Here is a 72,089-nt window from a genome sequence, read left to right as displayed (position 1 = left end):
TTTTTTTTCTTTTCTCTTTTTTTTTTTTTTTTTAAACCCCTAAACCAGGGGTCGGGAACCTTTTTTGACCGAGAGCCACAACACCCAACATATTTTAAAAAGATTCCACGAGAGCGATACAGTGTGTGTGTGTGTCTATATACTGCATGTACTGGATGTATGTATGTACCGTATTGGCCCGAATATAAGACGGCCCTGATTATAAGACGACCCCTCTTTTTAAAGTCCCAAGTTTGAAAAAAGACTTTTTGAACACGAAATTTTTATACAGAAAATAATTGCAGTACATCCGAAACAAATTATTTTATACTGTATATACTGTATATTTGAGAGAAAAAACATTTTATTTTGCCTCATTCAAATCTTAATATCTGAACATTTAAATATGTAAACTAAAGTGCAATCACATTCGTGAATGAATGGCTTCTAGTTTTTGAAATGTAAATAAACCAATCTATTGTGATAAAACAACAAAATTGCAATAACTGCATTAACCATAAAAGTGAAGTCTGTTACTGTAGTCTTGAAACAAATCTGAATAAGGAAAAACTGCAATAAAATAATGCAAACTGGTTAAACTAAAAAGAGTAGCTGAGATCTGTCATGACAGAACATCGCTTCAATGATATCTGGCGCCATCTAGCGTCGTGAATGGGGAGAGTAGCTGAGATCTGTCATGACAGAACATCACTTCAATGATATCTGGCGCCATCTAGCGTCGTGAATGGGTATAATGTCTAGACCGCAAATATAAGACGACACCCTCTTTTTCAGTGTTATTTCAATGCAAAAAACACTGTCTTATATTCGGGCCAATACGGTATATATATATATATATATATATATATACGTACAGTGGGGAGAACAAGGATTTGATACACTGCCAATGGGGTTTTCCATTGTGAGTGTATCAAATACTTGTTCTCCCCACTGTATATCATAGACTTCATAATATATGGACGGGTCACGGGGCCGATTAATAGGGGGCCTGCATTGTTGGCCTGGCCGTCAAAGCTGACCCGAGTGGAATCGTAGACAAAGTCCTTTTTTTTGTTGGAAATTCTTGTGAATAAATGCTTAAATCCCTGAATTCTTTATAGATATGGACGTAAAACTGTCTCGATTCTTTGTTAAAAGCAAAAAAAAAAAAAAAAGTGCAGTTAGCATTTATTTTACGTAAATATAGCGAATTATGATTTTAGTCGGAAAGCAGGTTAGCGGCCGCCATATGTAAACAGAGCTTTTTCCGCTAAATGTTTGTGAATAAATGCTTAAATCCCTGAATTCTTTATAGATATGGACGTAAAACGGGGACTTAGCAGTTATTTGACGTAATATTGCGAAGTATAATGCCAATGCTGTAGCTTCTAATTTCTCCCATTTATTTTTCTCAAATTTCAAAATGCATGCATGGTACGAAAAATATAATAAACACCTCGAATCCTCGAACAAATCACTCCTGAGACAGTCCTTCCTGTTTGTATGCAGTACAGCTTTCGTACTTTTTCAACCTAAATCCTGTATGAGATCGCCGAATGTGACCGACTGCGAATAAATGAAGCGGAGTGTGGGATGGCCCGGAAAGGCGTGACGCAGTGATTGGGGAATGTGTCATGTCAATATATTAAGAAGTCATATATATATCTATATATATAAATATATATAAATTTACATATTCTATTGCCAGCTTGTCAGTCTGCTTTGTGATCACTTTTTTTTTTCGTGAGAGCATTTGAACGCATCATGCCAGAGCAAGAGTGATAGCACGCTTGGCTTTTACGAGCAATCGCCGAGTTGTGATTGAAATAAATCTTTAGAAAACAACAAACCCTGACATCGTTATTTGGTATGTTACAATCGTTGCACACTCACTACTTGGAAAATAACAAATAGAATCATAGTGTGGCACTGAGTATATTTCCTAGAAGTGGAAATCGCAATCAGGGAACTTGTAAATAATAGTGGCCGAGACAGGTGGACCCTCTCGGAACAGCTATTTTGTGAGTCTCACTCTCCTGGAATTGGCAACAATTTTGACAGGTGAAAAAGTCAGGGAAGTCAAACCTGTGTGACTTGAGGTACCACGCAGTTGACTTTCGTGGTTTAATTTTCCCCTACGCATTTTATATACTCTACATCGCTCGGCACTGAGTTGGGCGGAGCCAACCCCGCTGCGGGCTGAGCAGAGACAAGGCGCAAGCCGAGCTCTGTACTAATGCCCATCTCCGTGCAATCCGCGACGGGAGGACCACCAATGGGCACTGAAATGAAGCATATTATTGCAACGTATGTTTGAAGATCCAAGAAAAATGTGAATGGACCATCAGCTCATCACAGCTCGGTCATATCGAACCAGCCTTTTTTTCAGTTTTTCTTTGTCTGGATTGATTATTTATCATCTAAAATATCGGGGTAAATGCGACAGTAACAAAAAAAAAATACAATTAAGCGATAGTTATGAGGTACAGTAAATATCCGTGACCTATTTAGACAATTTTTTCATTGTGACGTAATTTGTTTAAAAGTTTAAAATATGCGCGTGAATAGTTTTTTGAAGTTTTTTTTTTTTTTTTTAAACTAAATATTAGACATCAATTAATGATTGACATTTCTAATGATCAATATAATTCTTTTTATGGCTGAGCTGAAACAAAAGCAGTTGCGCGGTGTCGGTAAACGGGGGTCTCCTAGGTGAAATGGACCAATTAAAAATAGTTTGGGGGCTTAACGTGCCATAAAACTGCTATGACTGCATATAAACATTTTTTTCTATCAAACAACAGTTCTTTTTGCCTAAAATACAGCAGTTTATTTTAAAGAGGTGCGCAAGAGCAGAAACTGCTTTTTCAGTCTTGTCTGTGTTCACCATATATGGTGTGGCCACCATATTTTATATATAATATACACTCACCGGCCACTTTATTAGGTACACCTGTCCAACTGCTCGTTAACACTTAATTTCTAATCAGCCAATCACATGGCAGCAACTCAGTGCATTTAGGCATGGTTTAAGACAATCTCCTGCAGTTCAAACCGAGCATCAGTATGGGGCAGAAAGGTGATTTGAGTGACTTTGAACGTGGCATGGTTGTTGGTGCCAGAAGGGCTGGTCTGAGTATTTCAGAAACTGCTGATCTACTGGGATTTTCACGCACAACCATCTCTAGGGTTTACAGAGAATGGTCCGAAAAAGAAAAAAAATATCCAGTGAGTGGCAGTTCTGTGGACGGAAATGCCTTGTTGATGCCAGAGGTCAGAGGAGAATGGCCAAACTGGTTCAAGCTGATAGAAAGGCAACAGTGACTCAAATAACCACCCGTTACAACCAAGGTAGGCAGAAGAGCATCTCTGAACGCACAGTACGTCGAACTTTGAGGCAGATGAGCTACAGCAGCAGAAGACCACGCCAGGTGCCACTCCTTTCAGCTAAGAACAGGAAACAGGCTACAATTTGCACAAGCTCATCGAAATTGGACAATAGAAGATTGGAAAACCTTGCCTGGTCTGATGAGTCTCGATTTCTGCTGCGACATTCGGATGGTAGGGTCAGAATTTGGCGTCAACAACATGAAAGCATGGAACCATCCTGACTTGTATCAACGGTTCAGGCTAGTGGTGGTGGCGTAATGGTGTGGGGAATATTTTCTTGGCACTCTTTGGACCCCTTGGTACCAATTGAGCATCGTTGGAATGCTACAGCCTACCTGAGTATTGTTGCTGACCATGTCCATCCCTTTATGACCACAATGTACCCAACTTCTGATGGCTACTTTCAGCAGGATAATGCGCCATGTCATAAAGCTGGAATCATCTCAGACTGGTTTCTTGAACATGACAATGAGTTCACTGTACTCAAATGGCCTCCACAGTCACCAGATCTCAATACGATAGAGCATCTTTGGGATGTGGTGGAACGGGAGATTCGCATCATGGATGTGCAGCCGACAAATCTGCACCAACTTTGTGATGCCATCATGTCAATATGGACCAAACTCTCTGAGGAATGCTTCCAGCACTTTGTTGAATGTATGCCACGAAGAATTGAGGCAGTTCTGAAGGCAAAAGGGGGTCCCACCCGTTACTAGCATAATGTACATAATAAAGTGCCCAGTGAGTGTATATTGAATGATTTCTTCTCACCTGAATTAGAAACAACATTCAAATAAAATAAGTAGCCATCAATAAAGCATATTTTTGTGTATTTGTAACATGACACTTCACGGAATAATTATTTTTTTCCCCTTGAGCTGTTTGATGTGCTCATTCTATCAAACACTTTCCAAAATGTCATTTTAGGTGACAAACTGTCTCACTTGGTGTCTGTAAACTCTATAACTTGCCTCTTAGCTGTTCATCCACATCCAAATGCCAGTATATTAATGAACTGCAGTGATACTTTTCAGCAAATTAACTTTTTATATTTTATTTCATACTACCAAGAATGGTGCACAGGTTCTCTCATTTTTTGGGGCACATTAATAGCCGAGTGAAATTTTGGGTTACACTTTATTTGAATGCTTCCTATGACAGTGCCATTCTATAAATTCTGTCAGTTTTGATGCAATGTTGGCATTGTTTTCAATATTTTATGCTTAGTGTAAAATTTGAGGGTATGCATTCATTCATGTTCACGACAGGCGTCAGGTTACCAAGTTTTGTGTGATGGGCAAATGTACACACAACCAAAATGTGTGACAATATTTCCATCTATGTTTTATGTTTTATGTCCAGAGTATGCATTGTTGTGGTTATAGCAAACACAGCATATAATGTTGAACATTATACGCAGCGTGTGTAATCGGGTTTTATGCACAGCGCGACATGAGGTCCATTAAACAGCGACTGGCAGAGGGGGTGTGGAAGTCACGGGAAAAAATGTAGCAAAAAGCGGAAGTGTTCGTGCCATAAAACCAAAGCAAATGCACATATATGCATTTAAAAACGTTATTTGTAAACAGCTAGCTTGATTAAATGCCAAACGATTCACGCACAAGCTCACATGCACTGTATTCCATGTGACGCGGGAAATCAACTGAAAGCAACTTCAGAATGAGCTTGTAGCAGCGATGAAGCATATTTATTTTCCTTCATTTTAATAATTTAGATATTTCTCTGATACCACGAAATTCTTCCTGTTGGAGCCATATTATTCATTAACAAAATTGTGTTCAGTCTGTTTCAGTACTGGTCACCAATGGCGTACCGCAAGCAACACGTCACTTCCGCTCATTAATATTCATGACATTAGCTACTGTTGCTTAGTAGGGACAAGCCACCGTTTGTCCCTAATAGGAAATGAATGGAAATCGTGTACAACGGAGATGTTTATAGAGCTAAATCTACCAATTCTCTGTGATGTGCCTGGTGCCAAATTGACTGGCAAAGATGTGGAAGAACATAAAAATGTTCAGTTAAAGAGATGGCTTTAGTGTCGAAGGCTGAAAAAGACGAAAAAAAACGAGCCGACCTAAGCATAGCGTTAGCTTTTTTATCGACATGACTGACAATGACATTTTCCTGTTACAACAAGCTATCATTTACCATCAGCCCTGTCTTTCTTATATATCCTCTGGTTGTCCTACGTCTCTTACCGTTCTTAGGGGTAATTTAGTTAGCTTTGTGTAGCGATTGCAAATGCTACTCAGTGACAAACAACGAATACTTAAAAATTTTTTCATTGATAACACATCTTAATTCTATAATTTATTTACACTCCCCCCTTACTAAAGTTGTTTTATTTATAATATATACATATAACAGAAACGGTAACAGTGGCAGTTAGATACCATTGTAATTCTTTTCAGGTCATTCATTGTCAGACAAAAGCAGTACGGCACAACGTTACGCTAAAAAATAAGTTAAAAATATAAAAATGGCTTACCTCTTTGTCCTCTGAAAGACCATGCCAACGCAACATAATGTTTACTGCATATGAAATGTGAATGGATTCACCGAGCTGGTGTTAAAAGTCAGCGCAAGTTGAATCGGTCTTCACATTTTTTCCTCCCGAGTTTTTGGTTTCCAGAAACGTATGAAGAAAACATCCTTCATGTGTCGTAATGTCTAGAGTCGTTTCTACAAGTTCCAAAAAACCAATGCGTGATCGGCATGTTCGTTTTTGAAAGATTACCGGAGAATAGTAGCACAAATTACGTTGGGTCTATGCGAGGGCGGGTCTATAATGTCCCACTTCGGCTTTACTTCCGCTTTACGATGCGACGTCACGGTCTAAAAATAGCCTGTGTGCGGTACGCCATTGTACTGGTTTGTTGTATTTGGAAAAACGGCACCCCCTTTGTGTAGTTGATGGTACGGTACCTGCAAATGATGCACTAATCAACTGACACATTTTCAGGTGTGCTTAAATGGAAGTGAGATTCTAGATATGTTTTAGACAGACAGGGGAGCCACAGTTTTTTTGACCACCTAAGCCGTCAGAACACTTTGATACACTTACCAGACTTACGGCCACTTACAACAGCTCAAGTCACTTGCAGTCAGAAATCCCACACCATTATTTGAATTGTGAACCTGCTTGGAAATGCCTTGATCGCAATAAACAACAACTGGATCATCATAAGTAGGTGCGTCGGAAATTATATACCCCGATTCGGCCGGCTACTAGGTCATCGAAAGCCCATACACTTCCAAACTGCGGACATGTTGGCTGTGAGCCGGTAGTGTTGCTTCTCGGACTACGGGTTCTTTACACTATTAGGTGGTAAACTTTTGGCTTTTTAACATAAAATGAAATTTTAGCCATTTTTGGCCACATCTCTAACAAAAATATTTGTGTCATGCACAGAAAGTGCTTGTTTTCAACAGGTGCTTAACAATGGCCCGACTCCACGCGCTCACCAGACAATGGAACAGAAAAACACAAATGTAACAATCCCGTGGTACCTCTAATTAAGAAACATCACTACATACAGAATTTTCAGGTTAAGATGCAAATCAATGGGAAAATATTGCATCTTTGTTAAGAAATTTCAGGATACGAAAGGCACAAATACAGTATGGCTGGTAATCACAGCTCCCAGAGTCTGCTAATGGCTATTACCTAGCATTCCTGGCATCCAATTGGCGAAGCGGGACCTCTCCTCTATGTACAGTGCCTTGCAAAAGTATTCGCCCCCCTTGAATCTTGCAACCTTTCGCCACATTTCAGGCTTCAAACATAAAGATATGAAATTTAATTTTTTTGTCAAGAATCAACAACAAGTGGGACACAATCGTGAAGTGAAACAACATTTATTGGATAATTTAAACTTTTTTAACAAATAAAAAACTGAAAAGTGGGGCGTGCAATATTATTCGGCCCCTTTACTTTCAGTGCAGCAAACTCACTACAGAAGTTCAGTGAGGATCTCTGAATGATCCAATGTTGTCCTAAATGACCGATGATGATAAATAGAATCCAAATGTGTGTAATCAAGTGTCCGTATAAATGCACCTGCTCTGTGATAGTCTCAGGGTTCTGTTTAAAGTGCAGACAGCATTATGAAAACCAAGGAACACACCAGGCAGGTCCGAGATACTGTTGTGGAGAAGTTTAAAGCCGGATTTGGATACAAAAAAATTCCCAAGCTTTAAACATCTCAAGGAGCACTGTGAAAGCCATCATATTGAAATGGAAGGAGCATCAGACCACTGCAAATCTACCAAGACCCGGCCGTCCTTCCAAACTTTCTTCTCAAACAAGGAGAAAACTGATCAGAGATGCAGCCAAGAGGCCCATGATCACTCTGGATGAACTGCAGAGATCTACAGCTGAGGTGGGAGAGTCTGTCCATAGGACAACAATCAGTCGTACACTGCACAAATCTGGCCTTTATGGAAGAGTGGCAAGAAGAAAGCCATTTCTCAAAGATATCCATAAAAAGTCTCGTTTAAAGTTTGCCACAAGCCACCTGGGAGACACACCAAACATGTGGAAGAAGGTGCTCTGGTCAGATGAAACCAAAATTGAACTTTTTGGCCACAATGCAAAACGATATGTTTGGCGTAAAAGCAACACAGCTCATCAACCTGAACACATCATCCCCACTGTCAAATATGGTGGTGGCAGCATCATGGTTTGGGCCTGCTTTTCTTCAGCAGGGACAGGGAAGATGGATGCAGCCAAATATAGGAACATTCTGGAAGAAAACCTGTTGGTATCTGCACAAGACCTGAGACTGGGACGGAGATTTATCTTCCAACAGGACAATGATCCAAAACATAAAGCCAAATCTACAATGGAATGGTTCAAAAATAAACGTATCCAGGTGTTAGAATGGCCAAGTCAAAGTCCAGACCTGAATCCAATCGAGAATCTGTGGAAAGAGCTGAAGACTGCTGTTCACAAACACTCTCCATCCAACCTCACTGAGCTCGAGCTGTTTTGCAAGGAAGAATGGGCAAGAATGTCAGTCTCTCGATGTGCAAAACTGATAGAAACATACCCCAAGCGACTTGCAGCTGTAATTGGAGCAAAAGGTGGCGCTACAAAGTATTAACGCAAGGGGGCCGAATAATATTGCACGCCCCACTTTTCAGTTTTTTATTTGTTAAAAAAGTTTAAATTATCCAATAAATTTTGTTACACTTCACGATTGTGTCCCACTTGTTGTTGATTCTTGACAAAAAATTAAAATTTTATATCTTTATGTTTGAAGCCTGAAATGTGGAGAAAGGTTGCAAGGTTTAAGGGGGCCGAATACTTTTGCAAGGCACTGTATATATCACAGTGTACTCTTCATTTGCCCCTTGTGTTCCGACAACTTTATATGAGTGTATTAACTTGGATTTTTTTATTCTTTTTTACATTATGCACAACTCAGATTTTATGTTTATTGTGCAATAATGTAATTGTAACACGCATTTGTTACATGTGTTGATGCATTTTTATTTATTTCGGAATTTTGTGGGACTTGAAACGGATTAGGGCATTTACATAGAAAATGCATCTCTATTCACAGAATTTTCAAATTAAGAAACTACTTTCAGAGTCAATTTCTTTCGTAAGTAGAGGTACCACTGTATCATGTTTAAGCACGTTGGTAGGACTACAACCTCAGTGTTTCCCACAGGATTTTAGGAGACTGTGGTGGGAGGGTATCTGACCAGTGTTTCCCATAGGATTTTTTGAAACGGCGGTGGTGGGAGTCGGACAGCCTCATCATGTCGTGCCACGGCGAATATTTTTTTTTTTGTTCATTATTTTTTTCCCCCAAGAAGAACCATAACAAAGATATACTTGAAATATTTCATTAGCGAGGCTAATGTTATAGCTCTCAACTACGGTACATGTATGTAAAATGCGTAGCTGATTACAGCTACGTTACCCTATGTAATAATGCGACTTTTTTTCTCATAGCAATAGTATGACTTACATCTCGTAGTGACTCAGGGTTGGCTACCCAAACTGTTGAAAGAGCCATATTTGACCCCCCCGCCCCCACCAAAAAAAAAACTGATACAGTATGTCTGGAGCAGCAAAAAATTAAAAGCCTTGTACAAGCCTTATAATTATCAATACTAGCTATATTAGCCTACTATAAAAATGACTAAGTTGGCTAGAAATACATAATTAGCCTTCATGATTAAATGTTTATTTTCCCTGCAGCGGATCCTATAGCACACCACGTGACTACTCTGTTGTACGATGCTACCACAAGTTTAACTTCATTACAATATTAATGAATTGAAAGAATGTTTGTGTAATGTTTGTCCTCCTAGAAATCCTATTAAAACAAAAAATATATTTCCCTCCCCCATCTTTTTCCATTAAAAGAAAGACGAAAAGAAAACAGCTCCGAAGCAGCGCTAAAGAGCCGCATGCGGCCCGAGAGCCGCGGGTTTCAGACCACCGTCGTAGTCCTCCTTTTTCCTTTTTTTTGACCCTCATAAGTACTACATTACCGCAACAATAACAGTCCTTCTGTCAACTGACCCATTTACAGGACTGGGGGAATTCTAATAGCCGTGTAAAGAGTTTTACTTGATTCGGTGTGAAGGTGAATAGTTTTTTCCCCGTTGTTCGTGAACTAAATTTCCACACAAACGCACATCGAGGTACCATTAACTTAGCAAGGAGAGGTATGAGAGTAATTTTTCGAGTGTCCCAGAGCTCGCGAAATTGGGGGGGCATTTATCCAAGTTTCGTCAGCCGTAATTGTCTGAAGTTGGCGCGCCGGTCTTGTGCCGAAAAATAGCCACTCCACGCGAAATGTCCCCCCTGACGGGAGCGCCCACACGTCACTCGTACAAACAGCCTTTTCTTACCAATCGATGGACACGGAAACGACGTTCTTGTACCGTGAATATGTATCATTTTACTCTGCTTGAACTAATAAATATTTTACTGTGACCAACGCTCTGAAAATAGAGCAAGGCTTTATTTTGGGCCCCGCCTCTCCGCGCAAGTTCAATCAAAGTTTGTTTTCCGTCCAAGACGGCCGTCCACCGCTCACTTTCGCCGAAAAGTCCGATCCAAACTATTGTAATGCCCCGGATATGGGGAAGAAGGAGAGAAGTCTGTATTTGCTTACCCACTTGATTGTGGTAACAATAATAAAGAAAAACAATAACAAAATAACAGCGGGCTGCTAAGACATGCGACCGCTATCTCTCGCTATCTCGCTCATTCTCCCACGCTTCCTACTCGTTCCCCTTGCGTCTCTTAAATAAATAAATAAATAAAATACTACTCTAAAATGCTACTCTACTTCCTGGTAGTAGAGTGGAGTGGGCTACAGCTGTGTAATCGGCTGACTGACGCATCTGATTATTATCTTTTTTTTTTTTTCGGCGGGGGAGCAAACGAGAGTGCCGCCACAGTCTCGTTCATTTGTGGGAAACACTGAACCTCGAGCAAAAAGTATGGAATCACCAGTCTCGGACAAGCACTCACTTTGACATTTTATCATGTAGAACAAACTCAGATAAAAAGCTTGAAAAAATAATGAATTAGTTCAAAAGTGCAACTCTTTAGCATTCAGAAACACTAAAATGAATAAAAAACATTGTGGTGGTCAGTAAATGTTACTTTTAGAGAGAAAGTGCAGGGAAATATATATGGAATCATGAGAAAACAACAAAGAAATAACAATCAAAACACATATCTCATATTTAGTAGCACCACTTCTGGCTTTTATGACAGCTTGCAGTCTCTGAGGCATGGACTTGATGAGTATTCTTCATCAATTTGGTGCCAATTATCTTTGATTGCAGTTGCCAGATCATCCTTGCAGGTCGGAGCCTTGCTGTGGACCAATTCTTTTTCAAATTCCACCACAGGTTATCAATAGGGTTATGATCTGGGCTATTTGCAGGCCATGAAATTGACTGGCTCAGTCTTTCTCCAAGGAATGCTTTAACAGTTTTAGCTCTGTGGCATGATGCATTGTCACCTTGGAAAATGACAAACATATTTTCAATTGAAGGGATAAGAAAGCTGTCTAAAATTTCAATGTAAACTTGTGCATTTATTGAAGATTTAACCACAGCCATCTCCCCAGTGCCTTTGCCTGACATGCAGCCCCATATCATCAAGGACTGAGGGAATTTTTTTTTCTTCAGGCAGTCATCTTTGTAAATCTCACCGGAACAGCACCAAACAAAAGTTCCAGCATGGTCACCTTGTCCATTGCAGATTGACTCTTGACACCTTGTCCAATGCAGATTCTTGGGTTAGGGTTTAGGGTTTTTTCAAGCTTTTTATCTGAGTTTGTTCTACATGATAAAATGTCTGAGTGAGTGCTCGTCCATGACTGGTGATTCCATACTGTTTGCTAGGGGTTGTATATCCAATTATGCAAGAAGATGCATGCATCTTAAAAACCTTTAAATTGCATAGTGTGTTGGATGAGGTTTTACAAAGGTAATGTATGTCTCAGATGATCCTGTACATCACTCATTTCATACAATGTTATGTGCTTTAAATTAAATTGCGTTTTTTAGAAGCATAAATGCAAAGTTTGCTCATGTGGATTATCCTTTGTTATTACAGTTATTACAGCCTTAGCATCTTGTCAAACATTATAATCTACCACACATGTATCGTTCTGCCAGTCCTCAGACGACAGTGGAGAGTAATGTACTGAATTATATGTTCTAGGTCACATTCTGAGCAATGCCATTAATATATGTATGATGTTTTGAGATGACGGGTGTTTAAGGTAGCCATGTTGAAGCTTTTACGTGCCAAACACGAGGCACAAAAGGAAACAAAAAAGGTGGGTAGAATGCAACTAAAAGTCTGTGGTAAACACTCGCCCCCACAGGGGATGCTGCATGTAAATTCCAAGAGATAATCTAATCAAATTCACAGATGGCTTGACAATCCAAAGCAAATGTCAAAAGTGCTGTATGACAGCTGGAGCACCTGTGGAAAAGGACAAAACAAATACAAATCAGGCTTTAAAATATTGTTGTTACATGTGCAGTTGGATTCATTTTTTTCCTCTTTGTCCTTTTTCTTTAAAGCAGTGCGTATCAAAATTGACTCTGCAGATTGGATTCTGTGTTGAATGGAGAAATGGCAAAATGTAGGAATTTTATTTTGTGGTCCTCAAAATTGTACACATTTTTGGGTATTCAATTTAGGAGGTTCACCTTCACAGTCTTGTAGACTAATATATGGCTGTCTTTTAAAAAGCATTTTCATTTTACAAAATGAGACCATTATGTAAGACGTGAATACAATGAAATTGAATTTTAAAAAATGTTAGAATAACACAGGCAGCTGGACAAAGATTCTTCTTTTTGTACTGCTCAATTTCTTGCAACAGCAAGAAACATGTTGCAGTTGGAGCAGTTTTACATAACATTGCATTGCTTTAAAGGCACTGTTTATTTGTGTGTTTGCCTATTAAATAAATGATTACTTCTACTTTCTCTACAGTCCTTTTGTGTGCAAAAATGTGGCTATAGTACATGAGTAGAGATCACAGACGAGACATTTCACAAATAAAGGGTTGATAAAAGAAGACTGCCTTATATAAGCTCTTACATACAGTGGGGCAAAGAAGTATTTAGTCAACCACCAATTGTGCAAGTTCTCCTACTTGAAAAGATTAGAGAGGCCTGTAATTGTCAATATGGGTAAACCTCAACCATGACAGACAGAATGTGGGGAAAAAAAACAGAAAATCACATTGTTTGATTTTTCCATCCATTTTCCATGCCGCTTTTCCTCACGAGGGTCGCGGAGGTGCTGGAGCCTATCCCAGCTATTTTTAAAGAATTATTTCCAAATTAGAGTGGAAAATAAGTATATGGTCACCTACAAACAAGCAAGATTTCTGGCTGTCAAAGAGGTCTAACTTCTTCTAATGAGGTCTATTGAGGCTCCACTCGTTACCTGTACTAATGGCACCTGTTTTAACTCATTATCTGTATAAAAGACACCTGTCAGTCACAACTCCACTATGGCCAAGACCAAAGAGCTGTCGAATGACACCAGAGACAAAATTGTAGACCTGCACCAGGCTGGGAAGACTGAATCTGCAATAGGTAAAATGTTTGGCAGAAAGAAATCAACTGTGGGAGCAATTGTTAGAAAATGGAAGACATACAACACCACTGATAATCTCCCTCAATCTGGGGCTCCTTGCAAGATGTCACCCCATGGCATCAAAATGATTACAAGAACGGTGAGCAAAAATCCCAGAACCACACGAGGGGACTTAGTGAATGACCTACAGAGAGCTGGGACCACAGTAACAAAGGCAGTAACACAATGCGCCGCCAGGGACTCAAATCCTGCACTGCCAGACATGTCCCCCTGCTGAAGAAAGTACACGTCTAGGCCCGTCTGCAGTTCGCTAGAGAGCATTTGGATGATCCAGAAGAGGACTGGGAGAATGTGTTATGGTCAGATGAAACAAAAATAGAACTTTTTGGTAGAAACAAAGGTTGTCGTGTTTAGAGGAGAAAGAATACTGAATTGCATCTGAAGAACACCATACCCACTGTGAAGCATGGGGGTGAAAACATCATGCTTCGGGGCTTTGTTTCTGCAGAGGGGCCAGGACGACTGATCTGTGTAAAGGAAAGAATGAATGGGGCCATGTATTGAGAGATTTTGAGTGAAAATCTCCCTCCATCAGCAAGGGCATTGAAGATGAGACATGGCTGGGTCTTTCAGCATGACAATGATCCCAAACACACAGCCAGGGCAACAAAGGAGTGGCTTCGTAAGAATCATTTCAAGGTCCTGGAGTGGCGTAGCCAGTCTCCAGATCTCAACCCCATAGAAAATCTGTGGAGGGAGTCGATAGTCCGTCTTGCCTAACGACAGCCCCAAAACATCACTGCTCTAGAGGAGACCTGCATTGAGGAATGGGCCAAAATACCAGCAACAGTGTGTGAAAAGCTTGTGAAGAGATACAGAAAACGTTTGGCCTTCGTTATTACCAACAAAGGGCACATAACAAAGTATTAAGATGAATTTATTTTCCACAATGATTTGCAAATAAATTCTTTAAAAATCAAACAATGTGATTTTCTTTTTCCACATTGTCTCTCATGGTTGAGGTTTACTCATGTTGACAATTACAGGCCTCTCTAATATTTTCAAGTGGGAGAACTTGCACAATTAGTGGTTGACTAAATACTTATTGGCCCCACTGTATATAGTTTTTTTTTTTGGACTTGTATGTAGGCTATGTATGAATATACAGTATTTACAGTATTTATGCAGTATTTATAGTTCCCAGTGAGTAGTGTTGTTTTTGTCAATGAACACTTTTTTCATGACTATGTTGAGATGATAACCAGCTAAAAACATGTTTAAGGAGTCAAAAAAAATGAGAAAAGTACCAGTTTTCATCTGAGGAGAAAGGACAAAAATGCACAACAGTTCAATCACATATTCACAAAGTGTGACATTTTATATGTTGTTAGCATGCATCTTAGTGGTGTCTGGTTGTGTCACTCATGTGATGTGCTGCGCCCACCCCACCCACCTCCAACACGCCAGTGTCCTGTCCTCTCAAGGCTTTCCACACGGTAAGATTTGCTTTCCTATCTTGCCCAAAGAGAAAATGCAATGTTGCTTTAGCCTTTAAAGGTGTGTGCTGACCCAGATAGCAAAATAACGGACATGGGCCAGATGTACTGCAAATTTTGGCCCAACTTCGTAAATCGGATCCGCCTAAGTGTCTTTTTGAACAGTGACTCTAACTCTGTAAGGAGTCACTTGACGCATCAGCAACAGTTTTGGGCCAGAACTGGTCCAAAGTAGCAGGCACTACATTAATGTATGACCGGATATGGCACACGTCACCCAATCAAGGCCAGAATTATCAGTATTACATTTGGGGGCCATTTTGTTCAATGCATCATACTTTAATTTATTTATATTGCAAATTAAATTTGTTTATTGAAAGCAATAAAGACAACACTTCTTTTTCATGCCATTTATTATTGCTAACATATTAATGTAACACACAACAACATAACAATACAACATTGTTTTTTCACAAAATATTCTAATTGGAACAAGCAACTCAACATTAAAGATGACCCATTTTTAGACTGTAAACAACATATTACATTTGTTAAGATTCTGGGGTAACAGGGGACCTAATTCATTGATGATGAGAGGGCATCTTAGATAGTTTCCGAAGAATCCGGTGGGCAGTTTGAACGGGCACCAGACAAGCAATTCAGGATCGGGGGGGAGGCAAAAATGAGCTTAGTATCAGGATTACAAGATTCTTTGTTAGCTGAAAGTCAGATACCTGTAGGTGAGTTGTTGATCTGGCGATGTTATGAGGCCAAGGACTGGTTTAAGTAAGCTGCTGACGATGATCAGCGGCACCTGGTCCCAGGCTCACCCATCTGTGCAGTCAAGGCGACAATTGAGGCAAAACTGTCATATTGCTGATCCGGGCGTCATCTGGCAGACTGATTTTAAGCCGGTGTGATCCTATGCGGATCTGGTGAGCTGAGGCTGGATCCGGCACGCAGTCGCATGCTATTAGGGGAGTGACCATCACACACTAAATGTAAATCGTAGTTAAGCTAATGCTAATGGCAACTGTCCTCTTAAACTCTTGGACAACTTTTTTTTTTTTTTTTTTACATACAGTTCAAGGCATCCAGGTGGATATAATTAATTAAAATAATGTAAGGTACTGTTTTCCTGCTGAGCTTTTATTATCACCAAGTTGGCGTTGTCCTTGTAGATGCTACAATATGTGCTCGTCTGTCAATGTTCATTCAAAATAGTTGGAAACCTTTATTTATTCATTTATTTAAGACTAGGACGAAATTTGAAAGGGCTGCCAAAAACAACACTGCCAGTGAGTAAGATGACGTTTGTCGGTACGATCATCAAATTAGTGGCGTTTTTAATTTGGCACAGTCTTCAATTTAGTGTACAACCAGTTTGAAAAATACCTGCCAGAAAAGATTAGTGCTGAGTGATCAGTTCAAGGCAAGTGCAGACACTATTTATTTTATATTTTGTGTAAATGTCGGCTCAGGAAGGTTTTACTACCTGAAATTGTTGGCAACATCCTATAATAAATTATTGTGAAACGCAATATATACATAAGCCATGTTATTATGTCCATGCTGTTTTATCACAATGATTGAAAACACAAGGAATATATTGAACATGCTTTTTAATGCTTAATATTTGCCTTGAACAGCAAACTGTAAATGGGTGTAGTGGAAGGTTCCGGTCAATAAATGTGTTCATATCGCCTCCTCTTCTTTAGTTAATTGTTGACAACAAAACAAGCCATTCCAGGGTTGATCTTGCACCCTCACCCGCCCCAATTTTTTGTTGCTGTTTTCACTTCACTAGGATTCTTAACTAACAGTTCGACATGGTTAATTCACTAAATGTCAACCATGCACACAATACAATTAAACATGCATATATAAGGGGGCAACGGATGCGCAGGTGGTGGTCCATTGTTTGAATGATCAGGGGTTTGAATCCAACTCCCACTTGTTCCCATTGTTGTTGTATCCTTGGAAAAGATACTTCACCCTACTTGCCTGTGTGAAAAAGTAGCGTGAGAATGAGTGGTCAGAACAGATGATGGTGTGAATTGGCTACCTCACTTCTGTCAGATTGCCCTTGGGCAGTTGTGACTACAATAGTACCTTACCACTATCTAGTGTGGAGTGCAAAAATAATGAAATTTAAAGTGTCTTTGAGTGTTCTGAAAAGCGACATATTATAAATCCAATGCACCCTTACTATTAAAGCATCAATAGCCACCAATGGCAGTAAAAGAGAAAATTTATTAGTTTGTGGCAATAAGTCTGTTCCCATAAGACAAAAAGTATTGTGACACTGTTACGGTCCGCGAATGCGGAAAGCAAGACTGCTTTCTTTGATGTTCCTGATGACTTCATCAATAAATTGTATGAATCCTTGCCTTGTCTCACCGAGTGTCAAGACGCAGTTGTGAATGGCCACATCCGGACTTTTTTGGGATTTTATGGGTGAAACATAGTCATATAACAAGGGTCACAATGCAAAAATCGCAGACATCAAGCAGTGGTCGAGATTTTCCTTTTCAAATATTTACCCTTTTAAATGTTTTTTTTTTTTGGGATCGATTGTTTATCATCTAAGATATCGGGGAAAATGCGACAGTTACAAAAAAAAAAAAAAAAACACAATTAAGCGATAGTTATGAGGTAGATATCTGTGATCTTTTTAAAGACACTATTTTTATATTAAACATCAATTCATAATTCTAAGATAAAAATGATAGACATTTCAAATAATAAATGTGAGCGGCCATGGCGCAGTTGGACGCTCGGGTTGTACTGGGACTAAAGAATCAGCGGTTAGATTCCCAGCTATAACTGCCCACTGTCGAACTGCCCTTGGGCAAGGCACTGAACCCTAATTTGCCCCCAATGGGTTGGCAGCGCCTTGCATGGCAGCAGCATGTGTACTATAAATAGAATTCTTTTTATGGCTGGGCGGTACCTAAGCGATTGCGCGGTGTCTGTAAACGGGGGTCTCCAGGGTAAAACGGACAAATTAAAAATAGTTTGGGGGCTTAATCTGCCATGAAACTGCTATGGCAGCATATACACATATTGTTTTGTCAAACACAACACTTCTTTTGGCCAAAAATACAGCAGTTTATTTTAAAGAGGGGTGCAAGAGCAGTAACTGCTTCTTCAGCCTTGTCTGTGTTTTCCGCCATGTACTTATATATATATATATATATATATATATATATTTTTTTTTTTTTTTTTTTTGCATGCTTGTGGTTTTTATTGTATTACATGTAACCTTCGTGGCTGCATTCTAAGAGCCAATGTTATGTGTAATGGGCTATACCAGCATTTTACTTATTTCTTTTAATTCATTTGCATTCAAGAAAAGACTGATTCTATCTTCAAGCATCAAACGGAGAGAGCTCAGATTTTTTTTTAAAATAGACAACAGAAGCACCCAGAACTCTAACGATTATGTTTTTGTTTTATAGAATTTAACAAACATCACAGCGGAAATTAGAAAAAAAAAAAAAAAATTAAAAAACTACTTCAGACTCCTTCGTGAAATCAAACCAAACGAGTCCTGTTGTTGTAGATTTATTGTATATAATGACCATGAGGAATTAATGGCATGCCAGAAACGTCGGCAAATTTTAAGCCAACATTCTGAACACCTCGTTGAGCCTTCTCTGCTGTAGTCTTGTATTCATGTTTATGAAATACTCCTTGGGAAAGTAGCAATACTGTGCTGTAAGTTTCTCCATTTGCAGTCAATTGGTCATATCTTCCATGAACAACTAGGCTTTTAGAGCAGTGGCGGTTGTTGGTATTTCAAAGAGGGGAGCTCAACGTGTGCCCGCCTGTGAATGCTTTGTGATGGTGGAAAGGGCTCAGCGGCATCCACTGCTTATTACGGAAAGAAACTAGAGTGACAGAAATCAGTCTACAAACACAAGCAGCTGCAAAAGAAAAAAAAAAAAAAAACACCAGAAACAGAAGCTCAATTTTTCACTTGTTGTTTTTTTACAAAGAAAGTGTCGCTAGTATGAGCCGAGCATCTGGGCAAGCCAAGCCTCGCCCACTGCCCATAGACCTCTAGAGATGCACCGCGTCCATGGGGGAGGACAAACGCAGTCTTGGAAACAATATACGCTCACTTCTGGAGATGTACAGCTTACCCACAGTTTCAAGGACTGTGAAGCTGCGCGAATGAACGTAAAAATAAGCCACGTTGCAACCAGTGATAAAGAAGCTGATTCTGAACAAAATTTGATCGCATTGTAGCGCATATTTTGTCAATGACATGTACACATAACGGTATGCATTTGATCACTCATTTGTTGACGTTTTTGGGGAAGCTGAGCCATAGGCTCAACCATTAGTTGCCAAGACAGCTCCCACAGACATTGGCCACACCTTACTGTAGTGGGCCGACCCAGGCAGAATGTTGAGTTGGCTTTCATTGTGATAAACTCAAACACATGCTGCATTCTCATGCCGGATTTAAGTTTTATTGCATACAAGCAGACAGGAGTGTCTTGAGTGATTTGGTCAAGGATTCAAGGTAATTATTACATTAAATAGCACCATGCATGCATTTTGAAACGTGAAAAAAATCAATAGATAAAATTAGTGTAAGTTTGGCTTAAAATTAGGGCTGTCAAACGATTAAAATTTTTAATCGAGTTAATTACAGCTTATTAATCGTAATTAATCGCAATTAATCGCAATTCAAACCATCTATAAAATATGCCATATTTTTCTGTAAATTATTGTTGGAATGGAAAGATAAGACAAGATGGATATATACATTCAACATACGGTACATAAGGACTGTATTTGTTTATTATAACAATAAATCAACAAGATGGCATTAACATTATTAACATTCTGTTAAAGTGATCCATGGATAAAAAGACTTGTAGTTCTTAAAAGATGAATATTAGTACAAGTTATAGAAATGTTATATTAAAACGCCTCTTAATGTTTTCGTTTTAATAAAATTTGTAAAATTTTCAATCAAAAAATAAACTAGTAGCCCTATTCTGTCCTCAGTGTGTGCGAGTACACAAATTGACAGATAGCGAACATAAGTTCCAAAAAGAAATCAGACGGTGTGGCAAAGTTGCATGGGCTTTACTGAAGTCATCTCTTTTTGACAGGAGCACGTTTCTTGTATTTTGTAAAACTGAAAATAACAAGGCAATGTGTCAATAACTTGCATAAATCACAAAATAACATAAAATGTACACACACGTGTCCATTTGAGCAGTAGCACTAGCCAATTAGCTCACAAGCATCTAACAATGTAACTGCATTTCACCATATATGTGAACAAATTCAAATGCACATCATCAATAACTATCTAATGCTCATGAATATAAACAAAGGAGGAATATAACTCACAAGCGATGCATGTATTAGACACAAACAGTGTGATGGGGCTATGAGAACTGCCACTGAATACTGGATGCGGACGTTAGCTGGTCTGAATAGCACTGTCTATTAGTGTGAGTTCGCGTCGACATATAATCACGTCAGAAAAGCGCGCCGAAACCCAAATAATCAGCTGCACTGAATCGTCAGCAGAGGGCGACATTACGCCACATAACATATGCAAGTCACACCCAAGCGCCAGCAGAGGGCGGAAAAACTCCATAAAACTCAATTAACAAGTTGGCCTTTCACTGTACTGCCATTTAAATCTGTCTGAGCGGGCCTAGTGCGTTAATTGCGTCAAATATTTTAACGTGATTAATTTAAAAAATTAATTAACGCCCGTTAACGCGATAATTTTGACAGCCCTATAAAATATTTATCGAAAATAAATGATAACTGCCGTTTTTTTGCTTTTTACCATGAATCGAGATTGTTTTACGTTCATATCTATAGAAATTCAGTGATTTAAGTATTTCTTTACACTAATTTGCAACTTAAAAAGCTGTTTCGTGACGACCGCCATGTTGGGTTGCACAATACCATAACTTTTGCTTGAAATATTTACGTAAAACTAATGATAACTGCCCGTTTTTTGCTTTGAGCCAAGAATCTAGGCTGTTTTACATTCATCTCTATAGAAATTCAGTGATTTAAGCATTAATTTACAAGAATTTTCAAATTAAAAAGCTTTGTTTTGTGACGGCGGCAATGTGTGATTACACAATACTGTAACTTTTGAATGAAATATTTACGTAAAATGAACGATAACTGCCAGTTTTTTGCTTTTAACCAAGAATCAAGACGGTTTTACGTTCATATAGATAGAAATTCAACGAATTAAGAATTTATTTACAAGAATTTGAAACTTAAAAAGCTCTGTTTTGTGATGGGTGCCATGTTGGATTTTGTATCTCTACAGAAGAGTGGAATTCAACCTAATTAAGTTGCGATTCTAGATAGAAAAATGCAAATTTTGTTTTTGTTGAATAAATTAAGATGATTCCGCATGCGTTCCTCAAGTATTAAGTTTCTGATGTGAAAATTGAGTGATTTATTAGCTGTTGAAAACTTGCACTAAATAAAAAAAAAAAAAATTGCTATTTTGGGCAAAAGATTATAAGATATGTTAAATATTGATATTTATAATGAAAATACAGGTGATTATCTCTGCATTTGGTGATTTTTGTGCTTCGAGCGTAAAATTTGAGAATTTTATAGCCATTTTAAGTTTTGTGATACTTGTATGAAAAAATAATCGGGATTTTATTAGGGAACAACTTTGAATTTTATGTGTCGCTGCTCATGGAGACTCATATATGCCTAAAGGGGGTTCCTGTTTTGGTTTTAGGTTGCTAGCGGCTTTGGTTTTGAAAATATTGAATAATAAATTTTTGAAAATTGGTCCCCTACGGATCGGCCCGTGTCCCGTCAAATAATAGTGAAGTCTTTTTGGCTGAGCTTTCCTTGTATTCTGAGCAATCGCCTGTTTTAGAAATACTTGTGTGATCCTTTCCAGTCTTAACCAACACTTGAATTGTGTCACATTGATTGGTCTTTGGCTGGCTGACTCTTGAACTAGTCATTAGACTGGGAGTTTACAAATCTTTAACACCCACCAAGATGAATATTACACGGTTTGAGCAATGAAAACATTCAAGCATACACTGTCATTTTTTGTTGGTGTTAATCAGGTTCTCAACAACCCACATTAACACTCCTATTTTTTTTTTTTTTTTGGTAACTTTTTTTCCAAATGTATAATTTTTTCGCTCTCAACAATGAGATTACAAAATCAAAACTTTCCTGCATTTTACCTGCACTCAAACACCTCCTATTTTATCTGCTTGAGAGCTGTTGTTTGCATTGTAGATGGGATTTACTCTTGCATCAAAAGCACTTTGCTTTTGTCTGTTTCTTTTGAAAAGTGGTTTACAACCAACTCTGAATTCTTGTTTACCTTTTTTTACAAAGTGGATACCATTGTTAATATTTTCTTTGCTCAAGCAAAATGACTTAGAAAATGCTGACTGGGTGCAGCAAAGTGTTTTAAACTACTTCACACAACTAAATTAAAATGGAAAAAAAACAAAAACAATATGCACAATAGATTTCCAGCTTGTGCTTCAAGTGGTGCCGTCTTTGACAGGAACAGATGTGAAAGTGCTAGTCATATTGAGTCTTTGTTATTCTCACACTTCTGTCATGGGGGCTAGTCAAGGCCAAAGGAGGAAAAAGGGTCATTTCACCCCCTTTCAACTTTATCTCTTGGACCATATTGTGCCTCCAATCTAATCCTTTTCAATTCGGCAGCTTCACTTTAGCTTCTTTTTATGACAGATACAAAGGGATGTAACACTTTTTTTTCCCACCTGAGGGAAAGTTCTGGTAAGAACTCATCCATTTTTCAGGAGATAACTATACTATTGACCACGTCACAAAAAATGCATAGTGATTCTCCTGCAAACAAAGAAAGGAATATAAACATTCTTAAGTAGTTTTGGCTCTAAAACCCTCCCATATTTAAGCATTTTTAGACCTAAATGTAGCTCTTCTGGATGATTTGAGTCCAAATTAATCATTGTGAGCACAAAACGTTTGTTGTTAAAAACCCACCTGAGGCAAGAGCTCACTGGATGTCCAACCTGCATTCAAATCCAACGAGGTAGAAATTTGGTTACTATCACAGCTTTCAAAGAAGGGAGAAAATTAAAGTGGAAGACAGCAAGGACGTTAATAATTAATTCTGCAGAGTTTTGGTCCTGTGAGGCCAGAGGGAAATATGTTTGAAAATGCTAATTAAAGAAAGGAGTGCACTTTGGTTTGGAAGGCATCAGTCTGCCTAGGCATTTTTGAAATCTCGCTGCTGCCTGAGTTAATGGTGCTGGAAATGCCTTTGGGGGGAGCACAGCATGAACCACAGAGGCGGGTGCTAATGAGTCTTGCGGAACACTCAAACACAGGTTGAATTGAAGCCTGCATATCTTTCCAAGAGCATCAGAGCTTGTTTTGACGCATTTGTGGTCAGAGCTATGTCACGGCAGTATGGACTTTCAATTATTTCTTTGTTATTCTTCATCGGCAGCACATTGATTGCAATACAACTTTCTTTATTGGCGGATAGAGGACTTTTAAATACAATTTGTGATGTCAACACATAATCAACACAAGACACAGGTGTTGTACTATTGGCAGGTTGACAATTTTACAAAGCAGCTGGATTACAGCTGTAATCTCGTTGCTACTTTTGCCAAGAAAAAAATAATAAACTTAGTAAAAACTGAGTCAACCAATATTATTTGAGAGGATCTATGAAGCAGGGTTAAGCTTGTTTCTTTAGATCAGTGTTTTTCAACCGGTGTCCCGCGGCACACTAGTGTGCCGCGGGAGATTGTCAGGTGTGCCGAGAGAAATTATCTAATGTCGCATATATATATATATATATATATATATATATATATATATTGTAATGTCCGTGACTGTGCGGGCCCTTGAAGGGGCCATGAGACAGCAGAGTGGTGACGTAGCAGGAAGCAAGCAAGGAGGGAGGGAGAACGGCATGAGAGCAAGTTAGCGGTCGCATGTTGCGGATGCCGCTGTTATTTTGTTTATTATTTTCCATTGTTGCCACAATAAAGTGGGAAAGTCATCACCGACTCCTTTTTATTTCCTCATTCGGGGCTATTACAATATTTTTTTTTACGTCGTCTGGTGGAGTTGCAGTAGGAAGGAGTAGGTAGAAAGTTCTCGGTGGTGTGCAGATGAGTGAAGTTTGCTTGTGTTGCGTTCAAAAACTGCTTGGATTTCTAGCCATCAACGACCTTGCTGCCCGCAACAATGTGGACCCCAACACGTCTACTGCACATTATTTGGTTAGACTCGTCATGTGTCCATATACTCGAAAGTGTCCTTTCTATTTTATCCATATGTGATGACCGTCAATCCTCCCCCTGTGTGATATTACAACACATTGTTGACAACAGCAAGGTGGCTAATGTCTAAAAATCCGAGCAGTTCTTGAACACGACACGAACACGAGCTGCACAGCGCAATGGTGCCAAGCAAGTTCTAACGTCATCTCCAAACGAAACACCCGTCGCTTCAAAACAAGCCGATGGACTATTTTGTTCGCCTTTGTGAAAACAGAGAAACAGGCAACATTTTTTTGTAATATAAAACCCACGAAGGAAAATGAGAAAGCTTTGTTGCTAAATCCAAAAAGTCCGACTCCGTGACAGAGACATTAATACTACCTGCCTACAAAGCCATTGTCTGCGAGATGCTCGGCCCTGATGTGGTTAAAGACATTGCTCAAGTCCCCCTGAGCTTTTTCAAGCCTAACTACTATTTAAAAAAATAAATAAACAAAGACTGAGAGCTGTTGAAGAATAAGGATATCAACTTTGTATTCATCTAAACAGGCTCAGGTTTCGCACTGAGTAAGTATACATACTGGGAAATTATTTTTATCATTGAAGATACTGTACAGAAAATAATTTTGGAACATTTTTGGTTTGTGGTGAGCCGCAAGAGGTTTTTTTCCAATGTAAAAATGTGCCGTGAGTCAAAAAAGGTTGAAAAACACTGCTTTAGATGATATGAAACTAATGCAGCATTTCAGAAAACAGGATACTCTCAAATTAATTAAAACAATCACATATGTGCATTTACAGGCTGGAGACTGCCCTCTACCAGCTAACTTGGAAGTCTGCAATTAATTAATCAGCCCGTATACAAAAAAATTTAAATCAGGCTCTAAGGATCATGAGATACTGGCCCATGTTACATATTTACCGAGTGTCAAGAGGATTGGTTCACATATGACGGAGGAGCAGACCTTCAAAGTTAGTGTCTACAAGAAGAAGAAGAACAACAACATAAGCCTGTAATAAAAAAAATAAAAAAAGCATTCCTACTTCACCAGGTTAGCATGGATACTCTAATCATGACCGTAATTATTTATTTGAGTAGAGAATTATATGAATGTAAATAAATTAAAGTATCTGCATTGAAACCCAGTGTCCATTAAAATTGCTTTGAAAACATAAAGTGCTATCTCGACTAGTAAATGATTTTTTCTCTTTTTTTTACCTGTCCTGTTCAGCTGCTTAGACATGTAGAATAGAAATCTTAGGGCCTTTATAGGCTGAACAATCTTAAAATGGCACGTGAGTTATGTATACATGAGCAGAGGTGGGTAGAGTAACCAAAAATTTTTGTCAAGTCAGAGTAGTTACTTCAAAATAATATTACTCAAGTAAAAGTACTTGCCCAAAAATGTCCTCAAGTACAAGTAAAAAAAGAATTTTGGTGAAAAGAACACTTAAGTAATTAGTAACATTGTGAGTAACTGTTTATATTTTTGTTGGATTTTTTTTATTTTATTTTATTTTTTTTACTGGTATTTTTTTTCTGAGCACAAAGTTATCTATATGGACTTTTATTATTATGATACTGTACAATAACCCATTACATAGCCACATTAAGCCAAAGAAACACACACACAAAAAAAAAAATCATTGAATTCCGACGAGAGGAAAAACAATTACATAAATGAAGCATCATCCGTCCCAAGAGCATGACTGCCCTCTGGTAGAGAAAAAATAGTTCCGAGTTTGAATAGTGAACATTTCCTTCATATTATAATTTGATCATATCCAGGGGTGCACATAAGTGGTCCGCATGCGCGCATGCATACTGGACGTAGACAAACGCGCTGGCCCTCAACGGCTTCCATACGCTTTTGCGTACCGATGGCTGACCACTGTATTTACGGCGGACACGAGAAAATAACTTCTCAAAATGTCGACGAGGCAGGCCCAACTGAGTAATTATTTCCGTGTTCCCCCACCCTCGTCAAAAGACAGACAGATGACAGAGACGTCACCGGAGCTACCGAAAAAAAGGACTTTTGCTGAAAAGTGGCTGCAGGAGGTACCATGGCTAGAAGTAAATGATGCTCGCACGGAAATGCGGTACAAAATGTGCCGTGAGAATCCCAATGTCGCTGATAAGAGCAGCGCATTTTATGTAGGGTCAAAGAATTTCAGCCATCCAAACTTTGAAAAGCACGAAAAAAACAGAGCATGTGGCAATTAAGCAAACTATCGATGTCAGACAGGACCCCACTCGCCCTATGGACAAGTGGCGGAATAAAGGTAATGAAAACAGCGCCATGCACTGACAAACGTGTTTTTGCTCGCATTTTACAAAGCTAAACACGCACGTTCAATGAGGTCTTATGAGGAGGACATCCCACTTTTACAAAGGCTTGGAGTTAATGTGGGAGCCGCATAATGCCCTTTATTTTGAATTGGTGCTTTTATGTTTATTTCTTTACATTTCACTTCAAAGTAATGGCAATTTTGTTGTGCCAGTTGATGTTAATCAAGCCTTAATTGTTAATATAATTAATTAAAGTTAATTGGCTCTAAGTAAAGCTTGTCATAATTTTATCGCATCAGGCGGGTCAGCTCTCAAGCTCAATGAGGACCAAGTCACATCTCCAGGTCCTCCTCTGAGAACCTGGGCAAAAAAAATATGTGCACCCCTGATCATATCTCTGGTTTCCATGGTCAATCGGTGCAAAAAAAAAAAAAAAACTGGGAGGGATGTTCAAATCCGCACTTTCGAGTCATGTTAAGGGCAGCACTCTATATCAAATGCTTCATTCTTTATGGTGCTTTAAAGACACCACATGATTGAACAGGATGTCGTGAAGATAGAACGGCAAGCTTGTGTATGATTGGTATAATGGAGTCGTAATTATTGTTGCGACATCTCATTGGTGAAATTGGTAGAGCTATTTATACATAATTTGTTTTGCTATGTGAAATTTGTATTTATAATTGTGCACTTTTTAATAAATACTGCAGGTACAATGTAGGATAGATGGCCAAAAATGGTACTGCAATCAGATCAAACTATTGACTAGCACAAAATGCCCTCCCCTTTCAGGTTGGCAGAATACTGCATCACGAAAAAAACTTTAAGTTACAAGCACTCAACAGAAATTATTTCTTAATAATGCCAGCATTTAGTAAAGACTATTAAAAGAGCTGTGTTACGAGGTCCAAGTTAGTTTATGTCACCATGACTGAAGTGAGAGAAGGCTACTTTTCTCAATGTATAAGCACTTTGGTAAAGAAGTAAATAATTGGGTAACACATTGAAGCATCCACAAGGACACTTTAACTGCTCAATCCATTTTAATTTCAGTTACCCACTAAATATATACACGCATACAGACTATCTTTGCCTCGGTCAATGGATCCACACGCTAAATAACAAAGCACAACCACGCCAAATGAATGCATATCCTTGTTTTGCTTCTCTTGTTGTCTTAAATCCTTTTAGATTCGTAACGTTTTTTGCTTGAGTGGTAGACATAATTCAGACTGTTGGTGCAGCCTTAAGTCTGAGTTATGCTTCTGCGTTGCGGTGACGGCGAAGCTACTGCGGCGTCAATGAGCATTTGATAGTTCTGCAGCAAGGGAACGCGTTGCACTGTAATTTACCGCCAAGCCACTAGAGGGGTGTGGCGTTGTGTTTTTACGGTTTGGGGGAACTCTTGTCGACTACCTCTAGTTTTCTTCCGGTTACACAATAATGCCAACGGAGATGGAACGCTTGAATGTGGATCTTCAGCTCAACAACACTGAACAACAAATGTTGATCATACTGTAATGTCCGTAACTAAGTGCGGGTCCTTTAAGAGGCGATCAGACTGGGGAGTGGTGACATAGCGGGAAGCAAGTGGAAAGAACGGGAGAAAGCGAAAGTTAGTGGTCGCATTTTTTGCGGCAGCCCGCTATTATTTTGTTTTATTGTTGACACAATAAAGTGGGGAAAGCCATCTTCAACTCCTCTCCTTCTTCCCCCACATCTGTTATCATAAAAGCACCGAGGCACTCTCAATCAGTGATAATATATCAAGTGTTTGTACTGTTGTTGAAAATTTAACATCAAAACAACTCTTTTGACACCAAACCTGTGCTTTATTCTTCATATACTATAGGTGTGAAATGTAAATAGGTCACAGACTCGCAGCAAACATTTTTACACAATAAATGATGAAGTGCACCAAAAAAAAAAAGCGACATAAAGTGATAAAAAGCTGGCAGTGTTTGGCCGACTGCGTCACCGTTTCGGGTGGCCATTCCCTTTCGAACACACACATACTTGTCGCGGTGGTTCTTCCATTTTTTTATGCAATCGCTGACATTGCCATTTGGCAATCTTTTATAATGTCTTGACGAGACATTGTAGAAATTGTCGCACTTGCTCTTCGATGATACTGTCGTAGACTTTTGCATGTAGCAAAATAATTAGGGTTGTCAAACGATTAACATTTTTAATCGAGGTAATCACAGCTTAAAAATTAATTGTAATTGATTGCAATTCAAACCATCTCTAAAATATGCCATATTTTTTCTGTAAATTATTGTTGGAATGGAAAGATAAGACACAAGACATATATAAACATTCAACATACTGCACATAAGTACTGTATTTGTTTATTATAACAATAAATCCACAAGATTGCATTATCATTATTAACATTCTTTTTGTTATAGGGATCCATGGATAGAAGGACTTATAGTTCTTATAAGATAATTTTTAGAACAAGTTAAAATGTTTTCATTTTAATAAAATTTGTAAAAATTTTCATCAAAAAATAAACTAGTAGCTCGCCATAGTTGACGCCACCAAGTGGTGACATCACAGCCGTTCTTCCACAGTGTCTTTAATGACATAAGGTCGTGATTAAAATACACCACAACGAGTCAATGGCGAGTTTTGAATTACTTAGAAATCAAGTCAATGAGTGTGTTTCGTCACTCGACTTACGCCAGCGCTCCCTGTTTTTTTTGTTGTTTTTTTTTTTTAGACTGGGTCTATTGTGATTCACGTTCATTTGAGTGCTGGCTTCACAACGTACGAGACCTCTGATAGTTTGTATGTTTTGACTAAATATTGCCATCCAGTCTATTTGTTGAGCTAAACAAAATGTTTGAATAGAGTTTGACCAAAGTCTGAGTAAGTTTTGTGTGTATTTTGCATAGCTATTTTGATTGGGAATGCCAGTTCTCTTTGCATTGAGCACTTTTCTTTTTGTGAACATTTTTTTTTTTGAGAGAGATGGGAATATTATTTTTGTTGTGCTTTCACTAAATCGCACTGTATCATGGAGTGGTGCGATGTATGGGGCACAAGTGAAGCAAGTGTTAAGAAAAAGATCATCTCCTGTCATTCTTCCCCACGTCGCTCGCCACAATACTTGTGTTTGTTGTGAAGGAGTTGCCGAAGCTTATGCCAATAAACGGCACCGTCCAATGAACGCCTGTGTCCACTTGCCTTTCTCTGCCTCTTAGCTCTCAATGTGCAAAAAAACGGCGTCATTGTAATCTGTTTAAGGCAATGCATGAGCGGGTCTTTCCGCGCATGCGTTAAATGCGTCAAATATTTTAACGGGATCGATTAAAAATATTAATTACCACCCGTTAACGCGATAAATTTGACAGCAATAAAAACAAATGTTTGAAAATGGAGGTGATTTCGCGCTGAACCGGAAATGACTGACCAATCACCATTTGTGCCACGTCACCAAGTGTTGACGTGTCGACCAGTCAGAAAATTGTGGAGATGCATGTCAGGCTATGGCGAAGGGTCGTGAATCTGGTCTGCCTTGGTGGCGTAGGTCTGCCGCCGAAGCATAACTCGGCCTTTAGTTTACGGGGCGTACAGAGCTGAAAAGACTGGAAACTGGTCTCGTGAATGGCTAATGACGAACACAGATGCAAAACAAACAAATTTGTGATGCGTAAATTGTCTTTTAAAATGGGAAAATCTCCATTTAATCGATGAGATCCGTCTTAGAAGTATTTCCCAAACATGTTTCTTTATTGTCTTTTGAAATATTATGGTCATTTTATAAATATTTAAGTGCAAATCCTACATAGTGCACCTTTAAGGATTTATCGTAGGTTTTTGGGCCGTGGGACGAATTAATCGAATTATAATGTGTTGTCCTCTTATGGGGAAAACCGCCTCGATATACAAAGCATGTCATGGAACTAATTAAATTTGTATGTCAAGGAACCACTGTCATGTGCTGTTAATTGAGAAAAAAGTGGCTGGACAGAAAAGTTTTTGGAGGGACAAAGAAAAATGAACAAAAACATATACATATTTCATTTATTTTGCGTCCTAGTTCATAACTCCATCATGTTTGAATTTTATCATTTAGATGCCAAATATAATGTCCCGTAAAAACAACCACACATTTATGTTGCATGTTTTAATTAAGATATTACAAAATATGAAATATTGTACATGTTCTAACTACTGAGCAACAAATTGAGAAAAAAATCTTTATGAACTAGTCAACTGCTTTAGATTTGTAACTTTGGATTTACTGTAATACAAGTCATACTCACTGTATTACATCTGCATTCTGATATGTGCCTTTTGAAGCATCTTCCCTAATCTCCTTGTGAGTGTTTTAACTCTGTACTTGTGTATTTTGCTCCATTCAGCAAACCATTTTATTTCACTTTAATAGATGATGATTTTTGAAACGTCAGTTCATTTGCTCATCCAACATTTGACTGCAATCACCAGTATATGCTAAAGTTGACTTTTCACAAGCAATTGTATGCAAAATGTTTCTCCAATTAGAAAACAATCAAAGGGTCTTTGATATTGCAGTAATCAGATTGAAATCAATTAAACTCTGAATGGGCAAGCATGTATCCAGTGCCTTTCCTAGAACCCACTTTCAGCTGGAATAATGATAACGCCAAGTGTCTTCACAAGGTGTCTCATACAGTATTCCGCCTTTGTCCCATAAGAGATAGCAATCTAAGCACGGAGGAGAGATATCGCCTTTGTAGTGGCACATCGTCAGAAAGGCGAAATCCAATCTTTCTCCTCCGCTCTCCATTTCTCTCATCTGGGGACAGATAGAACTGATGTATCGCACGAGGAAGGCTTCACTAACTTCCTTTGCAGAATATACGACACACATAGCTGCCGGAGTTGAAAGTAAGCACATCATGCATTTATCTCATAACCAGGGGATAACTGATGTAACTCATGACGAGGATTCATGCTGATTAGAAGCAGAGATTGTTTTATTGATCTCAGTGCTTCTGTCACATTTGATAAGATCAGTAATTCTAATAGTCCCCATTATGCAATGTAACCTTGCTGCAGAAAGCAAAAAAGAACACTCAGCATGTAATTCATGATCCATTATGTTATTATATTTGAAGTTGGGATTCATTTTTCTGTCTGATACTTTCCCTAGATTAATAAGAACAAGTATGTAGTTTTAATCTTGTTCTCTTATTTAAACTGTTTGCAAATAGTTTCCCTGACAAATTATTTTGTCGCCTTTGACATACAAATTCAGATTTTTTTCATCGTGACAGGCAGTGGTGGATGAAGTACTTATTTTTTTTACTTACACAATACTAGGTAACTTTTCAGTTTTGGTCGATTTTAGCGACACCAGTGGACAAAAACAGTCGTGTTTTGCCCTAAGGAAGACTGCGTTTCCCATGAGGACCAGCGCACACCCACACAATGTTGTAAAATCATGATCTCCTGGTCGCCTGCAGATGGATTGCACAACATTTCTGTTTCAAGTCGCTGAGTGAAGGATGAATGGTAATAAAGAAATGTATCCAGTTGTGGCTAAACAATAGCATATGACGGTTAGCAGGTGACTAGTGTGGCTATAACCCATCAGCGTTGACGAGTTCTGTTTGGGGGGGGCCTTCATGCCAGCGAGTGAGACCCGGGCCAATGTTTATTCTTGAGAATCCTGGTACCCTCCCTATTTTTTCCCTCCTCAGACAAAACTTTTTGTCTCTTTTGTTGCTCTGCTATCTTTGCAGAATTTGCACGAAAGCGTTCGCATCGACTTAGGAATGAAAGGGGGAGTGACGTATGCCATAAAGCAGTCAGCACATTTGTAGTTTTTTTCGTGTGGAAGGGTTCCCACCACCCTCCTAAAACTTCATTTGTGATGGTGAAAGTGATACAGACCCCCTCAAGATAGAAAAGAGGCATTATTCAACAAGTTGTCAGTCGACGTATCATCACAAATATTATGGAAATATTTTACAAAGGTTGAAAAGTTGCCTAGTGTTGCTTTAAGTAAAAGTACAGATACTTTTACGCGTCACCTCATCCCATCCCTGGAGGCCAGTTAATGGGGACTTGGATGGCCAGAGGGACCACCCTTGATCCCGGGGGGATGACGACGGACCCCTTGCTGGGCTGTGGGAGGAGGGATGGGCTGCGCTGGTTCCTGTGCGGCATCTTCTTTTGTTATTTTTTATTTTTATTTTTTTTAACCTGTCCTGTTCAGCTGTTTGACACGACGAATGGAAGTCTAAGTGTCCGGTTGGTCTGAACAGTTTTAATGTTTCACATTGAGAGTATGACATACCCCATTGTGGTCATTCAACATACCTCATTTATTATGACAAAGCGAACAGGAAGGGGTTATATGGGAACAGAAGAAAAGAAACACAAGAAAAGAAAGAAAAGAAACACAACAACAAGAAATGCATTGAACGCCTACACTAACTATGAATATGTTGGTGCTATCGTCAGCTAGATGTATTTCCGGTTGACACCATGTGGGGGGCTGTTGACCAGGGAAAGGAGGAGAATGGAGGACTCTATAGGATGTGATTGGGAGGGGTGGAGTGTACACAAATCAGCTCTGTGATTTAGAAACCAGTAATCATGTGAATCCCTTGTGAGTGTAAGCCCGTCAGCAACCGACCCATACGCCGCCCCACCGGGGGCCCCCCACCCGAGCGCGCTCAATCAGATCCAGCCACGCGCAAGCCCCACCAAACACGCGACAGCCCGCGGGACATTATAACTCGTCTGCAGGACTATCACGTCTGATGGGATTCATGCATGACTAGGTGCAATTAGACACACTCAAGTAGAAAAACTCTGTTAGGATTAGCGATCAGGCGGCATAGAATAGGATGCCAACATACTCATGCGCACAAGGGATTCATACAAATACTGGGTTCTACACCACACATGGCTAATGTCTGTACACTCCACCCCTCCCAATCACTTATCCTTCTGACTCCTTCCCCCGTTTCTCCTTGGTCATCAGGTCCCCCACATGGTGTCAACAGGAAATACAACTAGCTAACGATAGCACTATCATGTTCATATTTAGTGTAGGCGTTCAATGGATTTCTTGTTGGTTGGTCTCCTACTAAAGGAGGCATGTTGAATTATCACAATGGGAGTACGTCATACTATATTAAAACTGTTCAGACCAATCGGACACTCAGATTTCCATTCTCTGTGTCAATCAGCTGAGCAGGACAGGTAAAAAAAAAAAAATATGTATATATATAATGTATTTTTATGATATATATATTTAAATATACATACAGGGATCAGAATCAGTGTTCAAAGAAAGAACCAAAAAAATTCATTAAATCCTCAGTTTTATATAAAACTGTGCAGAATGAAAAAAACAACCAAAAAAATGTTAAGATTCTGTTTACAGTGCAGTCAAACTCGAAAAATCCCAAATATATCTTATCTTGCAAGCAACTATCAGGTGCATACCGTCGCCTACTGAACAAGAGTGTGCAGCACCCATCTGAGGGCACGCTGTGCTCAGTGTTGGTTTCATTGCTAAATATCTTGTTCACCTGCCCAATCTTGCTTGTCCTCGTGTTGCTGCCTCTAGTGCTCAATTTCGGTATACAGTAGTTGTGTGGGGCTTATCTATGCACCGGAGGCATGAAAACGAAACTATCAATCTATAATGAGGAGAAAACAAACGAAAGTAACATTTAACACAGACGAAAATTTAAAAAGTAGTGGAGTAAAAAGTATCACTTCATATTTGTCCTCAAGTAAAGTACAGATACACAAAAATGTACTTTTACTTCGTTTCATTCCACCATTGTTTATATGACTTCATTTACATTTGTTTTGGTACACAATAATATTGCTCTCGGAGAAAAAAATGTTTCAATTAGCTTCTACTTTCAATATAATATATCTATTTTTTAATTGGGTAATAAAATAGTTCAAGAGTGAAGGTGTTGTGGGAAGAGATGCTGTTTTGATCAATATTCAATGGCTTGTCTGTTAAATAAAAAAAAGATTCAGTCAATAAACATCAAATTTTTCATGAAAGAAAACGCCACACTTTTGTTCAAAATGATATGAATATGTTTGGCGAAACAAATCCATCCCTACTTTGCCCGCTTGCACATCTCATCTTTCCCCCTGTGTGATACGACAACAAGGCATTTACCGTGCATCTCCCCGAGGTCAGCCAGCAATTTATCGAGGAATTTATTTTGCCTTTTCATTGAGTCACAGTGGAAACGTTATCTCACCCCGCATTGAGTTCCTAGTTTCCAAATCTAAAGTGTTAGGTCATGCTCCATGGACCACAAAGAAGCCTGGCATTGAGCAGGCAGTTTCCACATAAAAAAAAAACTTTTTATAGAGGAAATTCTTCCCTTATTAGATTGCACAGGTGTGGCAGTAAATGCATGCATACACGTACCAAGGGAACACTGTGTCTTTTATGTTAGGACGTGATGGAGTATTCCTTATTGTGCAAGACATCCCTGGATGTGCTTGGCATCAAACAATGCTGAGCAGTCATATGCAGATGACAATGACATAAATGCCACTCGCTTCAAACTGTGGAGGTGAACAGTTAATGTTCCCAGGTGCTCTCTCAACAATCGACATCCAAACTCATTAGCATGCACGGTGGCTCGCGGCTTTTTCTCGCCATCGGTCCCACTTCATCAGTTAAACAGAGAGTTTCTAACCCTGGCTTTGTTTGGTGAGAGCGTTCGTGTCTGATAAGGGCCCCCTGATATGGCTGACATCATTAATCACCAGCACTGTGGGAGGACGCAGTAGGCAGGTTGAGAGTAGCTGTACCACCACCTCTCTCTCAGAGGATCCTTTTAACGTTACCATGCTCCTAATTAATAGAGCTGGCCCTTTCTCTGTGCAGATAAACGTCGTCGTGCATGCAGAGCGAGAGGTAAATAATGGCAACCAGAACAAGAATTTGGAATTACTCTTGTCTGTCGGCATGGTAGACAAAGGATCAGAGATGAGGTAAACTGAGGTAAAGGTTAAAGATGACAACAGAGAAGAAGAACGACAGTACAGTGGCTAGAAAACTGATATTCGCAAGTGCTTTAGAGGTGTAAACCACAAATGTCAGTGCCATCTATAAAACCACCTTGTTGGTGACAGTTTTTCATCTACCTATGAAGTGCCAGGGGTGGTGGTGGAGTGGGGACAGTTAAAAGGACTAGAAAAGATGAAACATGGAACCAAGACACACAGTGAACTACTCAGAGACCGTGGTGTAATTCATCTGCACATACGTTGAAAATAAACATTCATTCATGTATAACAATAATATTTGATAAATTATAAACTGTTCACAATGTCAAAAAAAGGTAAAATAGCATAATATATTTCTTTCTCACTACATTGGCAATGTCCAAACCAGGGGCACTTAAATATACATTGTAGAGATTTTTGTGTCCTTATGTTTGTTTATTGTACTTAGTGCATTCATTTCTATATCGTTCTGCCTTTGACTTTAAAAGATAACGATTGCAGCTCTCAGCTTTTCTAAGCAAGGTCATAAACAGATAACATCGTAAAATTCCACTTTTTCGTGAACCACTCTATGGGTTAACATGGGTGCCTGCCTCTTCGAATTGGAAATGACAAAAGGTATAGACAAGTTTCCGATGTACTTCCGCATTTTTGCTCGTGACTTCCATTTTACACTTTCTCCATCCAAAACAACAGTAGAGCTGGAGTAACATTACTCCTCAAAATCCCTCAACAAAGACAATTTGGAAATACAGCATCCATCTGCCATCATCACGACATGGGAGGACAACAAGTTCATGAAGGCAGATGTGAAACCAAGCCTGTCCCACCACAAATACTTGTTTATGTAGCCATGTTGCCGCTGGTGTTATGGAAGTTATGTTCTTCCTACACCTGCATTTTCATGTGTTCGGTGCTCAAAAAATATTAAAGCTAAAATCTAAAAAAGCGCATGAAACGACTTGTTGTCTTTAATATTGTTATTTCAATGATGATTGTAATTATGATGATGTTTAATATTATTTACTACAACTATTGTATCGCTGTGGCTGCAACACATATCTGCTGCTTGCTTGTTTCTAATCAATATGTGTAGTCAGCCACAATTATGTAAACGCATAAATGCAAGTGTTAGGGCCCAAATACACCATATGCATGATCGTTGCGGTTCCGGTTCCGTTCGACTCCGGTAAAAAATAGCGCCGGAGCCAATCCATTCCCATTATATCCTATTGTTCAACGTATACCGGCCGTGTCAGTGCTCCGGATTGACTGCGGACCATCTCCATCGTGCCGCAGCCCGCCGGATGGTATAGGCTATTTTCTATTTTTGCGAGACACTCATCCGACAAAATAGGCGGAGCTGGGCCTGGACGTAACAGCCCAGTTGCTTATTCACGTTTTAAACAACAGCGAACATGGACGAAGAACGTTTCATCATGGAGGTGGAAAGTCACAAAGTCATATACGATGCAGCAGATCGTTATTATAAGGACAGCATTAAAAGCGAAGCTGCAAGGTGTCCTATTATGTGTGTTTTTCTGGCAATGATATCAAACACACGACGTGTTGACAATTTTGAGCGGAAAAAAAAAAAAAGCGTATCTGGAAGTGGTTCTACTGCAGAAATTCTCGTGCCCGGCGCACACACAATGTTGGTTTGTATACAGAGTCAAGGGGAAAAAGTACGAAAGAGAATAAAGAGACACCCACAAGTTTTGACCTGGTGGACTATTCAAGATGTTTCTCTTTCTTTCCTACAGTTTGCGCTGGGCACAGGAATCTGCAGTGTTGAGACACCAATTCCAAGTACGCTGTTGTTTAGTTCATGTAGTATATAATTCGCTATCCATTTCATAAATATTACAGATTATTTAACAGTTGTTTATAACAGCTCTATGAGATGTTATGTGCCATAAATTTGAAATGTACAAAAAGATATAAACCCACCGACACAACCAAGGGCATAATAGGGCCCCGTCCCCCTTCCCCCCACACACGGAGCCCTGATTTCAACATGATGCAGTCAATCTGGAATTAAGAGACAGACATAACTAAAATATCAATATGCAAAGAAAAAATGTGTTCTCTCTCTGCTTCTCTGATGAGTATAGACTCCGTGTGTTTTTCGTTGTTTTAAATGGCACATTATAGCGCGCGATCACGCGAACACTCACGAGGGAACGGAGTTGGCGGACCGCAGCCGTGCACAGCCGGTATGATTTGCCTGTTTTTGACACACTGCGTGGCACGCAGTCAACACTGAGCCGGACCGGAACCGGAACCATCATGCATCTGGTGTATTTGGGCCCTTACAAGTTTTTTGTTCATTTGTTTATAGGTGGAAAACGCTGTTAGGAAAGAAAAATTAAAATTACTTAAAAATGAAATTGCCTCACAACGTAGATAGACATACAGTGGGGCAAATAAGTATTTAGTCAACCACCAATTGTGCAAGTTCTCCTACTTGAAAAGATTAGAGAGGCCTGTAATTGTCAATATGGGTAAACCTCAACCATGAGACACAGAATGTGGAAAAAAAAAAACAGAAAATCACATTGTTTGATTTTTAAAGAATTTTTTTCCAAATTAGAGTGGAAAATAAGTATTTGGTCACCTACAAACAAGCAAGATTTCTGGCTGTCAAAGAGGTCTAACTTCTTCAAACGAGGTCTAATGAGGCTCCACTCGTTAGCTGGATTAATGCCACCTGTTTTAACTCATTATCGGTGTAAAAGACAAGTGTCCACAATCTCAGTCAGTCACACTCCAAATTCCACTATGGCCAAGACCAAAGAGCTGTCGAAGGACACCAGAGACAAAATTGCAGACCTGCACCAGGCTGGGAAGACTGAATCTGCAATAGGTAAAACACTTGGTGTAAAGAAATCAACAGTGGGAGCAAGACATACAAGACCACTGATAATCTCCCTCGATCTGGGATCTCCATGCTAGATCTCACCCCGTGTCGTCAAAATGATAACAAGAACTGTGAGCAAAAATCCCAGAAACACACGGGGGGACCTAGTGAATGACCTACAGAGAGCTGGGACCACAATAACAAAGGCTACTATCAGTAACACAATGCGCCGCCAGGGATTCGAATCCTGCACTGCCAGACGCGTCCCCCTGCTGAAGAAAGTACACGTCCAGGCCCGTCTGCGGTTCGCTAGAGAGCATTTAGATGATCCAGAAGAGGACTGGGAGAATGTTATGGTCAGATGAAACCAAAATAGAACTTGTTGGTGGAAACACAGGTTCTTGTGTTTGGAGGAGAAAGAATACTGAATTACATCCAAAGAACATCATACCCACTGTGAAGCATGGGGGTGGAAACATCATGCTTTGGGGCTGCATAGGGACCAGGAGGACTAATCTGTGTAAAGGAAAGAATGAATGGGGCCATGTATCGAGAGATTTTGAGTGAAAATCTCCTTCCATCAGCAAGGGCATTGAAGATGAGACGTGGCTGGGTCTTTCAGCATAACAATGATCCCAAACACACAGCCAGGGCAACAAAGGAGTGGCTTCGTAAGAAGCATTTTAAGGTCCTGGAGTGGCCTAGCCAGTCTCCAGATCTCAACCCCATAGAAAATCTGTGGAGGGAGTTGAAAGTCCGTGTTGCCCAACGACAGCCCCAAACCATCACTTCTCTAGAGGAGATCTGCATGGAGGAATGGGCCAAAATACCAGCAACAGTGTGTGAAAAGCTTGTGAAGAGTTACAGAAAACATTTGGCCTCCGTTATTGCCAACAAAGGGTAAATAACAAAGTATTGAGATGAACTTTTGGTATTGACCAAATACTTATTTTCCACCACAATTTGCAAATACATTCTTTAGAAATCAAACAATGTGATTTTCCAGGTTTTTTTCCCACATTCTGTCTCTCATGGTTGAGGTTTACCCATGTTGACAATTACAGGCCTAATTTTTTAAGTGGGAGAACTTGCACAATTAGTGGTTGACTAAATACTTATTTGCCCCACTGTATATTGAGATTAAGTGTGTTCTACTTTGATGATGGAAGCATCAACTTATGATCTATCTTCGTTAATATTCATTTCCCTGTTTTGCACATGCGCCAACCATTTTAAATAAAACAAGAAATGTAATCATCTTGTCCATGTTTTACTGCAATCAACATCTGCAATACAAAAGAATGACAAACATTGTACATACTATATGAACAAAAATAGTATCTCAAAAGTGAGTACACCCCTCGCATTTCTGCAGATATCTTAACTTTAATTCTTTTCATGGGACAACACTGACAAAATGACACTTTGACACAATTAAAAGTAGTTTGTGTGCAGCTTATACACAAGAAAGCCCGCAAACAGTTTGCTGAAGACATGTCAACAAAGCACATGGATGACTGGAACCATGTACTATGGTCTGATGAGACGGGCGGTCTTTCTTGTGTGCCGTCTTTAGAAGAGGCTTCCTCCTGGGGTGACAGCCACGCACACCAATTTGATGTAGAGTGCGGCGTTGGTCTGACAGCACTCCTGTAACGAGTCACATGACGTTTTGGAGGGAAAATGACAAGCAGTACTCAATTTGGACATTTAAGGATGTACGTAGTTCCCATGCGGTGTACTCAATTTTGTTGCCAAGGGTTTGGATATTAATGGCTATATTTTGAGTTATATAATAGAATTAATTTATTTTGAGGGGAAAATAAATTAACTATATTATATAAGCTGCAAACAGACTACTTTTCATTGTGTCAAAGTGTCATTTTTGAAGGGTGTACTCACTTTTTTGATACGCTGTGAATGCATTTATCTTAGGTCAGTATTTCTTTTTTTTTTTTTTTTTTTGTTTTTTTGTTCCATAATTGTTACGTCATCTCCTGTGCATTAATAGAAAATAAAAGAACCCGTAAAAAAAAAAAAAAGAAAATCTTTCCTTCTTCAACATCTTAAAGAACCACACGTTTGAATGAAAAGAAAAAGATCCACTCATTGAGGTACAACAATAGTTATATTGAAAACAAAATGTTACATTTTTTAATTGAGAACAATATATTTAAAATTCCAGTCCTATTTTGCTATAAATCTTTGTCTTCTAACTTCAGTCATGCATTCTTGGTTATGCAGTTGGTTTTCTGTCCCGTTTTGAAATGGTAACCAAACAGCAATGGTTGGAGGGAATAGGAAATAATTAAACAGTGAAATAGAAAATGTTTCTCTGCCTCTTGAGGGAATTTATGTCCACCATCTGTCTACTCAAGAGGGGAAAGAATTGTCATTAATGTTTGTTTAATGTGGAATTCCCAATGCTGAGATTTTTGACTTGTTTTCCCCCTATTAGATAGTTTTCCAAACATCCAATATGTGCCTTACCTCAATAATGGTTGGAAAATGCCCTTCTAATGAACAAACTGTCAGAACAACTTTAAACTAAAAAAGTTGGAATAAGGAATTAAGTAGAATGTTTTTGCCTAACATTTCAAAGTCCAATTGAAGTAACTGTAGAATTAAGAAGTGATAAGTCGATAGGGATAATACTTCAAGGACCTCCACCAACATGCCTTCTTATGATGTAGTAGTTAGGCAACCCACCTCACAATACCCAATCTTTGTGGTTGTGGTAGTTAAAAAATGCATTTGTGTCTGGGTTCTATAGGGTGATAAGATCTGTCTGTTGCTTCTTAAGACAATATAATGTGGGCTTGGTTGGCATGCCGTTACAATGCATGGAAATGGGGGCCAAAATTATTTAACTGGGATGTTGGTCCCCTTCCCTAGTGGTTTGGGAATTGGGGATTATGGAGAGAAGGATCTGAAAGGAAGTCAAATTTCATCTTCAGACTGAGAATGGTGTGCTTTTTATACTTTCCTTAGAGCAGTGGACAAGCTCTATACCCCCAACAAGGTCCTTGAGGGTGAATTGTAGTTCGCCCAAGCAATCTTATGTGCTTTGGAAACTCTGAGAACGCATTCAACCATATTTTTTGGGGAGTCCTCTGCAGAGGGCTCCAGGAGTAATGGTCTTTTATGACTTGTGTTAATTTGGTTAACATTGGAAGTGCATATGAGTGCCCTTTATAGTCTTAATTTATCTGTCGTGGTAAAGATGGAGCTTAAGCGGAAGGAGAAACACTTGATTTACTAATCGCTCCCCCCTTTCCTTCCCCAGTTTTGGTCACAAGCTGTGGGTCATGACTGAAATTATTTTCTTCAGCAGGAGTGCAGGTTCTGTCAATATCAGGTGTGAAGTGCATCCTCAAACTGAGCAGAGCTCACACTAGAACCGCTCTTCCTTTGGTTAGAGAAAAGCCAGAACATTAGGTTAGGATGCCTCTTAGACGCCTCTGAAGTGAGGACCCAAGACGCCCAACAACATTCTGCAGAGACTACACATCCCTGCTATGTTGCTATAGCCGAGTGACAGACATAAATCATTTAAAGCAACATCAAGTAACAATGCAGGTGGACAAAAGCTGTTAGGATGCGCGATGGGAGGGGATCCCAGAGCAGACAATGGCGAAAGTGACTGTGATAAAAAATGTTTTATTGTTGCCAGATCCAAGGGAAAAAGGCAGGCAGGGAGCTGATAAGGATCAGGAAGAATATCAGGCTTGAGGTTCCGACGTGGGGCGCGCAGAGACAGATCCTGGGACGAGAGCAAAAAATCATGAGCCGAGAATCACAGGGAATGTTATCAAATGAGTGCGAGAAACAACTGACGGTGGAAACAGACAAGTTGATCTGGCGACGAAGTGAGGCGTCCACTAGCTTATAAAGGTGCCTGATGATGATGGCCTGCACCTGTGGCCGCTGACCTGTGAATTAGAGAAATCATGCACACCTGCCGGAGCTGACCCCGGTCTCAGGAGGGAGGGGCAGAGGCCCTAACAGGACCCTCCCCCCTACGGGCACCACCTGGCGCACGACGGAGACGCCCAGGATGGGCACGGTGGAAGTCCCGGATGAGCGAACGTGACAACACCCATCGGGCCGGGATCCAGGACCGCTCCTCCGGGCCATAACCCTCCCAGTCCACCAGGTACTGGAGCCCACGGCCCCTGCGGCGGACGTCCAGGAGCCGCTCCACCATGTAAGCCGGCTGCCCGTCAATCGACAAAGGTGGCGGCGGAGGCTGAACAGGAGGGGACAAGGGACTTGAGGAGACAGGCTTCACTTGAGAGACATGGAAGGTGGGATGCACACGGAAATGTGCAGGGAGCTTGAGGCGCACGGCAGCAGGATTCACAACTTTGTCAATCTCGTAGGGACCGACGAAGCGGGGGGAAAGCTTCGCTGATCCGGTCTTCAGAGGCAAGGTCTTGGACGAGAGCCACACCTTCTGGCCAACAGCATAGGACGGCGCAGGTGTGTGGCGGCGGTCTGACTGACCACGTGACTTATCTGAGGCATGTAGGAGTGCTGAGCGCGCCCGCTCCCAGACTCTGGAGCAACGATCGATATGCGTCTGGACCGATGGAACCGCAATGTCCTGTTCCTGCGTGGGAAACAACGGGGGGTTGGTAGCCCGAGGAGCAAAGGAACGGGGACATGCCAGAGGAGGCGTTTGGCAGGGTGTTGTGTGCATACTCGATCCAAGGAAGTTGGTCACTCCAGGTGTTCGGACGGGCTTGTGTGGTACAGCGGAGGGCTGCTTCGAGCTGCTGGTTGGTGCGCTCGCACTGGCCATTAGTTTGTGGATGGTACCCTGAAGACAGGCTTACACTAATACCTAGGGCTGTGCAGAAGGCCCTCCAGACCTGTGATGTGAACTGTGGTCCTCGGTCAGAGACAATGTCCACTGGGATACCATGTAGGCGGAGCACGTGCTGGGTGAGCAAGTCTGCCGTTTCCTGAGCCGAAGGGAGCTTCTTGAGGGGGATGAAATGAGCTGCCTTGGAGAACCTGTCAACCACGGTAAGAATGACTTTGTTACCTCTGGATGGAGGGAGGCCGGTGACGAAATCCAAGGCGATATGGGACCAAGGGCGGCTTGGTATGGGTAATGGGCGGAGGAGTCCCGAGCTGGGTTTTGTGTATGTCTTGCTACGGACGCAAACTGGGCAGGCAAGGATGAATAATCTGGTGTCCTCTGACATGGAAGGCCACCAGAACCGCTGACGCAGCACTGCCAGCGTCCTTCTGATTCCGGGGTGGCAAAACAGGCGGGACGAGTGAGCCCACTCCAGCACTTGGGAACGGACGGACTCTGGAACAAAAAGGTTGGATTGAGGACCCTCTCGGGGGTCTGGGTGCTCACCATGGGCTTCTTTCACCTTCCCTTCAATCTCCCACTCCATCGAAGCAAGGAAGCAGGTTCGTGGGAGAATGGGCGCTGGTTCCTCCCATGGCTCGCAGGTCTGGAACTGGCGGGAGAGGGTGTCGGACTTTGTGTTTTTTCAACCTGGAATATAAGACAGCGTGAAATTGAAGCGGCAGAAAAACATGGCCCACCTAGCTTGTCGGGGGTTTAGTCTCCGGGCAGACTTGAGGTATTCAAGGTTTTTATGATCTGTAAGCACAAGGAAGGGCTGGGGTGTTCCCTCTAGATGGTGGCGCCATTCTTCCAGGGCTAGTTTAACTGCCAAGAGCTCTCGGTCCCCAATACTGTAATTGTGCTCAGCAGGAGACAGCCGGCGAGAAAAGAAGGCACATGGGTGCACTTTGCCATCGGCGGGCCGCCGTTGTGACAATACGGCCCCCACGCCCATCTCTGAAGCGTCGACCTCAACAATAAATTGAAGCGACGGGTCAGGAGATGCCAGTATGGGTGCCGAAGTAAAACGGGCCTTGAGGTCGCTGAAGGCGGAATTAGCAGCGTCAGACCAACGGAATTGTGTAACGGTGGAGGTGAGGGCTGTGAGAGGGGCTGCAACCCTACTGTAATTACGGATGAACCTCCTGTAGTAGTTGGCAAACCCAAGAAAGCGCTGGAGTTGTTTTCTGTCGGAGGGTTGAGGCCATTCCAGGACCGCTTTAACTTTTGCCGGGTCCATCCGCAACTGGCCTTTTCCCACTATGTAACCGAGAAATGTGGTCTCTTCGGCGTGGAACTCGCATTTTTCGGCTTTCACGAAGAGTTTGTTCTCAAGGAGACGTTGGAGTACCTGACGGACGTGATCTCTGTGTTCGGAGGGGGTGCGCGAGAACACCAGAATGTCATCGAGATACACCACCACAAACCTGTTGATGAAGTCCCTGAGAACATCGTTAACCAGGTTCTGAAAAACCGCAGGGGCGTTGGTGAGGCCAAAAGGCATGACTAGGTATTCATAATGCCCCATGGGTGTATTAAATGCAGTTTTCCACTCATCACCTTCCCGGATGCGGACGAGATGATAAGCGTTACGCAGGTCAAGCTTAGTGAAAATGGTAGCACCATGGAGTGGGGTGAATGCGGAGTCGATGAGCGGAAGAGGGTACTTGTTCTTAATAGTGATGTCGTTCAAGGCTTGGAAGTCAATGCAGGGCCGCAGGCCGCCGTCCTTTTTGCCCATGAAGAAAAATCCTGCGCCGACAGGGGAGGAGGAGGGGCGAATGGTGCCGGTGGCCAGTGACTCGGTGATGTACTTCTCCATCGCCTCCCTCTCTGGTTGTGAGATTTTGAACAGTCTACCCTTGGGAAGAGCCGCTCCAGGAAGGAGGTCGATGGCGCAGTCGTAAGGACGGTGAGGTGGGAGCGACATGGCTTGATCCTTACTAAATACCTGCCATAGGTCGTGGTAACAGTCCGGAACGGTGGACAGTTCGGGTTTTTCTGGCTTCTGGACTGGACAGGATGGCACTAGAGCAGATCTGAGACAATTATCATGGCAGAATGGACTCCAGGCAGTCAATTTGGGGTGAGTCCAATCTATCGAGGGATTATGTTTTCGGAGCCATGGTAATCCTAGGACCAAGGGGGTGCGAGGACTCACAAAAACGAGGAAGGAACTCACCTCTTGGTGGTTGCCCGACAGGAGGAGCTGGATGGGCTCAGTTTTCTGATCAACGCTGAAGAGGAGTTGACCATCAAGCGCAGTGGTCCGCAGCGGCACGGGGAGCGGCTGTGTCACCAGCCCTAGTTGTTTCACTAGCTCATGGTCGATGAAGTTCTCATCTGAACCGCAGTCAATTAGGGCAGTCACTGTGCGCTACTGGCCCCTCGATGAGACGGTAGCTGCAAGCTGGAGCCGGCGTGAGGAAGAGTGTGACATATGGCTTACCAGTATTCCTTCTACTGGCAAGTCTGGACGCACTGGACAGCTGCGCAGAAAATGTCCACTTTTCCCACAATAAATACAAAGATGTGCGTCATACCTGCGTGTGCGCTCCTCCTGGGATAGCCTGGCTCGCCCTGTTTGTAGTTGCTCGACCACCACAGCAGGGGGCGATATCGTGGAAGCAACGTCTGTGGCCTGGGCAGGAAGTGGAGCGTCGTCGTGGCAGCGCGGCCAGCTTTTCACTGCGCTGTCTCTGGCGTTCATTTAAACGATTATCAATAAGGATGGCAAGATTTATGAGACTGTCCAGGGAAGATTGTTCGTCACGTGTGGCCAATTCATCTTTAAGAGACTCATTAAGAGCGCGGGTGAAAACTTCTTGCAGCGCTTCCTCGTTAAAGCGGCTTTCAGCCGCCAATGTCCGGAACTCCACCGAGAATTCTGCGACACTACGAGTCCCCTGGCGAACAGACATGAGCCGCTTGGCTGCTTCTTTTGCACGGACCGGATGATCGAAGATTTTCCTCATTTCCTCGGTGAAACGGGAGTACGTGGCACATTCGGACGAACCGCTCTGCCAAACTGAGGACGCCCAATCAAGCGCGGCGCCCCGCAAACAACCAATAAGGTAGGCAATCTTCGTTCTCTCCCCGTGGTATGTGGATGGCTGTTGTTCAAACACCAGGTTACATTGTACTAAAAAGGCGCAACAAGTACTGAGGTTGCCATCGTATGGTGCTGGTGCGGGCACGTGAGGCTCACGGTTAGCCGGACGTGCTGTGTCTATTACATAGCCTAGGGGTAACGGGGCCGTTTGTGCCTGTGGTGGGTTGAGTTGCGTCTTGAGGGAAGTGAGTGCTTGGGAAATTTCGGTTACCTTGTTGAACAGGGCGGCAATGGCTTGGTGGTGATCACGGAGGGAAGCGAGTGGTTGTGGTGAGCCGGTGATATTGTCTGTGGGATCCATTGTGGCCAGATCAAACTGTTAGGATGCGCGATGGGAGGGGATCCCAGAGCAGACAATGGCGAAAGTGACTGTGATAAAAAATGTTTTATTGTTGCCAGATCCAAGGGAAAAAGGCAGGCAGGGAGCTGATAAGGATCAGGAAGAATATCAGGCTTGAGGTTCCGACGTGGGGCGCACAGAGACAGGTCCTGGGACGAGAGCAAAAAATCATGAGCCGAGAATCACAGGGAATGTTATCAAATGAGTGCGAGAAACAACTGACGGTGGAAACAGACAAGTTGATCTGGCGACGAGGTGAGGCGTCCACTAGCTTATAAAGGTGCCTGATGATGATGGCCTGCACCTGTGGCCGCTCCACCCGTCTGACCTGTGAATTAGAGAAATCATGCACACCTGCCGGAGCTGACCCCGGTCTCAGGAGGGAGGGGCAGAGGCCCTAACAAAAAGCGGTTTTACCTTATGGAAGACTGCATAGTGTCGTAAAATCCTGATCTCCTGGTTGCATGCTGATGGATTGAACGACATTTCTGTTTCCAGTGAAGGATGAATAGTATTGACGAAATAAATCCAGTTGTGGCTAAACAATAGCAGACGACAATGTTGAAAATAAGGGCGCTTTCACACCAGCACCTTTTGGTCTGTTTTAAATGGAACTGAGTTATTTTTTCAGATATTCCGCTTCATTTTGTAAATGTGAACGTGCATCTGAACTCCCGTCCGCTCAAAAATCGTGGGACTCGGTCCGCTTTAAAGTGCCTATGAAAGCATAAAAAAAATCTTAAATAGCATTATTATGTGAATTAGAATCATATTTTGAGACGATTTGACTATATACAACAATTTGGCAAAGAGCAGATGACGAAAAATGTCTTTTAATCTGCCGTTTAGCCCCGCCTGTCATTATAGCGCTCTAGCGTCCCCAGCTCAGGGGATGACGTCAGTAGGGTCACGATTTCAGCTGATTTAGAATTCAGCCCATTGAGGGGGACGATTCAGAATGAGGAAAATTGCGAGAGAGAGCAACACAATGTCATTGTTTTAATCTATCTACTCCAGTATTTTTACAGGATATTCTTTTTATCGAAGTATTTTTCCTCAATTGCTAAATAAATGGTATTGTCATGACAATGTCTTGTGCTAAATCAAATATGAAATATGAAATATTAAAGATGCATTTATTCTGAAAAACAGATTAGTTCTGTTGTAAGAGCAAGTTTTTTCCAGCTCCGTCTCTTGGCCAAAGTGAAGCCTTTTCTTACTCGCCACGACCTGGAAAAAGCAATTCACGTTTTTATAAGCTCAAGGCTGGATTACTGCAACGCACTTTATGTTGGTTCCCAAGTCCTCAATTTCTCGTCTCCAACTTGTTCAAAATGCTGCTGCTCGATTTTTAACAGATACACCTAGACGTGAACATATTACCCCCGTGCTATCATCGCACCACTGGCTTCCAGTCCATTTTAGAATTGATTTGAAACTTTTACTGTTTGTTTTTAATTCTATTAATGGCCAGGCTCCTTCTTACTTATCAGAAATTTTAACCCTCCGTAACTCTAGCAGGACTCTTCGCTCTACCGGCCAACTTCATTTGCAAGTCCCGAGGTCCAAACTCAAACAGTGGGGAGACCGATCTTTTGCGGTTGCTGCACCCAGGTTATGGAATAGTCTTCCCCCTGAAATCCGCACCACTACAAATTTGGGCCTTTTTAAATCTCGTTTAAAGACACACCTTTTTAGACTCGCCTTTTCCCAAGATTAGTTTAGCCTTGTTTTATTTCTTTAGGGTTTTTAATGTTTTCGGATTTTATCTGTTTTATTGTTTTGTTTGCTGTCTGACTTTAATCGTGATGCATTTTTTCGTTTATTTTTTCTTTTTTTTTTTTTTTTTTTTTTCTTCCTAATGTCATTGTATAATACTTTCCTGCCTTTTATTTACTATGTGCCATGTTTGTCTTTGTTGTAAAGCACTTTGGGGACTTTTCGGGTTTTGTAAAGGGCTATATAAATACATTTGATTAGATTTTTGATTTGATATTCAGTACGACAGGGCAAAATTACGGCATAATGGTCAAAACTGTTGAGTTCTTGCACCTCCCGAATGGTAATTTATGCCACCGGCGTTAGTCAGGCTTTTGTCGTTTCCCTGCCCCGGCTTCGGAGACAGAGGAAAGAGCATAAATAAGCAGGAGGCGTGACAGCTAGCCAACATGCTAACCTGAACTGAGCGGCATTTTCGTTTTTTCTGCGGCGGGCAGGCAGTACTCGTTGCCAGGAAGCGAAGAGGAAACGCCGAAAATGACAAATCACACAAAAGTACCCCAACTCATGTCACATACGGCGGCGGGGATCCACCGATCGGCCAGCCCACCGCGGCGGGCAGGCAGTGCTCATCGCCGGGGAGAGAAGGGGAAACGCCAAAAATATAAACAAACAGGAGTAGTATTATCACCCAGTAAATGCAAGCCTCCTCCTTATTAAAACGTTTGCCATGATCCCAGTATTTGACATAATATAAAACGGGAAGCTTACTCACTTCGTCATCCATCCAATGGTCTTTTGATTGTATAACTTGTTTTGCCCATCGCTATGAACAACAATCTTTTGGAAGTCCAAAAAGCCTCACACCCCTCTCTCTGGCGCAGCAACAAAAGCCTGCAGCACATTGGGCTGGTGTGGTACGAAAAATAAATTAATCTGCAAAATCAGGTGAATCCACAGCCCATCTGCATGCTATAAAGCAATGGCTGTATTTGTGAGATGCTGACCCGGGCTACGTCACATTCACATTCTTCCTCAACCAAAGACTGGAGCCGAAAGTCACTCATTTTCATGGCGCAGGATTAAAAAAATTGAATAAGCAAAACAATCGCTTCCACACACATCCAAGCAGTCCATTTCACTCAGGAGCATAAAATACCGCGTGAAAAATGAAATAAACATGTTTTTTGTTGCTGTCATAGTCACTTTAAGGGCACACTGCTTAATTTGTGAATGCAACCGGAGCAAGGTGTGCTTTGTCACAGCGTGGAGCTGTGATGCTCCAGGCCGTGCACTGCATCCTCGGAAGCGGAAGTACAGCATGCTCGATATTCATAATCAACAATGGCAAGAGGACAGATGATTAACCATGGCCAGATGTTGTTGTGCTGCGCTAAGCAGTTGCATTTAATGTACAGAATTGGGTTCTTATTTGGGGGTTGTGTTTTGCATACTGTTCCTGAACATATCGTTTGAGATTGCCCAAGCGTGGCGCAGGATACTTTCACTTTTTATGTTCTGTTGTTGTTAACGTCGCCTAAGGCAGGCAGTAACAGTGTTATGTGGGACAAGTTCTAAAATAAAGAATTAGAAACCTGATGAAGCTAGCGACTTCTTAGTCGTTGTTGCAGTAGTAGTGGTGAGGAAACAAACGCCTGATCTCTCTTTCTTGGATTCAGGAGGGGCAATGTGGTTTTCATCCCGGCCGTGGAACAGTGGACCAGCTCTACACCCTCGGCAGGGTCCTCGAGGGTGCATGGGAGTACGCCCAGCCAGTCTACATGTGTTTTGTGGATCTGGAGAAGGCGTTAGACCGTGTGCCTCGGGGAGTCGTGTGAGGGGTGCTCCGGGAGTACGAGGTACCGAGCCCCATGGTAAGGGCTGTTGGATCCCTGTACAACCGGTGTCAGAGTTGGGTCCGCATTGCCGGCAGTAAGTCGAATTCGTTCCCAGTGAGGCCTGCCTTAAGTGGAGGAGTTCAAGTATCTTGGGGTTTTGTTCACAAGTGAGAGTAGGAGGGAGCGGGAGATCGACAGGAAGATCGGTGCAGCGTCCGCAGTAATGCTGAGCCGAAAGGCAAAACTCTCAATTTACCAGTCGATCTACATTCCAACCCTCACCTATGGTCATGAGCTCTGGGTTGTGACCGAAAGAACAAGATCCCGGATTAAAGCGGCCGAAATGAGTTTCCTCCGCAGGGTGTCCGGGCTCTCCCTTAGAGATAGGATGAGAAGTTCGGTCATCTGGGAGGGACTCGGCGTTGAGCCCGTACTCCTCCGCGTTGAGAGGAGCCAGCTGAGGTGGCTCGGGCATCTTGTTCGGATGCCTCCTGGACACCTCCCCGGAGAGCTGTTCCGGGCATGTCCCACCGGCGGGAGGCCCCGGGTACGACCCAGGACTCGCTGGAGAGACTATGTCTCTCGGCTGGCCTGGGAACGCCTTGGGATCCCGCTGGTTGAAGTAGCTGGGGAGAGGGAAGTCTGGGCTTCCTTGTTAAAGCTGCTGCCCCCGCTACCCGACCCTGGAGCAAGCGGAAGATGATGGATGGATGGACTGATGCCTACAACAGAGGTTCAATTTTTCGGATGTTTTTTTCCCTGCAGGGATGGTGGGTAGTTCATTTGGCTGAGTGTGAATGCTGAACCTTTTCAACTAGTCATTTGCAGTGTTGTTGCGAGTTCGCTCTCCAACCCGACCCTGGTCCTCCTGGTCTAATGTTAAAGTGTCCTGAGAAACACTTGATTTTGTACCGTATTCCCACACTGGCCGGTTTGGGTGAATGGGTCACTCCAGTGAGTGAAAGCAGGGCCCATGTTAATTCTTGAGTGTTCTTTTATCTTGGTGGCCTCACTTTGGCTTCATTAGTTTGACACATTTCAAACAGGAAATTCAAGCTAAATTGTTTTAAGTTAATAAAAAAAAATCTCCCACTATTTGCCCACATCAACAAAGACACAAACACTTATAAATAAAGGTATAAGAAAATTATGCTACCTCGAGACACAATACACATTCATGTGCTAGTCGGTTAAAACCTGTGAAACATGAGGCTTGGCACAGAGCATCTGCATGCACAGCAAAAAGATTCAATCATTCCTCTGTTTCTTCAATTCTTGTGGTTGTATTTTGCTATAAGCGGTGTGCATAATCTCGTGGTTATTGTCCGACTACCTGAGAAGGTAGAATTCCTGGTAAGTATTCCTGCTCACTCTTTGTTGTAAAGCTTTTTTTTTAAGAACCCAAATACACATATTTTAACACAGAAAACATAAAGAGCATTTTATTGCACCTTTCACCAATGTCGTAGGAAGTATCTATTAAATTGCTAAATGCTAGCTTGGAGATCTTAATGATCACCCTGATTAGTTGTGTTTAATTCAGAGTGCTCCCTTCAGGTGCAAGTGCAAATTGACCCAGTGAGGAGCACATTTTATGGGTAACATTTTACACTCTTAACAACCTTAATTACCAACTTTCAAAGTTCACCTTCTCTAACCTTTCACTTGAGAGAACCCTGCGCTCTTGGGGGTGATGAAAATGATTGAGCTGGCGGGTAACATGGTCAGCTGCTGCATTTGTTTGTGTATGGCTGGCATGCTTGATACATATGAAGAGTTAATGATGAAACTGGAGCAAAGCTCATTGGAAGAAAACTGGCAGCAGGATGCTTGACACCCGAAAAACTCTGCACTGGGTCTCGCCATGGGAGGGCCATGGACTGAGTGTGACTAATTAAGTGTTTTTCTGCCCTGTGGCTTCGAAGAATCTCCTTCATATTAATCCTTTTGGACTCAACCACGTTCAAAATCTCTTGTTTCGTTCATTAGGTGTGCTAACTGCAGGAATTTAGCATTGATACATTTGTGTTATCATCTACAACATTCCAGTTTACTTTTCTGTTTTATTGTGAATTTCCTCAGCAATCTTCCTGGCACTTATTTGTTTTGTGCAGACACACCTCTACATACGAAGTTAATTCGTTCCAGCACCTTGTTTGTAAGTCGAAATGGTTATATGTAAAGCAGGATTTTCCCATAAGAATACATTATAATTCCATTAATTCGTTCAACAGCCCAAAAACCTACACTAAAGTCTTGATAAATACTGATATTACTATTGCAAATATCAATTACAAAGAGAAAAACAAATAAATTATTTTCAAAAATTGAAATAATAATAATATAATAATAGTAATAATAATAATAATACCTGGAATAATGTAAAAAAAACGGGTTCTAATGTGGCGAATGTGTTTGCGTGGTGTACCTGGACCCATCGCGTGGCTGACTTGACGGAGTGAGCCTTTTTTCCTTTCACTTCCTTTAGTTGCTGCGGGGGACACTAGGCATGTTGTGTTGCACAAGTTGATGGAATAAATGATTAGAAACTTGACGAAGCTGGCTATTTCTTTGGATATTCTATTTCTTTCTTTTAAGCATCAAGTTTTTCATTTTTTTTCACCACCTGCACTAACATTGTTGGAACCCATGTTGATTTTTCTCACAAGAAATTATGTCCTGCGTCCATCTTGCGGGAAAACAAAAACTGCAGTGCTGTCATAGATTGTCGTATTTAGAGCATTTTGTCGGATGTAGAAAAAAAATGACGCGTCAAATTATTCGTCGGATGTCGAAAAGATCATGTGTCGAAGCGATCATATGTCGAATGTAACACAGGCTTTTGTTTTTGTACCAAATTATAAAATAATTGTGGACAACTAGGTTCGTCTACTCGAGCTTAGTGGAGTGCATAAATTGAGACAGACCACAAGAGTTTTATATTGCCAACTTTAGTGAAAAAAAACCACCAAATTTATACATATACAAAAAAACATTTAACACATACACACCTTTTATAACTTATATTTGGCCAATAATCAATTCAATATTTTCGATTTTTTTAGTTGGTTTGGGTGCACCCTTCCAAGTTAGAATGTTTAGGAATTACCTTTTAGTCTAACTGGAATTTCTGATTTTCGATCTATTGCACCAAAAATAGTGGCACAATCAAACTTCTAATACCCTTTTCTGTTTACCATGGGACTGTTTCCAATCCGTATGCAAAAATACACATGTGCAATTTTTCAGTCAAAATTGTCCTAACAAAAAGAGATATTAAATTCACAGTTCCCGGGATGTAAATCAAATGAAGTCCAAAAAAAAAGTTTGTCAAAGTCCTGTCGATGTAAGGCACAGTGTAATGCTGAATGGTGAGGTATTAGCTCCAAGTTTGTTTGTTTTTTGTCCTACCACACCAAGAGAATGCAGCAAGGAGGTATCCATCTCAATCTAGATCCAAGTGGTTAGCTCGCCATCAAAATCCAGAACAGTTGGTACAATGTCCAATCTGACACAAAGACCAGTTGAAACAAGGTCTAAGGGAAAAAAAAAAAAACCTGACCGATCTCTCACACCGCGTTTTGAACACAGTTGGGCCGCGTTTTGTCGCTCCACGCGTTGTCTTGCTGTTTTTCTTTTCTGTAGATAAGCTTTCCAGGTTGTGTGTTCACTCGCCAGTTAGGCAGTTCTGTGTCTGCGTTGCCGCTCAATTGTGTTCTGCAACCTATCGTGCTGAACTGAAACATACGAGAGGGCGGGACTTCCTGCCATAAGAGCAACTAATAGGCTGAATTATTGCTTGAAATCGTTTTATTTATTTATCATTACTTTGATAAAAAAAAAAAAAATAATTCTAATTAAATATGAAATAATATATTTAGCAAAATTTGATACAATTACATACTTTTTTTTTTTTTTTATTGTGCACTTTTGCTCATGTGGGTTACACGAAGTACAACTGTATTATATATATATATATATATATATATATATATATATATATATATATAAAAATATTTCTTACCGGTTATCTATAGCTAGCATGCTATTAATGTTACAACTAACAACTAACTATTTTTTGTAGGTTTCTGAGGTATACTATGACAACACAAATACAGATGTACTTCTACATACTAAGTTAATTCGTTCCAGGACCTTGATTGTAAGTCGACGTGGTCGTATGTCGAGCAGGATTTTCCCATAAGAATACATTATAATTCCATTAATTCGTTCCACAGCCCGAAAACCTACACTAAATCCTTAATAAATACGCACAGCAAAACCAATCAATTATAAATAAAAACCGGAATAAGAATATTATAATAATAATAATAATTCCTGGAATATATAATGTAACAAATCGGGTTCTAATGTTGCGGTTTTGTGGTGGTTTTTGTTTTGCGTACTGTACCTTAACACACCGTGTGGCTGACATCACAGTGAGATAGCTGCGTGCGGTAGAGATTTTAGTTTCACTTTCAATATCCTGATGTTTTTGACGTATACTGCGGGGGACAGAAGGCAGAAGTTCGGAAATAAATAATTAAAAACCTAACAAAACTGGCGACTTCCTTGCTGATGTTAGCACAATAACAATTGTCACCTTAACTTATAAAGACAGGTGAACGGAGGTTAGAGGAGGACCGTTGAGATAGGAGACATTCTACGGCTGTATTGTCGAGCCAGTTCATGGACGCGCACCTTTCCATCTTCATTTCAATGGTAAACGTTACCTTTTTTCACCATCGCACTAACTTCCTTGCAGCCCATGTTGATTTCTCTCACAAGAAAATCCGCAGTGTGTCCGTCTTGCGGGAAAAAAAAAACTGCTGTCGTAAATCATCGTATTTCGAGCATGTAGAAAGAAATGGCGAGTCAAATTTTATGTCGGGTGTTGAAGCGATCTTATATCAAGGTACCACTGACCTGAGCTGGTCATGAAAATAAAAACCATTATAAAAAAGGAAACCATGGATTTTTGTGATGAAAAAACTAGGGACAAAATAGAGAAAAACCAATAGGTAATATTACTTTACTTAATATGACTGGAAAATTTTTACAAGCAGTGGTTTGTGACCGAAATAACAAGATCCGGATACGAGCGGCCAAAATGGGCTTCTTCCAAAGATGCCTTCTAAAAACCTCGCTGGTGAATTTGTCCATACAAGTCCCACTGGAGAGTCTTCAGCCAAGACTTCCTGTTCTCCAACCACTTGATGTATTGAGCTACACCGCCGTCATCTGAAAAGACAGCTCTAGACCAGGATAAGGGCTAGCGCTTCAACTGAAATATTCATCTTACGACTTGCACTTTAAAGAGAAACAAGATAATTTTGAGGACAGAATTAGAGAGAAAGAGAAAACTGATTAACAGAGGAGCGAGAAAAGCTCGCTTACGACAACATCTATCGAGTAATACAGTGGTACCTCAACATACAAACGCATCAACGCACGATCCTTTCGACATCCGACGCAAAATTTGACTTGTCATTTTTCTCGACATATGTCGACCTGCTCGAAATAGGACAATTTATGACAGCGTAACAATTTCTTTCTTTTCTCACAAGACTACAGCACGGCGGATTCTCTTGTTAGAGAAATAAACATGGGTCAGAGGAAGGTTAGTGTCCTCGGTGAAGAAAGGAAAAAGTAAATTTTTCCCGTTGAAGTTTAGAAGGAAATATTAGCGTGGTGTACGCGTCACTGAACTAGCTCGACAATACAGCCGGAATATGTCTCGGCATGACTATTTTCTCTAAACATAGCTGTGCTATTTCGTCGGAGATGTAATGTCTTTTGCTGATATGGATTAAGGATAAAAAGACCTCTACCCGCAGTCTCTTCCAACGTCCATTCACCAGTCTCTATAAGTTAAGGTTGTAGCGCAGAGAAAGGAAGGGAGTCTGAGGCGATGCGTCAAAACAAGCAGCCATTACACACAGTGAACCAGCATAGGCACAGGTAAAAACTAACAGCCTCTGGCTTTTTACATCACCGAAAACGTTCCCCTCTGGAACATTATTACCGTAACTATGGTTCCGTGGGTGAGTTATGTAAATAACACTACAAGGTGACAATAAAAACATTTTATTTCTGATTTATTATTATTATTATTATTATGATTTGTACTTTTCTAATGTATTTGTTTTGCAATTGTACATGCATAATTTATGAAGGATTTAGCGTATTGCAAACCACGTCTTGGAAAAAATTTAATTTGTATGTAGGAGTACCACTGTACCAGGGGTCAACACTAACATTTTTTACTGGGAGCACAGTGTCCCCCAACTTCAAATTTTAGGGGCGCAAGCAGTAGATTAAGAGGCGCAGGAGCAACGTTTTCTTCTAATTTTCACTGTTAAACGGATAAATAATTTCATATTAAAGGCATAAAACTCAATTTATGAAACTATATTTCATTCTCTATCGGTTTTGACATCAACCAGTGTACTGCATAAAAATAGGTTAACATGGAATTGTGTTCTATTCCCAGGCATGAAAATGGGTCAGGGGTTAAAAAGGTGAGAAGGGTGTGGAGGAAATATGTCCCGGTAGGCCTGTCCCAAACGACTAATTTTCTCCCGATTAGTCAGCCGACTATTTTTACTTAGTCGATTAATATTTTATTTATTATTATTATTATTTATTTTTATTTATTTTTTACTTTTTTTGACTAATTTAGCAATGACATTTTTGTTGACGCTTATTAATTCACAAAAACATTTTGGAACACTTAAATTCTTTCTTAAAGTACAAATAAACATGTAAATAACAATAATTAATCACATATGAACACTGAGGTCAAATGCTGATAGTAGGCCTGAAGGATATTGGAAAAAACTATCATTGCGATTTTTGGAGAGTTTGCGATATTATTTTGCGACGTTTTGTTGACGAAGAAAAACAGTTTGGTCGCGCTGCCTAGCAGGAGGGAGAGTGAGACACTGTGGTGCTGTACGAGCATGAGGCAGAAAAACATGAATGTATGTTGTTTTTAAATTAAAACACGATCCTTTTCACCTGATTCTAATGCTCTGAAAAATGGCGCCATCGGCCCTAACTTTTATAACTCAGTTTATGAATGCATCAAGTTTGCAGATCCTGGATTAAAGTAAAACAAAAGTTCAAATGTTGAAAAAAAGAAAAAAAAAAATGCACGTCCTGTGATGTGACTATTGCGCATGCGCACATTGTGATGGCGATGTTCAAACGATCTATTGTGCAGGCTTAGCTGTTAGCATTTACTAGTGCGAAAGAATGGAATGTAAACAGATTCAGAACACTGACTTCGCCTTTCCAACATTATTCAAAACAATTCTTATGAAAAAAAGGTCTAATATTATTACAGTATAGTACTATATATAATAATATAATAATTATAATATTAATTGTCTATCATATCTTTTAAAAATGGTGTCATTTTAAAGTTATTCTTAGTGTAAAATCTGAATTCTGTAGTATAGTATTTACATATATGAATTCTGAAATATGAGGGTTTAACTCCAGAAATCGTTATTTATATGACAAACGTTACGTGCTTTTATTTTGAAATGTTCACCGGAAGTGCGTTCCCTAAACGGCTAACAACTTTACACTCTGCAAAAAGCATTTTTCGTCATTGCTTGTGGTGTAACTAATAGATTTTTCATTTTTTTCGTTTGCAAATGCTGTTAACCAGCAATTTTTCATATTTGAAGTGTCACTTTTTAACCGCAAGTTCGCGTTTTGGAAAAGACTGCCAATGTTTTATAGCAGGCAAGTTTTCTTTTTTCCCCATTAGTCTCAGTGTAGCAATGCTAATGTTCCATCCATCCATCCATTATCTTCCGCATGCTCCGGGGTCAGGTCGCGGGGGCAGCAGCTTTAACAGGGAAGCCCAGACTTCCCTCTCCCCAGCCACTTCAACCAGCTCCTCCGGCGGGATCCCAAGGCGTTCCCAGGCCAGCCGAGCGACATAGTCTCTCCAGCGTGTCCTGGCTCGTCCCCGGGGCCTCCCACTGGTGGGACATGCCCGGAACACCTCTCCAGGGAGGCGTCCAGGAGGCATCCGAACCAGATGCCCGAGCCACCTCAACTGGCTCCTCTCAACACAGAGGAGTAGCGGCTCAATGCCGAGTCCCTCCCGGATGACCGCACTTCTCACCCTATCTCTAAGGGAGAGCCCGGACACCCTGCGAAGGAAACTCATCTCGGCCGCTTGTATCCGGGATCTTGTTCTTTCGGTCACGACCCACAGCTCGTGACCATAGGTGAGGGTAAGAATGTAGATCGACTGTTAAATCGAGAGCTTTGCCTTTCGGCTCAGCTCCTTCTTCACCACTACGGACCGGTGCAGACGCTTCACCGATCCGCCTGTCGATATCTTGCTCCCTCCTACCCTCACTTGTGAACAAGACCCCAAGATACTTGAACTCCTCCAGTTGGGGCAGGATCTCATCCCCGACCCGGAGAGGGTATGCCACCCTTTTCCGACTGAGGACCATGGTCTCGGATTTGGAGGTGCTGATCTTCATCCCAACCGCTTCACACACTGCCACGAACCGTTTCAGTGAGAGTTGGAGGTCATGGCTTGATGACGCCAACAGCACCATGCTAATGTTTACAGTGTTTAATATAGATGTGTTTCCTTATTTTGTCTGTGTGAACTGTAATTCTACGGTGTGTTGTTGACCAATAAACATCTGGACACAAGAACTGGAGTCTCATATGTCATCTACACGCACGCACAAATGTATGCACGCACACACGCGTGCGCACACAGTGGGAAAATGCAGCCTTGAAAATTGCCGCCCTCATTTTTATTTTCCTTGCGAAAAATGGACTCATTGCATATCGCGAAAGGCTTAGCAACTTCAATAAAACATGTCGTTAGTTAGTTCGATGGACTTACGACCCCCCCCCGAAAAATTTTCTCCTCGGATCTACACAATTCACGTAGGTCACCCTTTTTTACTTCAAAACGGCAAATTTCGCGAAAGGTGAGTGATTTTCATGCCTGATTCCTGTCGCTGTCTCTACAACCAATCAGCAATGTATTATTGATCCACAAACCACCTGCAAGGACACTGGCCTACCTAGAAATTGACATCCACACGTCACACTTTGTCAACACAGAGGAGCGTATCATTTTAGCAGTGTGCGACCAGTACATACTTTATGATACCTCTCAACAGGATTTCCGGGACGTGAATAAAAAAAAAAAAACAATAGTATGGGAAGTTGATGGCGCTCAAAAAAGGCAGGCAATTTTAAAACGCCCTCTAAATTAATGGCTAATCAGAGACGAGCTATGACGCACAGGCATGGTGGTGCGTGTCGATGTCGCTTGCCGCTGCAGTCGCATCATACACCATGTGTTGACTTTCAGCTCAACGTCGTTGACTTTCGCTTTACTCTCATTGCCTCCCACCCCTGAGTCGGACTTATTCCCCCGTCGGCCTTCTTTGAAACAGTGCCGGCGGGTTTTTTGGAAAGAAAATAGTTGTTAGGGTTCCACTCCAGGCCTGTATGTTTTTCCCTTTTTTTTCCCTTCCATTCATTAATTCATTCCAGCCACCTGTTCTGCGCACCTGATCATGATCATACCCTCCCTACTTATACATCAATAGCCCTCTGCTTCATTGCGAGTTTGTTAGCCCTTACAGCAACTTACAAATGTTTTTTCCCAGTTACCTTGCCTTCCTGGACCTTGATACACCTTTTTGACTTTTTGCCTGTATAATGCTGTCCTTCGATCCATTCTGAAATGATTCAGAAAATAAGAAGATTAGAAAAAAACAAACGAACTTGGCGACTTTTTTTTTTTTTTTTTTTTTTGTTACAACTGACTGCAGACAGAGGCATCTTCAATTAGTGATACCATTTGTGATTGGGGCATGCCTTACTTTGAGAATATGTTTTTAGATTTTCACAACAACTCTCAAGCTGCAGTTAGTCTTAGCGAGCTTTCATGCATTAAATGATGATACCTGCTAAGCAGTGTTGTTACAGATTACTTAAAAAAGTAATTTAATTACTGATTACACCACAAAAAAAGTAATCTAATTACTTTACCGATTACTTTATTATCAAAGTAACTGTTACTTTAAAAGTAACTTATCAGTTACTTTTTACCAATTTTTCTCCTTTTGCTGCCTCAACATGAAAATGACAACAAAAAAATGTCATCACATGTAATTGAATTTTTCACATAAGGCATAATCTTTGAGTTAGCGGGGGTTTAATTAGTCGATGGAGTTTATTTCAACCACCATTGACTCGCGCTAGCTTAGTCACCCTGGAGCCCTGAAACTAACAAAAACTGACAAACTGCACGGAATTTGTTTAAATCAACTCCAACGACTAAATAAACCCCCGCTAACTCCAAGATAAAGCCTAATGTCAAAAATTCTGAACTTCCCCTTTAAAATAAAGACCTAGCTGTTTAAATATTGTCTATAAAAGTTGTAAAGCTATAAAACAAAGAACAAAAATTAATGAAATGAACAACCTATTTCATAATGGGTCAAAATCATTTTTCGAGCAGATCATTTGACTAGCACCTAAGACACCAGCTTTTGCTTTGCTAAGCCAAAACTACACCTGTGGAGGCAAGATGGATATTTAGAATTACTGTAAACCTAAGCTTTCAAACGCAACCAACAACAACTGAGCTTGAACAGTTTTATGTATATGTACAGTATTGGCCAAAAGTTTGGCGACACCTCAAAGGTGGATACTTTGAAGAATGTAGAATATAAAACCTGTTTTCAGTTATTTCACTTTTTTGGCCATTCCACATGTTCGTTCATAGTTTTGATGTATTCAAAGAGGATTTACAATAGTAGTGAAAATACAGTGCCTTGCATAAGTATTCGGCCCCCTTGAATCTTGCAACCTTTCGCCACATTTCAGGCTTCAAACATAAAGATATGAAATTTAATTTTTTTGTCAAGAATCAACAACAAGTGGGACACAATCGTGAAGTGGAACAACATTTATTGGATAATTTAAACTTTTTTAACAAATAAAAAACTGAAAAGTAGGCCGTGCAATATTATTCGGCCCCTTTACTTTGAGTGCAGCAAACTCACTCCAGAAGTTCAGTGAGGATCTCTGAATGATCCAATGTTGTCCTAAATGACCGATGATGATAAATAGAATCCATCTGGGTGTAATTAAGTCTCCGTATAAATGCACCTGCTCTGTGATAGTCTCAGGGTTCTGTTTAAAGTGCAGAGAGCATTATGAAAACCAAGGAACACACCAGGCAGGTCCGAGATACTGTTGTGGAGAAGTTTAAAGCCGGATTTGGATACAGAAAGATTTCCCAAGCTTTAAACATCTCAAGGAGCACTGTGCAAGCCATCATATTGAAATGGAAGGAGTATCAGACCACTGCAAATCTACCAAGACCCGGCCGTCCTTCCAAACTTTCTTCTCAAACAAGGAGAAAACTGATCAGAGATGCAGCCAAGAGGCCCATGATCACTCTGGATGAACTGCAGAGATCTACAGCTGAGGTGGGAGAGTCTGTCCATAGGACAACAATCAGTCAGTCGTACACTGCACAAATCTGGCCTTTATGGAAGAGTGGCAAGAAGAAAGCCATTTCTCAAGGATATCCATAAAAAGTCTCGTTTAAAGTTTGCCACAAGCCACCTGGGAGACACACCAAACATCAGGAAGAAGGTGCTCTGGTCAGATGAAACCAAAATTGAACTTTTTGGCCAGAATGTAAAACGATATGTTTGGCGTAAAAGCAACACAGCTCATCACCCTGAACACACCATCGCCACTGTCAAACATGGTGGTGGCAGCATCATGGTTTGGGCCTGCTTTTCTTCAGCAGGGACAGGGAAGATGGTTAAAATTGACGAGAAGATGGATGCAGCAAAATACAGGAACATTCTGGAAGAAAACCTGTTGGTATCTGCACAAGACCTGAGACTCGGATGGAGATTTATCTTCCAACAGGACAATGATCCAAAACATAAAGCCAAATCTACAATGGAATGGTTAAAAATAAACGTATCCAGGTGTTAGAATGGCCAAGTCAAAGTCCAGACCTGAATCCAATCGAGAATCTGTGGAAAGAGCTGAGGACTGCTGTTCACAAACACTCTCCATCCAACCTCACTGAGCTCGAACTGTTTTGGAAGGAAGAATGGGCAAGAATGTCAGTCTCTCGATGTGCAAAACTGATAGAAACGTACCCCAAGCGACTTGCAGCTGTAATTGGAGCAAAAGGTGGCGCTACAAAGTATTAACGCAAGGGGGCCGAATAATATTGCCTGCCCCACTTTTCAGTTTTTTATTTGTTAAAAAAGTTTAAATTATCCAATAAATTTTGTTCCACTTCATGATTGTGTCCCACTTGTTGTTGATTCTTGACAAAAAATTAAAATTTTATATCTTTATGTTTGAAGCCTGAAATGTGGCGAAAGGTTGCAAGGTTCAAGGTGGCCGAATACTTTTGCAAGGCACTGTATATAAAACGTAAAAACTTGTTACCTGTAGGCTGTTTCGAGTTTTGTCGCGTTGTACTGTAATTCCAAGTGTTCTTTGTTGATTTAGCGACCGACAGTCATTTTCAGCCAGCGTAAAGTTTGCAACGCACGGAGATATTTTTGTCATCTTTACTGGACAGAAATGTGAAGTAATGGCTGTATTTCCAGTGAGCAAAGGCATCCATTTGCGGTATATATATCCTGCCTTTCACTGTTAGCCTCGCTGCCTCGTCAGAATGCTATGTTGTTGACCGCCGTGGCAGACAGCGCTCAGCCTCAGACAGCACCGTAATACACGTGACCCGTTCCACCCCCCCCCGATGAGATATGCCCTTCGTACATGACTACAGTATTCTTCATTCTACATACATTATGGGGCAAAAACAAAATAGTAACGCACAGGCACTAGGGAAACTAACTTTAATCGGACTACTGGCTTGGAAAAATGAACGCGTTAGATTACTTGTTACTAAAGAAAGTAATCAAATTACACTGCTGCTAAGATGAAAAGCGATCCCATAGACTTCATAATGTAATTGACGGGACAAGGGGCGTGGGGCGGATAAATAGGGGGTCTGCATTGTTGGCGAGGCTGTCAAAGCTGACCGAATGGAATCACAGACAAAGAGCTTTTTTTCGTTGAAAATTCTTGTGAATAAATCCTTAAATCTCTGAATTCGTTATCGATATGAACGTAAAACTATCTCAATTCTTGGTTAAAAGAAAAAAAAAAAAAACGTCCAGGTAGCGTTTATTTTACGTGAATATGTTGAATCTGCGGCTCGTCTTTAAGTTCACTGTGGCGCAGCCTTACCACAACAAACCGCTTTTCACGTTGAAATTCTGATAAATAAATCCTTAAATCTCTGAATTATTTATAGATATGGACGTAAAACAGGCTCGAGTCTCTGTTAAAAGCAAAAAAAAAAAACAAAAAAAAAAACGTGCAGGTAGCATTTATTTTACATATGTCGAATATGCGGCTCGTCTTTAAGTTCATTGTAGCACCGGCTTAGTACAACAAAGAGCTTTTTACGTTGAAATTCTTGTGAATAAATGCTTAAATTCCTGAATTCTTTAAAGATATGGATGTAAAACAGTCTTGGTTAAAAGCCAAAAAACGTGCAGGTAGAATTTATTTTACTATCCGTATTTTTGGACTATAAGTCGCACTTGAGTATAAGTCGCACAGCCAAAAAAAAACAAGAAAAGGAAAAAAAAACATATAAGTCACACCGGAGTATAAGTCGCATTTTTGGGGGGAGATTTATTTAGTAGAATCCAGCACCAAGAACAGACATGTCATCTTGAAAGGCAATTTAAAGTACAATAGAGAAAAACAGGCCTGTGAACAGTATGCTAACATTACATGACGCTAGAAGGTAGAGCGGGCCTAAAAAAATCCAGCCCGACCCCGACCGGCCCGCGGATGTTATATCCCGACCCGGCCCGCCGATCAATTAACTTGATTTGCAGCCCCAAGCCCCAAACACCCCCCCCCCCCGAATGTTATAGTTTAGTTGTAGGCACGAGCCTGTTAAAAATAAATAAATAAATAACAAAATTCTATGTTTTATGTGTGTGGACTCAGGAGAAGGAGGAAATGCGGGGATGCGATGCATGGTTGCATTTTGTGTGATCACATTTGTGACAATGCCAGTGCATATATGCATAATGATAACAAATTAAAGCCTGTCTTTTGTAACGAATTTTCCCAGTTAAACAAGATTAAGATAGATATTCAATAAACATGTATCTTTTATATTTGTGTGGGTGTTCTAACAGGAGGATAGTGGATTTGACATTTATTTTAATCTCTTCGAGTCTGCAGAAAGAAAACGTTTTCTCAATGTTTAAAGAGTATACATATTTTTATGATCATTATAAATGCATTTACACGATGAAATAACGCTGGAAAAGTTTGTTAAATATATTTCTCGTATGAGACCAAAGCGCCACATTCGTTTACATTCAGCGAAACCGACACAGGTTTCTTTATAGCATCGTCACATTAGAATCCTTTCCATACCCCACTCCTACCGCAGTTGTTTGCTTTTCAATTCCCCTGTCTTTAGTTTGTTTTTCATTCCTAGCTGCTGCATATCGAAAAGGACCTTGATGCAACTCTTGAGGGCTCCAGGGCGGGAGGGGAAGATTGAAAATATAGCGGGGCAACGGTGTTCACGTGCGCAGGCATGCACGTATGCATGTATCCAAATTATTTATTTTATTTCACATCCATACATCGTTTTAGAGTAAATATATGAATATATATATATATTTTTTAAAAGTTAGCGAGAGAGAAGTCCGGTCCGGCCCGACCCGACCGCAAATAATCACACATAAGTTGCTCCAGAGTATAAGACGCATCCTCTGCCAAACTATGGAAAAAAAACTGCGACTTATCGTCGGAAAAATACGGTAAATATTGCAAACTATGATGCCAATGGCGTAGCGGCTAATTTCTCCATTTTTTCTTTTTTTTTTTACGTTTTAAAATGCATCCATTGTAAAGAAAATGTATATAATAATTACCTTGAATCCTTGAACAAATCACCCCTGAGACGATCCTTCCTGTTTGTATGTGGTACAACTTTCGTACTTTTTGAACCGAAAACCACCGTTAGTTCACTGCGTGTATGTGTTTGTGAATAGCTCTTCTTGATTTGGGCGGCCCCCTGCTTGAAGGAGTTGCACAGTGCATGGTCGAGCTGACATGTCAATAATGGTGATGTCTATGGCGATCCATTCAGTGGCCTGAGAATTGCACCTGGGATCAGATTTTCCCCACCCAGCACACTGCGATCCCACAGAAAAACAAACACAGTAGAAACATAAGTGTGATCCCATTAACAGAAACAAACGTTCACTTTTTTCTTGTCTTAATTTTATATTATTCCTCTTCATGTAAATGAAACCTGTTTTTCTTCTCCATTGCTTCTAGATGAACAACAAAAAGTTTTTAATTTCAAAATGTAGAATTTTTTGTAACTTCCAATCACCACTATTAATTGGATTACAAACAAGCAGCTGAAAGGGTGGGAAGTGTGAGGAAAGCAATATTGATCCATACGCATTGTTTCGTTAATTTGGCTGGAGGTGTGGATTCTTTTTGATCGATATCCAGTGAACGCATCTTTATTCTTCTGTGTAACCTATTACTATTGGTAAGATTTGAGGCCCACTGTACAATTAGAGCTCAGGAGCAGCCAAGGCCAATCAATAGAATATATGTATTATCTGTGCAGCAGGAAGCAATAAATAGTCAAAGGTACAGAGCATATTCTTACAAGGCTAAAGGGTAATCTGGGTGAGTGACTTCGCCTTAGTCAATGGAAACCATGATTCCCCAATGCCCAGATCAAATGAAAGGACAGGTCTTTCAAGTCAATACTCAATATACCTTCAAGATCCAGGGTCATTTTCATTTATCTGATTCTGTTATAGAGATAATGGCAAGCAAATTATTTGACTTACCAGATACATCTCAGAGCAATGGAAAAGCACACAGTTGCTTGTAGGCTAGGTTAATCTCTACTGCAGGTCTTAATGCACAAATCCAATTTTTTTCCTGTTTTTCCGACTCGAGTCAGGCATTAACTGGGCGGTCTGAATGGGACAAGTCACATAGAAGTGGACTATTCAGATCCGACCTTAGTCACTTTTCGTATTTGGTTTGAACTCCGATTTGGGTCATATTTTTCAAAATGTGGCGGCAGTCTGCACTCTCAAATCTCCCAAATCTGAATGCATGCAATTACTTCCGCAAAGAGTGCACAAGGCAGGGAGGATGGAGCGATGGAGCTGTGCATTACCGTTAGCGCAGAGCTTGAACTCGGCTTTTAGGCAGGAGGCGGGCTGAGCCACAGTCATAAAACAAGTAAAGTGGAAAAAAAAATGATAAGCCAGAGAATTTCAATGTGGCTTGCATGGCCAAAAGCCGGGGCGATCGTATGTGTATGCATCATGCACGCACGACATATGCATTCATAATAGTGCTGTCAAATTTATCGCGTTAACGGGCAGTAATTTAAAACAAAACAAAAAATCACGTTGAAATATTTCACGCATTTAACGCATGCGTGGAATGACCCGCTCATACATTGCCTCAAACAGATTACAGTGACACCGTTTTTTGCACATTGAGAGCTAAGAGGCAGAGAAAGGCGAGTGAACGAAGGCGTTTATTGGACCGCACCGCTTATTGGCATAAGCTTCGGCAACTCCTTCACAAAAAACATAAGTATAAGTATACTATATATACATGTGTGTGTGTATATATATATATATATATATATATAGTATATATATATAGTATATAAGTATATTCCTATCTCTCAAAAAAAATAATGTTCACAAAAAGAAAAGCGCTTCAATCTGTATTAATGAGGCCCTATTCTCACACAGTAATACACATAAAACGTACTCAGACTTTGGTCAAACTCTATTCTAACATTTCGTTTAGCTCTCATTTAGCTCAACAAATACACTGGATGGCAATATTTAGTCACAATACACAAACTATCAGAGGTCTCGTACATTGTGAAGCCAGCACTCAAATGACCGTGAAATACAATGGATGTAACAGTAAACAGGGAACTACGGCATCAGTTGAGGGACAAAACACACTCATTGGCTTAATTTATCAGTAATTTAAAACTCGCCATTGACACCTTGTGGTGTATTTCAATCACTACCTTACGTTTTGCCATTCATTAAATTGTCACAGTAAACCAGACATGAGCTAAAACATCAGGAAAAAAATCAACTGAATAAAAAATAACAGTCATGTACATCCTAAATTTTGGTCAGAACCATGGTCACAACTTGTTGTGTAAGTCATTATGATATATGCACAACGCTACATTTACGAAAGAAAGTCAACATGTTTCTGTTATACACTATCCAACAACAGAGTACATAAAATTTGTAAGACAGTAACAGAAAACATCACATATAAGACACATAAAACAAATGTGCTCGGGTGGGGGGTCCCGGTGACGGGACTGGCGGTGGGGCTGCGTAGTGTCAGTTGCCAACGGGCTTACACTCACAAGGGATTCACACGATTATTGGGTTCTAGATCACATAGCTGATTTGAGTGCTCTACCCCTCCCAATCAATTAGCTTATAAATTTCGTCACCCCCCTCCCCTTCTTTCCCTTGTCAACAGGCCCCCCGCATGGTGTCAACCGTAAAAACATCTAGATAACGATAGCACCAACATATTTATAGTTAGTGTAGGTGTTCAATGTATTTCTTGTTGTTGTTTGTGTTTCTTTTCTTCTGTCCCCCCATAACCCCTTCCTGTTCACTGCTTTGTCATAATAAACGAGATATGTTGAATGATCACAATGGGGGTAAGTCATACTCTCAATGTGAACCATTAAAACTGTTCAGAACAGCCGGACACTTAGACTTCCATTCTCTGTGTAAAACAGCTGAACATGACAGGTTAAAAAAAAGAAAAATTCACAACGCAACATTCACAAAAGTCAACATGTTTCTGTTACACACTATTCAACAATGAAGTACATAAAACTTGTAAGACAGCAACAGAAAACATCACATATAAGACACAAAAAACAAATAAGAAAACAAAACAAACTTTGCATAAAGGTGAGTGCAGTTTAGTGTGCAGTTTTGCATGTGAATTATTTGTCAAAAAACTTTGTTCAGTGAAAGGCACTTGGAAGTAGAACAATTTAAGAAACCTCAAGCATGCCGGTAGTTATTTCCAGATACATATGGAGCAAAAAATGAAAAATCAGCATATCCAACTTTCACTTTGACATCTTCTACAGAAAGCTAACCTGCCCCAGATGATCTGTGGAATTTCCCTAATCAAAATCAGATCACAAATGTGTTTTAGACTGCAACCACAGCAGCGCTAACTAAAAGAATTTGTCAACAGGCAAAGAGCTACTGTTAAAAAGCAAATGTGTGAAAAATACAGGCAACCTACCGTCTTGACTTTTCAAAGGGCTGCATCTGAGATCAAGCAGTCTTTGGCCTTCAAGTAAAAAAAATAATGATCTTAATGGTACCAGAAATCCCCTCTTATATGGATGAATATTATTTTGTGTCTAATGCAGCAATTAGATCCCATAATTTAAGCATGGAAAGTGTAAATTGCTGCAGTCTGTATTTATGTGTGTGTCATTCAAGTCTTAAATACACATTCTTTGCTGTGTTTTGATTAGAAGTTGTGCAGTTCCAACACTGTCTTCTCCTAGAAAAGCTGCTGAATCTGTTTTACTTGAATACTTCGGTATCTGGAGGTTAGTGTATGGTGCCTTATCGGTTTCCAGCACTTGCCTTGAAGAAGTTTTGATTGTTTACACAAGATCATATGTTTTTGAACTGTTAGGAAAATATCAAAGCAACTGAAATGTATTCCATCCATATTATGACATTTTCATCAGCTTTGAGGGGTTCATATTACACAATGTTAAACCAAATGTGGAAAACCTTCAATAAATAATCACACAAATGTGGAGACAATGTCTAACACTAATGAATACTTTCCAATGTATAAAGTATACATCAAGCTGTGTCCTGCTCATTCATATGCTGAGTCTTCGACACATACTGTCTGCAGTCTCCCATATGGGCAGTCAAACGGTGTCACAAGTCCGACTAGCTTTTCCACAGCCAGTGGTGGAATGTAATGAAGTAAAAGTACTTTGTTAATGTACTTAAGTACATGTGTATCTGTAGTTTACTTGAGTACAAATATGAAGTGGTACTTTTATCTATACTTGTATCTATCCTTTTTACTCCACTACTTTTCAAAGAGTCGTCTGCGTTAAACATTTGTTTGTTTTTCTCTCATGGTGAATTGATAGTTTCGTTTTCATGCCTCCAGCACAATCAGTAAGCCTCTGTGCAACTATACTGTTATTGAGCACGAGGCGGGGGGCAGTAGCGCATTTGGTAAGACCTGCAACCCGAATCAACGGCAACGAACGGCCGGGCCGCACGGCCGGGGCGCCGGCAGAAGACGACCGAATGGAGAACAACCTAGAAGACGCCAGGGATGCCAGGCGCTGGACGACCGAGCAGAATGACCGGGACCACCAGTGCAGCGGACGATGCCATTGAGTCCGTGCTGCTCGCCGAGCAGACCCCGCAGAGACTCAAAAAAATTCATCTTTATGTGACAGGCGATGATGAGGGAAAAGTTTACCCGGCTGTCACAGCCACAACAGCGTCATCTCTCAGTTAGTTATGTGTAAATAAATTGTTACTTTGCTATCAAAAGCTCTATTTGTTTTGTTGTTTGTTATTTTGTAAAAGAAAAAAAATATTATTCAGATGTTTGGGATGTAACTGAAGCGAAAAATAGCTGTGTTAAAATCAAAGTTATGTTTGACATGTATGCTTTCACAAAAAGCTTAATTTCTCTGTTTTTTCATCAGAAATTGGAAAATTGCTCAAACTAAGCTATTTTCTAATGGTGATTTCTAAAGAATGGAAACAGATATGAACTTACTTGTTTTTTTTCCTGCTGAAAGAAGAGAGTCTAATCTTTCTTTTGGTGGGTTCCATGTTAATATAGCAATAGAACAAATTTTCTGTGGGCCTCGCAAAATCAGTCAAAATCGAGTAAAATGGCCGGTAGCGGAGGGGGTTGCACTGGTGAAAATGGCTGGGAGTGAATGAGTTAAATTGTTTTTTTTGAGCTAGTTAAGCTTCTGTTACAGTGCAGTCAATTTTATATTTTTTTCCCATTCTGCACGGTTAATTATTCATTTATTCATTTCCAATGCTGCTTTTCCTCACGAGGCTCACGGGGTTGCTGGAGCCTATCCTAGCTAACTATGGGTAGTAGGCAGGGTACACTCTGAATTGGTTGCCAGTCACAGGCAGTGTTGTTGAAAACGGTGTTAGAATATAACGGCGTTACTAACGGCGTTATTTTCTTCAGTAATGAGTAATCTAATTAATTACTTTTCTCATCTTGGCAACGCCGTTACCATTACTGAGGCGAGAAAGGCGTGCGTAACTATGTTGGTTGACTGACACGAGAAAATTCTGAGAAAGACAGGCTCACGGAGACGAGAGAGGAGAGCAGGAGGAGGCAGGGGGGGGTGACGCCGTTGCAAACGCGATGCTACGATGCTAGGTGGTTCCAATAATACCTGACTGTAGCCAATAGCCTACAAACTACGCCCACATGATGCTTCAGTAGATATCAAATATATATAGAATTAGATGCAAATGACAGACACTGCTGCATTAGCAACATATATAATAAACAACTAGATGTGTTAGTGAACAGCCGCCATCTTGAAGCAGTAGACTTCTCAGGAAGGCTCTGTTGTAGAGAACCTTCCAAGCGAACCTAAGTCACTTTTTATCTAAAATGCTCCTAAATCGCCAAAATCTTGACTTAAATCAATCTTTAAATGATGAAATAGTTTTAAAACTTACACGTCAAAAGTAGACAGAAGGGAACTAATGCAATAACGGGAGCAATTTTAACAACTTTAACGGTTGATTCATAACATTAAATGACTTCCACACATAGCAAAGGTTACTATCTAGTTATCGCAATATCCGCTGTACCCCCGTGTCTAGTTAAGTTTAGGGTAAAGAATTGGGCTAGGGCCAATTCTCCCAAAAAACCCTTTCAACTTCACATTGTGTGACCTTTTTTTTTTTTTTTTTTGAGGAAAAAAAAATCAAAATCATCACCAGTTACTTTGCCAAGTACTAACTAATTACTCTTACATTCAGGTAACTGAGTTACTAACGCAATTACTTTTTGGGAGAAGTAATTTGTAACTGTAATGAAATTACTTTTTTAAAGTAAGATTAACAACATTGGTCACAGGGCACAATGAGACATACAACCATTCATGCACATCACTCATACTTACGGACAATTTAGGGTGTTCAATCAGCCTACCATGCATGTTTTTGGAATATGGGGAGAAACCGGAGTCCCCGGAGAACACCCACACAGGCATGGGGAGAACATGCAAACTCCACACAGGAAGGCCGGAGCCCGGGATTAAACTCTTGATCTGAGAACTGCGGGGCAGACATGATAACCCTTCGGCCACCGTGGTGACTGTTATTTAATATATTTATATATTTTTAGCTTTAAATATACCACATTTTTGCATCGGGAGAAAATAGTTTACTCTTTACTTGTAAAGTAAAATTTAAAGCAAGTAATTTTGTAATTGAGTCAATTTTTTCATAGGTATTTGCACTTTTACTTAAGTAAAAAAGAGTGAGTATTTCATCCACCGCCAGGGTTGGCTTTCGTTTTGTTTTTGTCCGATA

This window comes from Corythoichthys intestinalis, chromosome 19, assembly GCF_030265065.1.
Source record: "Corythoichthys intestinalis isolate RoL2023-P3 chromosome 19, ASM3026506v1, whole genome shotgun sequence".
NCBI classification, from domain to species: Eukaryota; Metazoa; Chordata; class Actinopteri; order Syngnathiformes; family Syngnathidae; genus Corythoichthys; species Corythoichthys intestinalis.
This window is presented reverse-complemented; position numbering follows the sequence as displayed.